Consider the following 70629-nt stretch of genomic DNA (forward strand, 5'->3'; position numbering starts at 1 on the left):
GATAAAAATATAAATCATGGTGCAATAAGTTAGGTAATTTGTATCCGATTAACCTGAGATTTTCTACATTACATTATCTGAACGATGTAAACAGATTTTTAGATTTCGATAGAAAAACGACGCCATTTTATAAAATGGCGGATACAAATATAAATCATGGTGCAATAAGTTAGGTAATTTGTATCCGATTAACCTAAGATTTTCTACGTTACATTATCTGCCAGAATGAATTCGTACTATAGATTTTAATAGAAATCCGACACCATTTTGGAAAATGGCGGATATGAATAACACTCATCGTGTGATAAGTTCCGTAAATATTCGTCGATTAATCAGAAATTTTCTATGTTTCATTATCTGCCCGAGCTAATTAGATCTATGGGTTTTCCAATAATAATCCGACGCCATTTTGAAATATGGTGGATATAAATATAACTTATGATGCGATAACTGCCGAAATTATTTGTCGATTTACGTGAAATTTTCAACATTACATTATCTGACCGAATAAATAAGCCCCTTACACTGTGATCGAAATCTGACGCCATTTTACAAAATTGCAGATATCAATATCTCAAATTATTTGTCCATTAATTTGAAATCTGCCGTTTGCAAAATAGCGCATAACAATGTATCTCTTGATTGTTATTAGAAAAATTATCGGAAAATTTATTTGAAATGGGTATATTTCGGCAAATTCAAATAATATTGGATGATAAAATGATTAGTTTAACCATAATTATTTTATATTAATCCAATGATATAAGAACTTATCCAATATTATTGCATTTTGCCGAAATGTATTAAAATTTACCCATTTTATATGAAGTTTCCTATATTTTTTTAAAACAACAATACGGAATTTATCGCACCAAGGGATACATTGATATTTTGAAAAACAGCGTATTTCTCTCAAAAGAAATAGGACTAATATTCTCGGTCAGAAATAGAAAATTTCAGAATAGTTGACGAATAATTACGGATCTTCTCAGACATGCGCCATTTTGCAAAATGGCTTCGGAATTCTTTCAAAATAGAAAGGACTTATTTATTCGATCATTTAATGAAACAGAAAAATTCAGATTTATCGTCGAATAATTACGGAACTTATATGACCGTGAGACATTTTCACACCCGCCATTTTGCAAAATGGCCTCGAATTATATTAAAATTTATAGGATTTATTATCTTTAATAGGTAATGTAAAGTAGAAAACTTCAAGTAATTGGACAAATAATTTTGGCAGTTATCGTATTATGATATCTGCCATTTTGTAAAATAGCGTCAGATTTCTATCACAGTGTAAAGGGGCTTATTTATTGGGTCAGATAATGTATTGTTGAAAATTTCACGTAAATCGACAAATAATTTCGGCAGTTATCGCATCATAAGTTATATTTATATCCACCATATTTCAAAATGGCGTCGGATTATTATTGGAAAACCCATAGATCTAATTAGCTCGGGCAGATAATGAAACGTAGAAAATTTCTGATTAATCGACAAATATTTACGGAACTTATCGCACGATGAGTTTTATTGATATCCGCCATTTTCCAAAATGGTGTCGGATTTCTATTAAAATCTATAGTACGAATTCATTCGGGTAGATAATGTAACGTAGAAAATCTTAGGTTAATCGGATACAAATTACCTAAATTATTGCACCATGATTTATATTTGTATCCGCCATTTTATAAAACGGCGTCCTTTTTCTATCGAAATCTAAAAATCTGTTTACATCGTTCAGATAATGTAACGTAGAAAATATCAGTTTAATCCGATACAAATTACCTAACTTATTGCACCATGATTTATATTTGTATCCGCCATTTTATAAAATGGCGTCGTTTTTCTATCGAAATATAAAAATTTGTTTTACATCGTTCAGATAATGTAACGTAGGAAATCTCAGGTTAATCGGATTACAAATCGGCGAAAATATATGGCAGTTATCACGACATAAGTTTTACACATATTTTGTATTATACCTAAAATTTTGACCTTTTTATTCAAATTAGCTCGAGTTCACCCAAAATTGTTTTTATTCCCCCTATTTGTCCAAAGTAATCCAAAAATGTAAAATTTACAATTTTTTTAATTTTTTTAAAAATAATTATTTTTTTGATTTATTGAAGTTTTGCACAGGGGGGACCCTTAGAATTTATTATTTTCGCATGTTATTTTACATAGACGTTTTTTCATTTTATGTTTTCAAAAACATTTTTGGTTGCCATGGCAAAACGGAAGCCCAGCGTAACTTTTCCCTTTAACTGGTTTCATGTTACATCTAGGTCTAACAATCCCCCAACTTTGAACCAAATCGGTGAGAACCACCTCGGGTCGTCTCCTCGTCAGTATTCGAATCTAGGGTACGAGTTAAATTATCTTTGATATAATGTAGACCTCTCTGAGATATGAAATTTCCCAAAAGGAGACGTTGCACTTCCCTTTCGATTTACCATGGCAACCGAAAATTTTTCTGACCACTTTAAACAAAAAATCTCCATTTTAAAAAGCATGGAATGTTTTCGGTTTTACCTACGAAAATTTAAAAAAAAAAATTAAAATCACGAAATAGGTAATTTCGACCACGTTTAGGTAAATTGGAACATTTTTGGGTAAATTTTAACATTTTTGGGTTAAAGTTGTAAATATTTTTGGGTAAAATAAGGAAAAAAACTCATTTCTGTTTTAGGTGGTCAAAAACATTTTCGGTTGCTATGGCAAAACCAATGGATAGTGCACCGTTTCATTTTGTGAAATTTCAAATTTCATATTGGTCTACATTACGCCCGACTTTGAACAAAATCAGAAAAAACACCTCGGGTACTCTCCTTGTTAGTATCCGTACCATGGTTTATGAAAATTAAATCTGGGGATCTAAATAGCGGAACTAACTTTCGTAAGTTATTATATTGTTTTCAAGAAATTGCAGTCCATTTTCACTTGAAAGGGGGCGTTAGTAGTTTAGATTATTATTACTGTGTTAAAGTATTACAAGCAGAAATACAGAAAATGGGAAAAAGAGTAGTATCAGTGTGACGTCTCCCATACTTTTCACACGTTCCTAAAATTCAATAACATTCTGAGATTATGAACGTTAGGTTAGGTAGAATCCGACTCCTGGAAAATAAGAGCTGGCCTGTAGTCGTTTATTCACTTCATTGCATCGAGTTTTATTTTTTTTAAACATTTCTGCTCATTTTGTTCTTTGAAATCGAATTTGGAATTTTCTGGATACAATTTAGTTTTACCGAAGCACGTCAACAAAAAATAAAAGCAGACGAGGAATCGGAACTTTTTACAGGTAAGCTAGACGGCGAAATGAAATGCGCCCAACGGGGCCAAACCCGAGGCCAAACCGAGGGGCAGTTCGTAGAGTGCAGAAGTAATCAAGGTTAAAAATTTAATTGGATTAAATTTAATACAGCCAAAGCTACAGACATTAAATTTAATCGGATTAAATTCAATACAGCCAAAGCTACAGACATCAAATTTAATCAGATTTAATCAACCAAGAGTGCAGATTTAATCATGGGAGTGAACTGCCCCTCGGGCCAAACCTAAAAACTACGAATTTTTAACGGAGCCTTTTTTCTCAATTATGACAAATTTTGGGGCTTTCCTAATCGAAGAGCGATGCTATTCATTTTACAGAAAGAGAACAATTGTAAAATACGCTAAAATCCCCTGAGACTACATAAACACTCTTTGCTTTAAGGGCGTACCAAAATATTTTTATTATTAAAAATAAAATATACCATTTAATATATAATATCATTACTAACATAATAACCATTATTATGACACTGAAAGACGTCGGTTAATGATATTAATGATGGTCTGTCGTGGGGTGATTGCGTAATCGGAAGATTGCTAACCGGAAATTCGTTTAAAGATTATTTTTAGGCTGTATATACGAGCCAAACCACGTTTGGGCAAGGTTTGGGTCTCAAATTCGAACAAAACTACCTTCAGAAACAAAAATAAAGTTTAAAATGTGTTCCGATTCAACTCGCGGAGAGTTGTCAGTCCTTAGGATGTAAGTGACCTTCTTGGTTTCTTACGCGAGACTCTTCCACCGCACGATGTTTTCATCTTAATGGGAGATTTTAACCTACATGTTGACTGGTCGAATCCGTCCCTTCGTACAGCCCAGGAGTAAATTTTTTGCGATACTGTGTTTGGCCTTGGACTTCAACAGACGTTATAACAATTTCCCACACGCGGAAATAACTTCCTTGACTTGGTTTTCATAAATGACGAACGTTTTCTCACTGAGATTCACACTAGAGACAGCCTACCAGGTTGTGATCACTTTGCGGTTGCTGGAAGCCTGAACTTACCTCGGTATTTTGTTCAGAGAATTCATCGAACTATTCTCAATTACAAAGATCGGTCTAAAAATGAACTTTGTACTACGCTCCTTGGGACATTGTTTTTTCTTCAAGTGATATTGATGTGACTTGGGAACTTTGGCTTGATCTCTTTTGGGTATGAGTTAGGGACAATCTTCCGAGTATAACCATTCATGGAAAGAAGCGTCAGCCCTGGATTACGGCTGGTCTTGTTCACGCGAGCCACGTGAAGAATTCTCTTTTTAGGAAGGCCAAATGGTTAGGAAGAGATTTTGATTGAAAAAAGTATCGGGATTTTAACAACATTTTGAGAACTAAGACTAGAGGTGCATATGATATATTTGTGTCAAATTTGCATGATACCATTGCTACTTATCCTACGCGGTTTTGGAGTTTCGTCCGCTCAAAGTCCCAACTCCCTCCACCGTCTTCGTTTAAAGTAAAGAATGGGCAAATATCATGTCCTCTGGCCATAGCTAAGGCCTTTGGTGAATTCTTCTACCAGCGGCGCGTTTAGGTAAATTGGGGCACTAGGCGCAGTTTGATTTTGGGGCCCCTTTTTTCACAAGTCCATTTAAGCCAAGGGCGTATCCAGGATTCCATTTCGGGGAGGGGGAGGGGAATTTTCAGATAACGTATAGAGTAGTTTAGTATGGCCGAGGGGCAGGTCACTTCCTTGATTAACGACGCACCCCTCAAAAGATTAGATCCGATTTAATCGTGATTATTTTGATTAAATTCAATTTAATCACTATTATGTTGATTAAATCACGATTAATCATGATTATATCTGATTTAATCATGATTTAATCTGATTAAATCCTGATTAGTATGATTAAATCGTGATAAGTATGATTAAATCGTGATAAGTATGATTAAATCGTGATTAGTATGATAAAACACAATTGCAATAGAACCAGCAATAATAAGAGAAACTTTAACCTTGTAAAAAAACTGAATTAATTAATACACTGTAATCAAATGAACCAAAAACACTAAAGAACCAAAATCAATGTAAATAAATAAGGGCACTGCCAGTGACCAGGCCTAAAAGTCTTTTAAGACTTGGTCATCGTACTGTAGCTAACAAATATCTTTTGTCAAATAAAATGTTTTTTTAATTTGAATTTGAAAAATATTAATAATTAAAATTAAATTATCGTACTTAGTTTTGATTTTAGTTATAAAATCTCGATTCAACCGATTTTATTGATTAAATCATGATTAGATTTTTAGTCTTGATTACCCTGATTTAATCACGATTAATCTGATTTAATCATTTTACTATGATTAAGACGCACCCAAAATGGAAGTGACCTGCCCCTCGAGTATGGCCTGAAAATTTAATTTCATGTTGAAACTAGTGTTGTATGTAAATAAATAATTATTTATTTTTATAAATTTAATTTTGTTTAAAATATTTATTACGAAAAATAAGACTACTTAGCACATTTAAACATTTCTAATGGATTTCGGTTTTTCGGCTGAAATGGGGCCCCTAGAAATCGGGGGCCCTAGGGCGCGCGCCTCGTGCGCCTGTGGGGAAAATCGCCACTGTCTTCTACTGAAGCTTTTTTACGCCAGACACTGCCTTAACTCTACCATCCGTTTCGAGACACCAGAAAAAACATTTTCCATCGCTTCTGTTGACGCATCAGATGTTGCTTTGGCCTTGAAACGTTTGAAGAATGGATCGGTCTGTGGGCCGGATGGTATTACATCCCAGGCTTCTTAAATTGATGTCTCCTGCCATAATTGACCAGATGGTGAAAATGTTTAAGTTATCACTATCGATGTCTTCTCTGCCTTCTGGTTGGAAGCTTGCTAATGTTGTGCCGGTCTTCAAAGGGTCGGGCAAGCGTAACGATCTTTCAAATTATCAACCTATATCACTCACGTCTGTCGTTGGAAAATTACTGGAATCCATTGATTACGAGAAGCTGAACAAGTTCTTGGAAGACAGTTCCTTAATACCTACCTCGCAGTATGGATTTCGAAGGGTCGCTCTTGCACGCACCAGCTTCTGAAGTCTTTCCACGAGTGGTCTTCCTTTCTCGATGAGCGTAACCCAACTGACATTCACGTGGTGTCGTTTGACTGGTCAAAAGCGTTGGCTCCGTTTGCCACAAGCGGCTTATTTTTAAACTTCAAAGAATCGGGATCACTGGTGAGGTATTGCTTTGGCTTCGGTTTTTTTATCCAATCGCTTTCAACGAGTGACCTATCGTGGTGAATTCAGCACGTACCTTCCAGTGCGATCTGGAGTGCCTCAAGGCTCGATTTTGGGAACTTGCAAGATAACATCACTAGTATTTTCAATTGGGGTGTGGCCAACAACATATCCCTCAATATTAAAAAATGCAACTTCATTGTAATTACAAGGAGGAAGACCCATGATGATGTCACCTATAATATTAATGGCGTTCCACTTAACCGTGTGTACTCTATGAAGATTCTCGGTGTCGTCGTTTCAAGAGATCTAAAGTGGCCCACATTAATTACGCTAGCAATCGAGCTCGCCGCTTTTGTGGTCTTATTCGTAGAACCACTGGTTTTACGCCTGCATCTACCCCATTCTTTCGTTCGATGTGCTTGCCAGTGCTGGACTATGCGTCTCCAGTTTGGAATCCTTATCTCAATAAGGATATTGCAGCACTGGAACGCGTACAGCGTAATTTCCCGAGTTACTACCTTAAGTAGCCTCGGTCTTATTCCTTATAGCCAACGCTTACGAAATCTTCACCTTTGGCCACTCTCCGTTCGTAGAAGTGTTTCGGATATGGTCACACTCTTGAAAATTGTCAAGTCACCGACCTTTAATACAGATGACAAAATGACATTATGCACCCGGAAGACCTGCCCTACGTATAATCTAAAGTTTGCTAGATGCTTGGCTTTAGAAAATTCCTTCTTCTTCAGAAGTGCACGGATTTGGAATCTTTTGCCAGCTGACATCCGGTAGAATGCCACTTCTCTTTCAATTCAACATTTTCGGTCTTTGGTCTCGGAGTTCTTCTTTTCGGATTGGCTTCTTCAAAATTCTTAATTTAATTATTTATAATTTCATTTATATCTGGTATAATTTATATTGTGTATTTGTTTTTAAATTATTTATTTTAATTGTTTGTACTGTTATGGTAACCACCCTGTATAGGCTTTGCCTCTGTGGTTGCCTGCAAACTTTGTGTTGCGAAATAAATATTATTATTATTATTATTATTATTATTATTATTATTATTATTATTAATGATTTATATGGTCATTGCCGAGACAGACTATCATTAAGAAATTTATCATTGGGAGAATAGGAAGTGTCATACTTACAGTATTATGTTACTTATGGTATTACTCAGTATGTGAATATGTAGCTTTTTTATAACTTTGGTCGTCATTTTCCAAAATGGCGAATTTTTTCCTCTTCTTTAAACGTGTGATAGAGAGCGCTTCGTACTATTTAAACATCGCAATTTTACAAAATCTTTAATTGTAATGTGTGCAAAACAATATCGATTTACCCGGTTTCAATGCATGTTTGACAGCTTCCGGTTTGCTGTATTACGCAAAGACGCAAAGGGGCGGACTTAGAGTTCCTGGGTCAGGGGGCCCCGAAAGATACCACGTCAATACGCTAGTTCAAAAAAACATTAGGCTTATTTAAATTGAATAACAGTTTTACCCCATGCTTTTTCAAAATGAAAACAATCAATAACTTTGAAACTATATTGATTCTATTTTTAATATTTATAGTATAAACGAAATATGAAATACTCTTTCGAAAAACACTAATAAACGAATTCGAGTAAGTCGAAATACGATACCGCGTAGCCTCTATTTCGTTTTACGGTGATCTATAGAGGTAAAACCGTACCAAAACGACTACCTTGTAACCTTACATAACCAATCTCTTATCCACTCTGTGAAGGCCGCTCAGCAGAGAGGTAGTAGCCCCACCCTTTTCCCAGCATTAAATAAATTTGAATAGTCGAACTATAATTTGGATAATCATGGTCCTGTTGTTTCTTCCTTTAAGTGGGTGCTATGGCATTTTTTTTTATTTAGTTACGTTGTGACTTGTCACGTATGGAAATCAGGAACGTACGTAATTACGTGCTTCGTCTTAGACGAGGGGTAAGACACTCTGCGAACTCGGTGTACACTGCCGTGCCTTTGACAGTGCTAAATGGAACTCGCGAACTCTTGAAAATATGTACCTTTAACAGTGCTAATTGCACGAACTCGGTGTATAGATTATATGAGACTGTCTTACCCCTCGGTCTTAGAGGGGTATGGTGAAAAGTTAGGTTTTTGCCTAGTCAAATAGAAAAAGGTTGGTTTTTGGGTTCAAACAGAGTTCAAAGAGGAGCATGCAGTGGTATAGCCAGATGGGTGGGCCAAGGGGCAAGTCCACCTCCCCCGAAACGTATGGCTTTTTTTGATTCCCATTGTGTGCTCCCTCCGAAATGAAATCCTGGTTACGGTGCTGGGCTGGAATCAGGGAGGATGTCACTCAGAATTCAATTCCGCTATTTCGTTCTTGCGTATCGGAATTCTTTTTTGGCATTTGGCTTCCGCAAAAATCTTAATTTCTTATGTTAAATTTAATTTTTTTTAAAATTTGGTTTTATCTATTTAAACCTTTTTTGTCGAGCTTTCAAATCTTTAATCTAATTTTTAATCGAATCTACCCACCACGTATAGGCCTCTGTGGTTGCCTGCAAAGTTTGTTTTGCGAAATATTATTATTATTAAATCAACAAACCTTTCTAGCTTGAATATTTTTTAGATATAGACGCGTCATCAGTCATGATTTTTTTAAATTACTGTGGAATAACACATTAATTGGTATAAACTAGATAGTAACAAATTTGCAAATAGCATTTTTTTGAATGAAGGTCTATTAATTAATTAAGCAAAAAAGTATTAAATGGTTTTTCCAAATGAATTTCAATGATTTTCTCGAAATGGACTTTCGGTCCTTGATGCGTTTTTGCTAATTAAGGCAGTGGTGACGTCCTTATACTGAAAACGTCAAAGGGTACAAAATAATACGTAACGCAAGTAAAATTTTTATAATCATATTGTGAGTATAAAAAATATATGACAACATAACAATATTCTAAATTATTAGTTGAAATAATGGTCAAATCTTTTTTCATGGAAATTTAAATGACTGATTAAAAGAGATTACTGTGATTAAAAAACAATGAAACTGGAGAAGATCACACGGTATAAATTTATTATTCGGAGACGTTTCGAGCCGTGGCCCTTTATCAATCCATTTTTTTAATATAAATTTAAAAAACACGAGATTTTAAAGCATGTCGCGTGAGGCGCATGTGTGACAAAAAAAAAGAACATGAAACAAAACAGATACCAAATGGAATAAATAGGCCTACTATAATAAAAATATAATTTTAAACATTAAGTAGACCCCAGTTAGTTATTTCTGAACAGCCTCTATCTAAATTTAAAGTACCTTTTTTTCGAATAAATATGCCTTCTAAGAATTTTCTCTTATACCAATTTGATTCTCTCCTTAGAATTTTGAAATCATCCCATTTTATCGAGTGAGAGTCATTTTCCCAAATATGCTTCGCAATACCATTTGTCAAATCACAGTTCTTTATACAAATTTTATGTTCTTTAATTCTATCGGTAATGGAACGTTTGGTTTCTCCAATGTATTCATTAGAACACGAGCAGGGAATTTCATAAATTACACCTCGTAAATTTTCTTCGAAATTTTTTGGTTTTAATATTGAAAGTGGTTTTCGAAACTAGGTTTATACCAAATGGTTTTAAAATACGTTTTAATTTTTCCGTCGTATTCTTCATGTATGTGAGAACCAATGTTTTTAATTTTTCAGAATCAACTGGTTTTAAATATTGAACTATATTTTGGTTCAGAATAGAAGTCACCAAATTTTTAGGATAGTCCGAGCTTGTTCATTGATTAGTTATAATTTGTTTATCTAAAATGGGATTATCAGATATTTTCTCAATGTGGCTTTTTAGACCCTTTATCACTGATGTTTTCACGTGGTGAGGATGATTGGAATTGAAATTTAGAAACGTTTTTGAATGAGTTGGTTTTTTGTACATCGTAAGCCATTTTGTTTTTTTTTTTTCAATATTAATATCTAAAAACGATAATCGACCAGAGTTTTCTAATTCTAAAGTAAATTTAATTTTCGAATTAATATTAGTAATAGATTGGTGAAAAGCGTCCAAATATTTGTCTATTTCCTGACCACAACAAAGAAAATATCGTCCATAAAACGTAACCAACATTTCAAAAAATAATTATCTAACGAATTAGAAAAAATTATGTCTTCCAAATTCTCAACAAATAAATTGGCAATGATCGGGAATGATTATCGGGGTGATTATTAGATTGAGATATGAAATAAGTTGATATGGGACACAGGGCCGTGCAGACGGGGGGAAAGTGGGGGGGGGGGCAAAATCCGCATTGCCCCGTTGAAAAGGGCCCATGAGGGACTGTTAGGGGGCCCGCAAGCTAAAGGTGCCCACGGGAAAAGTTCAAGGGGGGTGCAAATCGAAGCCCCACGAAAGCTCGGCATGGCCCTGACGTGACAAGATTTAATCTTAAAATACGAATAATCATTAATGATAATTTTCAAGTATAGGCAATTTATCAGTTGAAATCGGGTGATGTTATTTCACCAGTACATATTTACATAAGTTTATAATATTTTACATAAGTCTGTCACTTCCTATGATTTACATGCAAAACTTTTACTGAGAGCTAGATACGAGAGAGACTTTATAATGGGCTTCGGTGACGTTTTGCGTCTGCTCGTTATCGTGTCTAGCGGGGCGATTTTCGTATCATGATGACGTCACTCTGTGATTAGCTCTTACGAGACGTTAGTAAAATATTTTCCAAAGCGACATACTTATTGAAAAACATTATAAACGTATGATATTTATAATACCTGAGTTTCAAATATATAACTAGATACAGCCATAGGTGCCATAACTACAATAAGTAGGACACTTTCTATTGCTTTAATGCTAATTTCCTTACAGAACCTTTTTGCGACAAAGATACTCTCTTGAAGTTACCGTCCTTGGTGAATAATTTTCTTTAAGAATATAAGCCTAATATCGGAGAGCACGTTTTGGAGTCGCGAGGAACTTTGCCTTTGTTTTGAAGCCCGCGTGCCAAAAAACATATTTGGGCTCGTTCCGACGAATTTTATTTTTTATTTTATCAATTAAGTGTAATATTCCGCCGATCTATCGGAAACCAGATATTTTGGCTTAGGCGGAAGTCTCGCGTGTTTTAGACAATAGGGGGCTCTGTGCTGATAAAACATCTGGATTGCGCAAGAGCTATGAAGATCAGTTCCGTTGTAAATCTCGTTAATTGTCATACTTACTGTTATTATGTTACTTATGATATGGCCTATTGAATCTTTCCATTATTTCCGTTAATTATAGTCCTTTTTTCATCATTTATTTGAAATCAACACGCTTTCTCCTATTCACTTCCGCAAGAGAGCTTTACAACGAAAACAAACTTCACCATTGAGTTGAGAATAATAATTAGCATTTCCGTACCCAAAAAACTACTATTCGAAGTTATGGGATTTCGAAGTTATGGGATTTCGAAGTTATGGGATTTCGAAGTTATGGGATTTCGAAGTTATGGGATTTCGAAGTTATGGGATTTCGAAGTTATGGGAATTCGAAGTTATGGGAATTCGGAGTTATGGGAATTCGGAGTTATGGGAATTCGGAGTTATGGGAATTCGGAGTTATGGGAATTCGGAGTTATGGGAATTCGGATAAATGGGAATTCGGCGATATGGGAATTTATGGGAATTTATGGGAATTCTGTATTCGGAGTTGTGATTTTCGAAATTATGAGTCGTTCCCAGTTTTCGGTACTTCACGTCGCTCGCGCGGCCGTAGCTTCGGAGTCGTAACGTCATAACATAAAAACTGTACAATCACAGGATCACGTGGAAGCTGCCGTAATGATTAAATAGATGACTCGAAAGATTACTATAAGTTAATATAAGTTTGAAAATTTCCTCGTGAAACCCTAGAGTGATAATAGCCATTGTCTTATAAAACCACAAAGCGTCTGCTTATCAGATAAAAATACCGCAGTTTATCAAGGTTTTTAAAATCATGAATGGCAGTTTATGAGCTGCAGCTAAAACTAATGGAAAAATAGTAAGCAAAACGTCTTCTTAAACAGCTGGTTCAGGACAGTGGGGTCTCACGCCGCTCACCAAAAGGGGTTTGGCATCGGGCCTTTTCACTATTTGGCGCCCTCTATCCGCAAACCTTTTTATATCTTTTCCGGGAAATTAGAATGTTTTGTTTTGCGTGTAAGGTTAAAAAGCTAACAAAGGCGCAAAAGAAGAAAATAGATGCAGTTACGTTTATATATATAAATAAACAGTTTTTAACCAAAACCAAAATCCATTCTTTCAAAGGCATCTGCGTGGCGTAACGGTGATAGCTTCTCCGAGGTAGCGCCTTCTACAGACAAGTTAAAAAGTCATAAGAACGTTTTTTTATTAAATAAACTTATCAAAATATAAGCAAACGATGCAAAAATTATATAAAAATGCAAGAATAAATCAATATTTATAAAGTCAAATTTACGAATAACGATGAGGAAAAACTAATAGCTATTAGCAGAGAGTGTATAGTATTAGTTTTGTTTAAATTTTGGTCGTATGTATCGCCGCCTACTGACTGAGTTTTAAATCGGCGTTACTTCAATTTTTCCCAAGCATCGATTTTTGGAAGCTTGCGTGTGGAAAATGGTGAAGCAGACGCTATTTTAACCATAGAAATCTCATAGGTAACTAGAATGCTGCCGTGTAACTGGCAAATGGCCCAAACGCCGTGGCAGACTACGCCAGATCTCAGCCAATCAGAGCTCTAAGAGCGGTTCTGCCAAGAATTTAATGTCACCGGAGAGAATGACGTCCCCTATCTCCCGCTATAGTAACGGAACCAAGGAGGATAATAATCCTCCTTGGCGGAACCACTCTACGGCCTCTCATTGGCTGAAGGTTCAAGGCGAACTGGCGTCAAGCTCGGCCGTAGGCGGCAGCATTCTAGTTACCTATGAGATTTCTATGATTTTAACAGAGATGCCATGCATTTTTTCGTTCTAAATTATCAAAACGTATGGCAACCCTGCTAATGAGTCGCTTGAAAACAGGGTTGCCATACATTTTCAATGTGAAATAGATAATTTAGAACGGAAAAATGCATGGCAACCCTGATAAAATAGCGTCTGCTTTACCATGTTCCACACGGCTTGAGGGAACTAGCAACAACGCCCATTGAATATATGTAAGCTGTCTGCTCGTTCCAAATTATCTCTGCACAGCAGCTGAAAGCTCAACCGAAATACATTGAAATTCTATTTCTTCACATATTTAGTTCGAAGCTTACACACTCTTTTTAGAAACATTTACTGGGCGCCACCATATCGTACAGGCAACTGACAATCAAGCGCTCTACCGCAGAAATTTCATCCCCCCAAAACCGGTTTTTTTCATCAAACTCCCCGTAGACTATAAGGTAATGGCGGTTGATTAGGGAGGCGGGTTTAAGAGTTTATACGCCACTCTGTTATTCTTTAATTTCACTGGCTCTATCCACGGCCAACTTTGACACTCGCGCAATAGTGGCTAGCCCATTCACCGAAATTAAACGAACAAGGATTTTCCAGCTATAAACCATGCTATAAACTCTCGGCGTTCAGCGCCACGCTCGTTTTTAAATTGGCTTCAATGCAAAAAGTAATCTAAAAATAATTTTCCGCTAGGGGCGCTCAGAGCCGAGAGGTATTTTTTTCGTAGGTTAACATAGAAACTTCAACAAATGGGCTGGCCGATATTGCGCGAGTGTCAAAGTTGGCTGTGCTCTATCTTACACCCCTTCCACCTCAAATCTTGATCAAACTTCGAGCATTCACAATGGAAACGCCATTAGATTTGAGGAAAGGTCTGCGAGTTGAGAAATATCTAGATTACTAGAGATGCTGCTAATATGGAGAAATCGTGGCTATGACGTCATCAGTCTAAAAAAAAGACCCCTTACAACCCTTTCTATAGGCCAACCCCATTCTCCCGGAGTACCGGTGGCTGTTAGCTGGTCTCAGTGTTGCCTTAAAATTATTTTAAAGCACGACTCCTTACCTTTCCTCCATGACTTTTCCATGGATTAAAACATTATTTAGTCATTTCAGTGGTTCGTGGGTATCCTATATGGGTTTAGTTTGAGAAGATGAATTTTAACATACCAAATGGCCCGCTTAAGGTTTTTAAATTTTTTTGCTGCATGATAATTTTTAAACTTGTTTACAGTTTGTGTTTAATTCAGTAAATCAAAGATTAAGATTTCTTATTTCCAAAATATGAAATTTGGCATAGGCCCTAAATTCAATGCTGTACTCTGTAGCCTGTAATCATCTAATCATGATTCATGGATATATTCGTTCATTTATACATCCATGCTGTAATGTTACGAAATACCAACATATATTGAAATTTAAAACACAATCTTTGGCCTGTAGACTTAAAGACTCAATTTATCTGCATAACAATAACGTCAATCTTTTATCACAATGCTTTGTTTCAGGGCATTTTCTTCATCCACTTCGTTCTTTCAGTTTGGTAAATATCAAAAAGTGTAGCATAGTTGATAGTATCTGGTTGAAATATTCTGTACCTAATTAAGGCAGTTATCTTTTTTAATACCTAATTTACATGTATATTAGGGCGATGCAACCTGACTGGCTTCCAAAGTCATACATGTACTATAATATTCTATTTCTGGGATGTGTGCTTTGGTGTTTGCATAACAAAGATTCTGAAGAACCGGTTTTTATGGTAACTTGTGATATGCCCAAACAAAATTCTGATAAATAAGTTGTTGTATTTTTTAGGCCATAGCTATTAACATTATAAGCATTTTGTTGGATATAATTAGCATTTCAATTTACTACAAAAAAGTTACTGAACATGGTAAGGAGAAATTGAATTATTATGCAATTAAATAATAAATTTTAACATTCATAGACTCTACAGCCGAGGCACATTTTAGTTGCGCGTATGTATATATTTTTAAATATTTTTTAAGAAATGTTAAAATACTTACATTATTCTGTATGTTCTCTAGGATGTTTGTCATAAACCTCTTGCTGAGACCAGCTACTTCAATATTACTATTGAAGATGTACAATGAGAGAGTTGGACGCTTCAGTAATTTGGGTTTTCCTGGCTTTGGAATTGGTTCAGCACGGGGTCCTTATGAAGATATTGATCAGTCAACGCAAAGCGTTCCTAAGACAGCTATGGACACTGGAAGTCCAATACACGACCACCTTTCCGATTCTCACATACCGCCTTATCCTCCCACTCAATAGAAGATCTTATTCTCTTTTTATTCATTTCCCCTTTTTATTTAACAAAATATATCAGAATGGCAAATACAAGGCTATCCATAAAGGAAATTACGCATTGTTGCTTATTCTTAATTTTAAATCTTTCCTTAGTCTTAATTCATATAGTTCACCTTAAAGGGCGGCATTGAAAAGAGGAATTAAGTTGTTTAGCTAACATGTCGCTGAATAAAACTGATAATTTCTGTTTGGGTAATTCTTGTTTGAGCTAAAGTACCCGCAATATATGATTTAAAGCTGATAGCTTTGATATCACAAACATCATACTTTATGGATAGCTCTTGCTGTATAAAAAGTTACTTTTAATACAAAACTAAGTTTTTACTATAAATTTTCCTGTTTATGACCACGCAACTAAAATGAAAAATTCATCAATACCCACACTTTGCTAATGATTAAACTTGCCACTAACCCTTCAGTTTTCCTAATCGGTTTTTAAAAAGTTCTTTATGTTAAAATAGTTGAAAAGTTACCTCCAAATGAACCCATTCCGTTTTTTAACACACCTATTTTGTAAAATCAACTGTACATAAAGAGGGAAAAATCTAGTCACTATTGAAAAGCACTGTAACTTGTGCCATTTTATTTTGTAAGTGTTGGATTTGCTTTTCCAAATTTGCCAAATATCTGAACTGCATTGTGAAAATAAAGATTTTTTTTTATATTCACTTTGTAGTTATTTGTCAACTATGAGGTTTTCCTTGTAAAATTATCCTTTACAAATAGGCATTATAAGAAAACATTTAAAAATTAACAATACTTCCAAAAGATTTATTCACTGTAATTAATCCAGATAATAATCTTTAGTCCCGTTACAGTGGTAACTTGGGGTTTTTTTTAGCAGGGATACATTTTTTTCTTTAATAGTTAATTAATAACTTTATTTTTTCACTTAACCAACATTCCTTGGGCAATGTTTTAATTTTTAAGATACACATTGCAAGCCTGTACCAAGCTGTTCTACCAGCAGTATTTCAAATAATAGAATAATTTGATTAAATTACCGTTTAATTCGCGTATTATCCAACTATACACGTTTTTTTTTACCATATGACATTTCAATGGTACACGTTTATATTTCTTTGGGTTACCCAAATTCCCTTATTTTTTGGGTAGTATTTATATAATTTGATCGGTAATCAGAAATATTGGTAAAAAAATAACCAAGACTATAAAGTATGAGAAGTTACTTTTAAGTAAAAAATGGGGTACTACTACAAATTCCCATTTTTACAGAATTTACGGTAATTCACGAGAAAACAAAGGACAAACTATCTAAACACCTTCCGAAGAAAACTACCAAAAAAAGGCCCAAAGTTTTGGGTTATTTAAGTTTAACACCCAATCATTGTCTTTATAAACAAATGTAGCAAGACAAGTTTACGATTGAGGACCAAAAAATAAATATATATATTAGAAATCTCTTCCCGTTTGCTTTCTTTATGTATTTTTTCAAAAAAAAAAACTTTCTCACTCTTTCACTTATAAACCTTTCAAATTTATAATACAAATATCAATTGCCCATTAGATTTAGTTTGTATAATTTTTCTGTCACATTGTGTATGCACCAGTGGCCTAAAATCGTTAACAATGCTTTGCTAGAGATATTGCATAATATTACACATTCGCTTCCATAAAAAAATAACCTAAATTAAAATTTATATAACCTATCACGTGTTTTACGATGTTTAATCATTACAAGTACATGTACTTTTTGTTAAAATCTAATAAAAAAGGCACTGCTACATGTATTGGGTGCTAGGCATACATTCAAATTCTAACTCTGTTTTCATCAGCTAAAATATGTACGCGTTTAAATAGCACCATTTTTCACAATACGATTAAAACACCAAATATATAGGGTTTCATGTGTGTCAAACGTTTCAAGCCTAACAGATTTCCAAATTAACCAGTACTAAAACAAAACATTTACAAACATTATACTAGCTTTTCCGCTACGGAGTTACTATGCCTGCCTTTTTTAAGACTGTGTAAAAATGTTTAAGTTCGGGAAGAAACCATGAATTAGCATCAAACGGCCAAGAAATGTGAAAAAAAAAATGTAATTAGAAACGTAACTAAGAAGACAAAACAGAGCTAACACGAGTGTATCTATTTGAAAAATGCACAACATAAAGGCTCCAATAGAAAATGCCCTTTAAATCTGCTATATTTTAGATATTTACCATACTCTTTAAGTATAGTGTTACGGAATAGTTCCCTGAATGATAAAAATACAGTAAAGTGTGCTCAATTTACAGTATTCTTACCCTTTGTCGAGTGTCAGGTTACCAACAAAACTCATGAATGCAAAAAAAATTCGTACTAACAAATTTAACTTGAGCAAAAAACCTAAGAATTGACTACTGGTAAAACAGCTTTCTTGAATTTCAAAATAAGATTTTTTTTAAACGGCTTGAAATTATTGTGGATGAAATAAATTTGCTTTGTTTGCTGCCAAACCTACATACCAAAACCAAATGCTTTACATAGTACAAGAAAACAACCCTACCAGTGAATTGCAATAGTTAAAATAAATTTAGATTTAAAGTAGTCTCTTTAAATTTATGTATAATGCCAAATAATTAGGAATAAAATGTATATGTATTTGTTTTCTCAAAAGAGTTTTTGTTAAATTCCCAGTTTTATTTAAAAATGTTTCCAACCGATAGACTGGTTTGATAGGTAGATTTAAAGATTGAAAAATGGCTTACATAGCCAAAACTAGAATTAAATAGTTAGTGGATATTTTGCAGTTAAACATATAATAAAAATAAAGATTATGAATGAATCTTTCTCTCTAAGTTAAATTCAAATTTTAGAGGAATAAAAAACGTGCAAAAACCTTTTCGTCACTTATATAGAGCACAAAAATTTTTAAAAAGGTATCGAAAGGTTACGAATGCTTTTTAGATTAGAAGAGTAAAGGTTAAAAATAGGTTAGAAAAACTAAAATCCACTATAATACGAATTTTCCTAATATTTAGTAAATTTCCCTATTAAGTTTTAACTTGATAACTCCCTATAAATAAGTTATACATTTAATCACAAAAAGAACCAAAATAATTTTGAATGAATGCGTATACATATATATTTTTTTAATAACCTCAGTTTTCACTTAAAATGGCTATTATTTAAGAAAACTGGGTTTATGTGTTTATAATTATTTCTTTCTTTGTTTAAATTGAAATTATTTTAACGTTATTTTTCCATAAAGTTTAAGCATCCATGTTAAACTCTTTGTTGAGCAAATTTAAATCCCTATTATCAACAGCTTCGTAGAGTTCGGGCCTAGTAAGCAAGGTCATGACCATGCGGAGCGTCGACCATATATTGTCCGACATGGCACCATTTTTTCCCTGCGGCCCCCTACCAGCATTTTGGAGATTCAGGGCGGCTAAAATATGTTCAGCCGCTTCCCTAGTTTTGGGTGGAAAGGCAAACGTTTAACCCATGGTTCAAGTAAAGAAATTAGCGTTACAATATTTGCATATTTTGAGAATGATGAGTTTTTTTTACAGACTTTTTTAAAACAAAGGTTTCAATTTTAAATCACAATTTCCAACACCTGTAGAAGGATAAACACTGAACAGTCCTCACAGAGTGAGAGTTAAGATAAAAACTTTCCTACCTGTAAGCTCCAAGGTTGATACAGCTAATTCCTAAATTGAACCTGGACCTCACGAAGCCAGGAGAAATATCCAAGGCGTGATGATAAGCATCAATGGCCTCTTCAGATCTATTACCATTTGCTAACGTTGCTCCTAATTTATTCCATAATAGACTGTCCTGTTGAGTTTAAATATATTAATTTATATTACATCACTGATTAGGTGCTTGCTCGTAGCGTTATAGTCAAGTCACGCCTTGAAACGGGCGCCATGACAGTATTCACAGACTATGAGGTACAAAACCACACCGTCCCGCGAAATAATCATGTGACCACCGTGGGCATCTTAATGACATGGCCGACATAAATTAGTCCCTATGGCAACGGACACAGGCCTCACCCCCGAGCAAGCTACTAATTGAGAAAAGAAGGCAAACAAATACTTACTCTGGGTCTAACTTGCAAGGCAGCTTTGAAACAATCGGCAGCTTTAGCATATTCGCCAGACAAGTTAAAAAGGACCCCTAAGCCACATTGCACGTCGGGATCAGGGTCATCAGGCATGAGACGAGCAGCCTCAATAAATAAATCTCTAATTTCAGCATGCTTTTCACTGAAATTTTAGGTAAAGGTAAAATTATAACAATCTGTAGTCAATTAAAATTTTACAAACACTCAAAACATTTTTAAACGTGATAGGTTAAAAATAAGTTACAACCAATATTAACTCAGCTTTAAATAATGCAAGTAAACCAAAGAAAACCCCAGTATTAGAAATGAAAAAGAATCTGTTATTTGTAAAGGAATCAGGATAAAGGAAAGGTTAACCTGGACACCAAAGATGAAACGGCATACAGTGTTTGAGGCTTCCCAACTTGTTCAGCTGCTGGAATTAAATGACGGTATTTGGGATTTTGCTGAAGCCATTCCTTTAGGGTGTTGCAAGCTTGCAGTTGCATTGACTCGTTCGTGTAACTCACGGCCAATGTCATCAATGCAGTGAGGTTTTCAGGGTCTAATTCCAAGCATCTACAACAGAATTTTTTAGATATTCAAATACTCTTTCTAAATGTACTGTAATTGATATTGTGAAAGTACTTTTTCAAAGCTACAATGGCAGCGGGATCTTGTTCATTTTCCGCTTGCGAGGTTCCTAAATATTGCCAGGCCTAGGAAAAATAATAGATTTTATTAATAAAAATTTTACATAAAAGGTAAAATAGCGTTCATTTAACTTACTAAAATGTGGTTGGGATCACGCTGTACAGCTGCCTCAAAAAGCAAAACAGAACTGGGTAAATCGCCTTCCTTCAGTTTGCGTAATCCTTCCTCAAAGGGTTCAGGGTGATTCAATAAAGGGTTTTCTTCCATAAATTTATATTCCTTGTAAGGGTCAACAAAACTTTCAAACTCAGAGAGCCAAGGGTGATCGTCAGGTTCCAGCCTAATACAAAAATAATAATAACAACCAGAATATTAAAATATTATTTTGCTATTTACTTCGCCATTTGTTCCCATTCTTCTTGCAACTTGGCCCAGAAATCTTCTCCTTCTTCATCCTTTGACTCTGTCACATTAGCAACACTTTCAGCCAATTCATTCAACCACTGATTTTCCAACAATTCTTCTGATTTTGACTGAGCAGACTCTGATAATAATAGCTCTTCCACCTCAGGTTTCTACGTTACAATTAAATACAATAACACTTTAAAATAATCTTCAATTGGGTAGTTTTAAAAATAACAAAATATAGCTAACTTCTTTATTTTGCGCCAGCATATCTCGGGACCAAATATCAGCGTGCATGGCGGCATCTGAAATTTGAACTACGCTAGAACTTTCTGCCTCACCATCTCCGATTTTCTTGATGAATTTTAAAAACTATTTAAATAATATCCAAAAATTAAGTTAAAGACCATAGGGAAAGCGAATGTGAAAACTAAATAAATACTTCTGAATCAAGAAATTTGGGGTCGTCAATGGTGCCTAAAAGTTCGTTAGCTACTTGCGCCAAATCTTTATCTTCCTGAGTCTTCAAGCTTTCTTCCCAGAGCGAAGCTGTAGCTTGAATCCTTGTGAAAAAAATAAACAATTAATTTAATTATTATTATAAAAATAAATAAACCAAAAAGTACTTCTGTTGCTGGGCCCTTTCACTTTCTTCCAAATACTCCTCAGCCCATTTAGGTTCGCTAATCAAATCGGGGCTAGCTCTAATTGGATGATCCGCTATTTCTTTAAGAGGCCAATCATTGATGGGAATTTGTTCAGAAACTTCGTTTGCTAAGTACTCCTCAACCCAATGTTGAGAAGTGGCCAAATCAGCAACGCCAGGTCCTGCAACCAATTATTTTTACATTTTCGCAATGAGGAAGAAGTAAAGAGAAACAAATCAATATTCCACCTCTTAGGGGCGGATTGCACATTTTCTCAATGTCTCGCATTTCTTGCAAAAGAGCTCCCATGGAAAAAGACTGAGGTGTGGCATGATGAATTCCACCTTGCGTTTCCAAAAGAAATTCTTTTACAAGCTACAAAGGAATCAAAACAATGAATAAATTCATATCTGGGTTATGAATTTTATGGGTTATACTAACTTCGTCAGTCGTAGATTCGTTTATTGGTCTGTCAACCTATGTAAAAAAAAGAGAGTTAAATAACTAAAACTAGTTAAAAATTTGTGTATCTTACAAATACACCATCTTCGATATATCGTTTGAGTCCTTCTTGCTGCAAAGCTTGATCTCGGGTGAAATGTGTCGTAACTTTCATAAGGGGGTTTGAGCCCCCACATTCCCCTTCGACCAAATCTCGCATAGCCATGATGTCTTATGGCTTGAGACCCTAAAAAACATAAACATACTCATTTTAAAATAAGTAAAGTAATTTTTAAATGGCAAAGTATTAAAAAAAGCTAAAAAAATTACGAAGAAAGAGCATGGAGAATAACAAAACTAAACCATCTTAGTGATATCAAAAAGTCTCCAACCATGTCACAGGTCACTTCAACCACACTCACAACATCAATGGTGTGTTTACCTGCATTATGCATACAACAAATTTGCACATTAATCGTAAGTGAATGGACTAAAATCATTTACTTAAAAATTTAGGGTACAGAGGTTACTGCTGGTTTAAACAATAAGTTACAGTTTGGCTAATTTTTGAGGATTTTAGCTTTTGTTGGTAGGTTGCTTTGTGTGTTAGGTTGGACTATTGCAGTCATCCCAGTGCTGAGTTTTTAATTCTAGCGATTGAAATGCTACATTATTTACATATTTATACTCTTCCTAAAGGTGGTGGTTTTTTATGTTTCTTTACTTCTTTGGTTATCCACACATTTTATTTTAACTCAATATCATACATATTGGGAACGGCCTTCTTTTAAGACGGTCCTTTTTATAGGTGGGTTTTAGTATTTTTTATCACGTTGTCATGCACTACTATTTTATTTTCTCAAACTGTTCTATTCATTAGTTTTTCCCCTAGAAAGCTTAATGGCCAAAGTACCACGTATATTCTTTGATAAAGTTTAGCTTTACCCATAGACAAATAAAAGATTCTCCCTATGAAAGTTGGTCTTTTCCATATTTTTTGGGTACTTTAAATATTTTTGATTTGGAAACAGCTTACATACATTAAATAATATGATTTTGAAATAAATTTGTGATAGGAATAAGAAAAAATGAGGTCACAGGAAAAAAGTCATTAGCAATGACCTTGATTGTAACTCTTACCTTCAGGAATTTTTGGGCCAAGTAAGGCTTAGTATTTATATGAAGAAAGTGTTGATTTGAGTTGATATTTTTTCGTTGAGACAGTAAGATTTCGGTTTGTTACAAGCTCCATTTCAAAGAAACGCTTGCGTAACCTATTCCACTTTCAGTAAAATAGGTTAAATTTCAAGTTTTGGTGAATGAAAATCAGAAGCAATTTCATCTGTTAACGTAAAAAATTAAAATATTAGACATATAATTATGGTTAATAAACACCCAGTTTAAAATACAGTTCTACTGTTCAGAAATACTACTATCAAAAGCGACATACTACTATATTATGCAATAGAAAATTAGGCATGGCCATAGCATTTTAGAGAAATTATTTCTAACAAATAAATAAGCCTAGGCGTACAAGGAACAATTTAGAACATAGACAACTAAAGGGGGAGGTTTATGATATTTAATTGTAAGCCAAAATCGGCCTGTTTACATAACCTTATTAAAATATTCCGAATCGTAACCTAACCTCCATGATTCATGTGAATCATTTAGTTGTTGTTTTAAGGTTTACCGTTTACGACCCAATCAGGCCCTCGGCTTAAAACTTATTTCTCGGAAACTACATAATTTTCTATTATATATTTCTGCGATGGCAAATAGAATAATAATTAAAACATATGCATACCTTCGGCAAAATCAAAAGTAATTTTTTTCTTTAAGCGTGAAACATCATCAAAAAGAAATGACACCCGTAAATCGTAGTAGGCCCTCAGTTTAGGCCTACTTTCAATTCACGCTCACGAGAAGTGACGATTGACGAAAAACATTTCGTTGCATCATCAAAGAGTAGGTTTTCGATTGGATAGAATTACGGATTCACGTGAGCTTCCTCCTAAAATATATACATATGATTGGATACAAACATTTTAGTCCGAAAAATAGGCGGAGTTAGTAAGCCAAGGAGTAATAACTTGGAAAAGTGCCAAGTTTTCAAAGTTGCAATTCGTTTGTTTTGGGTTACTACTCCTTGCTTTGGTTGTCGATTCTCCATGGTTCAGCTTGTTTTGATAATTTCAATTTCCCACAGTTTCTCTGTTTTTATTCACTAAATATAAAATCATAAAGGCATTTTGAACAGAAACTTAAGTATTTCCCTACTTAAATATGCCCTCGAGGGGTGAAGATATACTTCAAGGATTTAAATTGTATTATTTTCCTAAGAAAACACTTATTACTGATAAGCCTACTACTTTTGACATTTTAAAAATCAAGGCTTAAGATAATTGATTTCGTTAAGAGTACTCTTAATATATTTTATTATTGAATCTTTAATAAATAATATTTATAGAAATTGGATGAATCTCAGAGATGCGGATACGGGTAAAATTTTATGGCAAGGGACCGAAGATTTGTAAGACATTTACTATGATTGCAAAATTATAAATATTTTGGAATTAATATAGTCAAATTACTTTTAACTATGTAGGTCAAAACCAGATTTAGAACACGAAGGTGAATTTCTAAACATTTAATACATAAAAAGTACCAGTAATTTATTACAGTTCTATTAAAATTAGCGAGAGTTCCTAAAAAAATCCTGAGATGCCGCGCTGTGTCTAGAGAAATAAACTTTTCATCTGTAGAACCAATGGAAAAGTTTAGATTGGAACAAAAAGTTCTTTTCAAAGGCCGTTGTTTAGAGGGTAAATTTTTTACAAGATTTATATATTTAAATTTTTAAAAATTTTGACATCCCTTTTTTCCTTAGAATGGTTTTTTGAGTTTGGATTTGTGATACCTAATTCTACCAATACCTGGCAATCTTTAATCGAAGCTGCGCCCGAGTCACAGATGATGCCTGCTAATGTTCTTAAGTAATTGAATTTTTGACCTAATTAAAGCTTTTGCTTAGGGAAGAGTAGAAATAGTGATTCCCCTGTCACCTAGCGGAAAATGCCCTAATAGAAATAACCCAAGGTATTTGAAATTTGGTTTGCATTAATTTCATTTGTACCAAAATTATGGAATGTAATCTGGAAATTCCAGCAACCAAATCCCTAAGCAAACCTATTAGCATAAATTTATAATTATGTTTCATAGTTGTGTGAAAATTCTCCATCTTTCAAATGTTGAGTTTTTATTGAGAAATTTTTTTTTAGAAAGACCACACATTTTTGGTAGAGTTCATTCTAAATCTTAGATATAGTTCGTGCTCTTTGCTTTGTCTTCATATTGAACGTGTGCCAATAGCGAGGGGCAGATCACTTTGTTACAGACTGTCCTAATAATCATGATTTAATCATTTTTAATCTTTGTACAGCAAAGCTACAGATTTAATTTTAATCTAATCGTAATTTAGTCATACTAATAATCATTGGAGTGAGCTGCCTTGTGGCCAATAGTCACTGGCAGGTTATAGTTTGTTTTTAAGTCTTGCTTATCTTTTTGGTATGACATCTATTCTATGTCACTCCACATACAACTATCAGTAACTGTTTTTGACTAACTTACACACATATGAAAGATGTTTATAGACTTATGTATCATTTATTGCATATTAAACTTTCTACGCACATTGCTGAGATTTCTAATTCTGAACTATACTTTACAGTGGAAACGTAGTCATTGAAACCAAATTCTTCGATGATGATTTATTAGTAAGCACTTCCAAAGTGCGCCTCTATTACGTATGACAGTGCTAGTGATACATTAACAAAAAATCCTCCAGAGTGGAAATGACAAAAAAAAATGACAAGAAATATTCTCATTTTTTGACATTTTTCTTGCACAGATACCTTATTTTCTCCCCCTCCCTCCCAAGTTTTTAAAATGTGATACAAAAAAAACCTCACATTTGCAATATATAACAATTTAATTAAGATAACTCATAACAATGGAAGAAAATACCCACGGGATCAGATATTTATAAGGGGGGAGAAACAATACGCGATCTCTTAGACTTCTTGGGCTTTAAGAAATTTGTCGGAGCACTTTTTTTAAACATGAGCTTTGAATATTCCACATACTTGTAAAAATTAAGTTAATTGTTGAAATAATATTTATAGCCCGCTGTACCTAATGTTAAAACCTTGAACTTCGTATCATAAATAACCAATGAACGATTTAAATTCTGTTTTGGTAAAATTTATGACCTAACTTTTTTATTTTTGTATAATTGTTTTCCCTTACCTTCAGTAAAAGTTAATTTTTTACGAATTTGTTCTTTTGTTGTAGAAAATTTTAAAGTTTGAAATTTTTTTTAATACTGTTTAAAAATAAACTTTATATGTAAAAAATGTTTTGCAATAAATTCAAAAGTTCTTGGTGTGTATTATAAGTTTTGTCTATTAAAAAAATTTAAATACGTGATAATTTAAAATTAAAAAGACTTATAAACAACAAAGTACTTCTTTTTATTATATCTATCCCTAAAAATAATATACAGCAAGCTAAATTTCAACAAACTAAGGATCTTGGGAAATGGGGTCTGTCAAGCCAGTAAATTTGTCATAGTTATCACGTTCCGCTTCTTTCTTGACACGCTCATATTTCGCAGTAATTGGTTTGAAATACCAAGCTTTGTAATCCCCACGTGTACTAATCAGGTCTTTCACTTTTTGCTCAGTTTTTCTGCATAAATTTAAATATTCAGATAAAGGTTACTTGATATTGGATGAGATCATAAAATTAATTTACTTCCAATAAACTCGTTCGTGTTCTTCAGCCAAGTAATGCATCATTCTTTCGTATTCTTGTTGCTCGCTTGGTAAAATATATTGGGAGATGAAGCGAGATATAGGATGCTAGTTATAGTGAATTGAATATTAAAATTATAGGAAGAATGAGATGTAATTGCTACAAGTTTACTCTATGGTATTCCCAATGCTTTGGTTCATAGTCCTCAGGAATTTCCGCTAATTCAGCGGGACCAACATATATGTTAACTAGAAATGTCATGACTGTTAATGGTACAACTGTAATAAATGTGTAAAAGTGTAGTGTGTCATAGAATTTCTTTTTCAAAAAGGTGGAGGGCATGATCTTCATCGTATGGCCATGGCCTCCAGACATGAGCCTCTGTGTCAAAGCTGATGGTGTGACATTTCCTATTGGTTATTTTATTTAATAAGATACCAAATTCAAAATAACGCAACGCATTTTTAGAAAATAGTGGTAATCTTACTTTGAGTTAGTTTTAGAATAACGCTGTTAATGGGAAGTCTCCTTAAACAGGAAATTCGCTGCAGCACACTCATCACCACCATTTTCGAAGTTATAAGGGCTGATTTCGTATGACCTCCGTGACCATAGAAATCTCATAGGTAACTAGAATGCTGCCGTGTAACTGGCAAATGGGCCAAACGCCGTGGCAGACGATAGCCAGATCTCAGCCAATCAAAGCTCAAAGAGTGGTTCTGCCAAGAATTTAATAGCTGAAAACTATTCGTGAGTTCTGACTGAGCTGTAACGTCACGCAAAAGTTCTGGATAGTTCAGAACTTTTGTACGAATAGTTGTGATTCGTACGATTTGACGTACGCAGCCCGATGTGCAGACGAATTTTAGAGATTTCAACCTTGAGTTCCGACCAGTACTTGCTCTTGAGCAGGTACCATTTAGAACGGTTCCGAACGGTTCAACAAGAGGTTCTTGTCTGCGAATAGTTTGCATTTGGGTAGTTCTAGAATTTTTTTTGCCGAATAGTGCGCATGGGGACTGGTTGAACGGTTCAGAACTCACGAATAGTTTTCAGCTACTGTCACCAGAGAGAATGACGTCATCTATCTCCCGCTAAAGTAGCGGATCCAAGGAAGATTATTATCCTCCTTGGGGCACGTCAAAATTCTAAGAATTCTTCCCTTGATAGTGAGAATTCTCACTTCTCAAAATTTTGACGGTCCTTCTCACAGGAGATGACGTAATCTCTTTTCACGAGCTCTCTTGAGAAGAGTGAGAATGCCTCCGAGCATTCTCACTCGGTCAAATTACAAATAAAAATGGCAGCTAATATTCTAATTAGTTTGCTTGATGCTGAAGAAAATAAACATTTTGATATTTTTGTGGACGAAAATTAATTTCAGAGAATATAGAATATGGTTAGTTAAATTTCCTATGAAACCTTTCCTTTTAAATTATAAATAAAATCTTTCCTTCCTTCATATATTGTCGTGAAATCCTGTAAAAATAATATTTATTGTCAAAGGCTTAGTTTATTACATTCGTGGGATTATCGTAACTTCGTAAGCCGCCATCTTTAGAAGAGGCTTTTTACATTTGACGCATTTTAACGAGTTCTCACGCCGACTCACGGGGAGAAAAATTCTCACGAAGAACTCTCTTGTTATTTTTGCAACAAATCGCTTGAAAATGAAGCTATTGTGAAGGATGTGTGAGACAAAATGATGGGAAAGTCGGAATAATGGGTCACTTCAATTTAAGTTCATATTGACTGCCGTAATATAAAATCGTCTTATTGCTTTATAACATTCAAAAATAATATTACAATTATTAACATTAATAATATAATAAGTTTGCGTTGTCAACGCGCGTATTTTGAAACGGAAAAACCCGATTACTATTGTTAAATCTTGGATTAATAATATGATATTTTTAATACGAAACAAATAACGAAATAAGCTTAGAACGTATTTCGTTATTTGTTTCTTATTACAAGGAGCGTTCGCCATCATTTAACCAAGATTTAACGATAGTAATCGGGTTTTTCCGTTTCAAAATACGCAGTAGATTAAACCGAGGCTTAAGACTGGGCAAGATTCCGTGCCTTTAAATTTTCTTCTACTTTAAAGATAAATTCTGAACGAACCAATGGATGAAAAGTTATGAAACTAGCTTTTAAATAAACCTTGAAACTTATTTCAAGACAATTTATAATTCACCGATGACAAAATTTGTGAAAAGTATTAATATCGTTCCGAATTACAACCTACTTTCTAAAATCTCATTTTTCTTTCTAATACGCGCGTTGACAACACAAACTTTACCTAGACGAGCAGATGCTCGGTTAAATACATGGTGCGGGAAAAATATTATTTTTGAATGTTATAAAGCGATAAACGATTTTTCAAGACGATTTTATATTACATTTAAGTTCATATAAACGGGAAAAATTGTCAGTGGAATATTTCTTTTATCATTTGGTAGGTTAATTAACGTTTAATTATCGCCAACTTTACATTAATTTCAATGGGGTGGACCTTTAACCAAGTTACGCGCGAGCGCGCCTCTTTAGGCAGCGCAGATGGCGTTACTCTCGTTTTAGCCAAGAATCTAATCGGTACCTTGTCAGCCATTCGATTAAGCGTTCTAGTTTGTTATCCGATTTCTATGGTGCTCCTCGTTTGTGAGTGAGCCGCCCTGTTCCAAAAGGGTTGTCAACAAATAAATCATAAATCATGAATCTGATTTCAAAAAGTGCATGCAAGGCCGCTTCACGCGGTCAAGTGCACGCGACGTCTCGAGCTGATGAGCACGTGCGGGCGCCATTGCCTGTACTCAAGGTTAGTAAATTTTAGGCTATAAAAGGTTGCCTCAATACGCTGTGATTGCTAAGGGCTAAGGTTGGTAACTTCGTTGCTAACGAACATCGTGACGTCACTGAGATGAGATCCTATTGAAAATCAATTGGATCTCATCTGGGTGACGTCAGCAACAGACAAATTTTGGAGATAATCCAAAAATTCTTTCAAACCGTTTCTCGATCGAGACCCCGTTGGCCTGTACTATTTTAAATTAGGCCTGTAATGAAATGGCCGACTTCGTAAAAGAGTGTATATAGACAGGGCCGTGCTTAGAGGTCTCTCGGCCCCGGGCGAAATGCATGGGCGAAACTGAGTGTAGCGGCCCTTCGGTATATACATCCCTATGGTAAAATTTGGTAATGGCACGTCACCCATGCCTTTCCCTATCGATAAAAAAATCGCGACCAAAATGGCGACCATGGCCAAACTACGGAGTGCCATTACTCTATAAGCTTTTGGTTCAGCTACGCAGTGGGCCGTTGTTCAGCTAGGTATTTTTTATGACCCTTGTAGTGCGGTTGCCCCCCTTGAGGGTCGTTCCTTGCCGTGGTAAGGGGGCTAGCGTGGGTTGGGGCTAAACTGACGGGGACTGGTGGGTCTTCGAACGCCAGAAACCGGATGTGTTCCCCCAACTCCAGACTAAACGCGACCCAGTTTTCCCAATGGTCACGCCTTGCATGGTGGGGAGCTTAAGGTGGTTTTTGACCCGAAGGGCCGCTGGCGCAGTTGATTTATCCTGTGCCCAGCTCGCTCCTGAGGTGAGACCCCGACCGAAGTGACTGATCCCCTAGTGGTTATGCCTTGTTGGTGGGGGGCTTAAGGGAGTTGTTTGACGTGCGGGCTGTGCGGGGTTAAGGTTTCCTATACCAGATTGGCCGTGCTTAGATTCCTGACTGATTGTAACCATCCTCTGTTGAGGTTTCGGGTCTCGACTATGGCCCGTCTAAAACTAGTCCCGCTTGTTTGCCGTAAGCGGCGTCCTGTAGCCCGGGTGAAGGGGATCCTGGTGGTTGAGTTTTAGGATGCGGTTGCGGTCGCTCAAGGCCCAACGGTCCGATGACAATACACTGCTTCGGCCTCCGAGTCCGGGGTAGACAGGTGGTTTTTATTGGCCGATATTAATCAACCGGCTCGTCCTCCGGGGCTAGGTCAACTGGGCTCCGGCCACCTTGTGTTGGTCGGGTCCGGGTATATCCGTCACGTAACTCTGGTCTGGCGTTGCTAGATCCCCTTGTTGGGCTCCGTGGTGGGTGGAGAACGTGGCGAACGAACCTTACTACTTTTCACCATGAATTCAATTAACTCAAACACAACCCCAGCCTCCTCGGAGGCTTCTCCATCTAGTTTGGACAACTTGTCCCAACTCGACAGTGTCCGCACTGAAGTTGATGCTCTTTTAGAGCAACGTGACGGTAGGCTCACGATCGAATTTCGACGTGAAATTCGTGGGAGTTTTAATGCTTTGGCTTCTTTAATAGTACAGCAAGAGCTCACTATCGCTCGGCTTGAAGCTGAGCGTGATGTCACCAGTTCATTAATGAACAAAATGATGGACAAACCGTCCTTTTCCACTACTGTAAGTCAGGGTCCTGGCCCTTCTACTGGTGCCAAGGCACCCAAGACCAAACAGCCGGAACGCAAGCGATCCCAGCCACGCTTGCTTCCGAACGATCACGTGGTACTAATCACTCCTACAGACGCAGCTGTGACGGCTGATGATTTAAAAACCACCATTTGCAAAGCTGTCGATCCTCGTAAGGATAAAATTGGTATTCAGTCCATTAAACCAGGCCGCAACGGTCTGGTAGTACGTTGTAACACGGCCGCTGATGCCGACAAATTTAGGCACTCTGTGATGCAGTCTAAGGCATTAAAAAAGGCAGTTACGACTGCAACCCCCACTTTGGCTCGTCCAAAGTTGATTATCTTTGGCATTGATAAGGCTATTGATAAGGCCGACTTATCAAGTATAATTCGTGATCAGAACGAGTTAGCGTTGGACGACGATGATCTCGTCGCCAAATTTACACTAAACGGTAGGAACGACACCGTCAATGTCGTATTTGAGGCCTCCCCGAAGGCCTATCAGACTTTGCTGAAGTTAGGCAAGGTCCACCTTGATTGGACCATGTGTCCACTCAAGGAGTACTTTTATGTACCCAGATGTTTTAAGTGCTGCCTGTTAGGGCACACTCAGAGCTCCTGTACTTCTGCAACTCAATTTTGTACCTCGTGCAGCCAAGAGCACGGCTTTAAGGACTGCAAGGCGACGGTCAAGTGCTGCCGCGCCTGTAAATCCCACAACACCTCCAGAGGCACTTCTTTTAAGACCACCCATAGGTCTATTGACACTAACTGTCCTCTCTTCAAGAGAGAATTAGAACTCCGCAAACAACGCACGAATTATAGTGATCCGTCTGAATAGGCGGCCTTTCATCCTTTCATTTCTACTCTCTTTTGTTGGCACTTATGCGTTGCGCACAAATTAATCTTGGACATGGGCGTGCAGCTACTGCACTTTCACGTCAATTCACTCTTGAGCATAAAATTGATGTTCTTTCGTTCCAGGAGCCTATGGTTCGTGACGGCAAAGTTTTGGGCTTTCCCATCTCCTGTCGTCTCTGCCATCATGCTGAGGCCCTATCGGGCTTTGCTATTTTAAATCCCTCATACGATGTGGTGACCCTATACTCCACTCCTTGCATTACCGCTATCCATATTGCGGCCCCTGGTATTGACCTGATCTTTTACAGTGTATATTGTCCTCCGTCCCAGGACTTGCTTCCGATACTCGATTCTCTGACTAATCTGTTTCATGAGTACTCTAATCAGTCCCAGTGCATCACTGGCGACTTCAATGCTAAACATGCTCTCTGGGGCTCCCCTGTTGTTGATCCTCGTGGGAATCTGGTTATTGATTTTCTAAATGGTAACGACCTCTATGTACACAACACTCCGTCTTCCCTCTCTACGTTCTCCTCCACTAGAGGCGAGAGTTGGATTGATCTCACTATCACTACTAATACTCTTGCGCCGACCCTGTGTCATTGGGTCGTGAATTCTGACTGCTCCGGTAGTGATCATCGGTACATTACCTTTGATATTGGTGCTGGTGACACCACTCACTCTACTTTTCAGATTCCCAAACGAAGATATTCGTTAAAAAATGTTGATTGGCCTGCCTTTAGGTTAGACGCTGAGTCTTCCCTGGCAGATATCTCTAACAACGCGCTCTCCTCTGTGGGCGACGTTGATGAGTTTATTGACACTTACATTACGACCATTAACAGAATTTGTGACACTCACTTGAAGCCCACATCGGCTCGTACTTTTCGATCGGTCCCTTGGTGGAATGCTTCTCTGACCACTCAACGAAGTAAGGTTCGTGCTTGTCGTAGACGTGCCCAAACGGCCAGGGACCCTGCTCGTCGCCACGAATGCAGTACTTTGTACAAAAAAGAAGTTGCTCTTTATAAAAAACTTATTAACTCCTCCAAGCAGTCCTCCTGGCGGGACTTTTGCTCGAACGTGGATGCTAACGATCCATTTACCATCCCATACAAGCTGGCTTCGCACAAAATGCGTTATCGCCCGGCTCTTACTGCAGTTCGACGAGCTGATGGTTCCCTGACCGAATCCGTTTTGGAGACATGTGAAACTATTCTCCATACTCTTTTTACTACCGACTGCGAATCCTCGGATTCTGATGTACACACTGATATTCGTTCCTCGGTAATTGTGCCGCCAGCTTCCGAGGACGATTGCGTGATCTCTTCAACAGAATTACATTCGATCATTTCGGCACTTCCACTCCATAAGGCTCCAGGCCCTGACGGCCTTTCAAATGAACTTCTAAAAATTTTTTATGACACTAACCCTCAATTACTCCTGACTCTTTACAACGCCTGTTTGCGCCTTCAGTACTTCCCAACTGTTTGGAAGATTGCAGAAGTGATTTTGCTCCCTAAACCAGGTCGGGACCCTAGTCTCCCGTCCTCTATGGGTCCGATCAGCCTGTTGGATACTTTGGGTAAGGTCTTTGATAAATGTCTTACACAGCGCCTATACCATTTTCTGGTAAAAAATTCTCTAATCAATGAAGCTCAATATGGCTTTTGCCATGGCAAATCCACAACTCAGGCTATTCGCAATCTGGTCTCGATTGTCCAGGATTGCAATTCCACACATGACTATGTTTCCATAATTTGCCTTGATATTAAGGGTGCGTTCGATAATGCTTGGGTGCCGGCAATCCTTCAGGCTCTTAAGCGTACTCAATGCCCAGCGAACATCTACGGATGTTTTGCTAGTTTTTTAAATAACCGTACAGCCCGTATTACCACCGCACAAGGTATCATCTCGCATCAGATTAGTAAGGGTGTCCCTCAGGGATCGTGTGCTGGCCCTGTTCTTTGGAATCTGATTATGGACTCCTTTCTTCGGCTCCCACTGCCGCCTGCCTGTGAGTCTCAGGCTTTTGCCGACGACTCGGGGTTGATTGTGCGCGCCTCTTCAAGGCGATTACTTGAGGACAAGGGCAATGAGGCCCTTGCCATTATTAATACATGGAGCTTGACTCAAAAGCTGACGTTTTCTACTGACAAAACTCAGGTTATGACCTTTAATGGTCTGGGTTCCCCGGCCCGTTTACCTATTTTCAAACTAGGGGAGGATCGTCTCTCCCATGTCTCCTCTTTTAAATATCTGGGCGTGATTCTTGATAATCATTTGAGTTGGATTCCTCACTTAAATTATGTCAGAAATAAAGTTGCTGCTCTTTCTCAAAACATCGCCCAGTACGCCCACGAAACCTGGGGTGTCAATGGGGCAGCTCTTCGCAGTATTTACACGAGAGGTGTTGAACGTATCATCGTTTATGCTGCCGGGGCCTGGTGGCGTGAATCAGGCAACGTCAAAATGATTCAGAAACTTAGGAGTATTCAGCGAATTTTTGCTCTTCGTATCACTAAGTCATACAGGACGGTGTCCACCGATGCCCTTCTTGTCTTGGCTCGTCTCCTTCCCGTCGACCTCATTGCTAGTCAAGAGGCGACTGTTTTCCGTCTATTTACCATTGGCACCCCGGCAACACACCTCCACTACACCTTTACACCAACAAATTTGTTGAGACCGCACGACATTTGGTACGAGCATCCTGCTTGCAGGATTGCCTACCCATGCCCGACTACCGAACCTCGGGGTCAGTGGTATGAAATTTTTACTGATGGCTCCAAATCGGATGCTGGCACTGGCTGTGCCTTTGTGGTATACTGGCAAGGAATTGAGCTCCACTGGGCCCTTTTCCATTTAAACCCTGAAGCTGACGTCTTTCAAGCTGAGCTGCTAGCTGTTTATCAAGCACTCCTCTGGGTAAAAGAGCAGCAAATCGTCTCTCAAACTACCATTTATACTGACAGTCTGTCTTCTGTACAGACTCTGAGGAATCCTAACGCAATGAACGTTATGGGCTCTCACATTAAAACTCTCATCCGGGACATTGGTCCTAATTTACTATCAGTCTCTTGGGTCAAGGCCCATGTAGGTATCACTGGTAATGAACGCGCTGACGCTTCGGCTAAGGAGGCGGCACTTGGAGCTGGCTAGGTGCTACGCCTTCCCCTAACTAGGACTTTTATTAAAGGTCGTCTTCGTACTTATAGCCACTCTACATGGCAAATCCAGTGGACTACCTCAGATAAGGGCCGACACACGTTTTCTCTTATCCCCTCAATCGGCACTCTTTTTGCTGACATTAATTACTTATCTTCCCAATTGATAACAGGCCATGGCAAATTCCCGGCCTATCTCTATAGGCTCGGTCACTGCGCTGAGCCTTCTTGTATTTGTGGTTCTCAAAATGCGGATGCCACGCATTTTTTGAAGGATTGCCCGCTTACTGACCGTTTTCGTAGCTCCCTTGTTAGCGACGCTGGCACAGTCGTTTTAAACAAATATAACATTACTACCTTCTCTAGGTTAATGAAATTTCTACTCTCTAACTATAACCTAATTGTATCCTTACATAGGAACCCTGCTGCCGCTCCTGCTTCACCTTCTGTTGACTTTGACGTCTCAGATTAGATGCTAGCCGGTTTATCACCTGCATCTTTTTAATAACTCTCAACTTTTTGCATTCGATCATCAATTGCCTTTCGTGATTTTACTTATTACTCATTTACACTTTCAGAAAAAGAGTTTCTCACTCACCACTTCGCCTATTATGGTGATCATCCAACTATTCTGTGTGCGCACAACTTTGAGCCTTGTGCTTCTTTTCCTGCACCTTTTGTACTCTCTGTAGACATGGATTTTCATGTCCTTGTATTTCCGCCCCTGTAGTATGAGCGTTAGCTCGTGGAACAGGGGCTTATAAATGCTAAACAAACTGTAGTGCGGCTGCAGCTATGTACCAGGAGAAATAGTATACACTAATCGCTATGCGATTGTGTGTCAAAAGGGTAACACGTAGAGGTGTGTCAATAATTTTTTGGGGATCAAATTGAAAATCAAATAATTGATTTCTAGACATGTCCAGTACCTAATCGAATATTTAAAACGTCGAATAGTTTGGTCAAATATTTTTAGGTAGAAAATTATAGTCCATCTTATCAGAATTATGGAATGTATGGTAAGTCGCTCCTATCAGAATTATTGAAAATATAATAAGTCGATCCTATCACAATTATGGAATATATGGTAAGTCACTCCTATCAGAATTATTGAAAATATAATAAGTTAATCCTATCACAATTATTGAAAATATGGTAAGTCTATCCTATCACAATTATTGAACATATGGTAAGTCGACCCTATCAGAATTATTGAACATATGGTAAGTCGATCCTATCAGACTTATTGAAAATATGGTACGTCGATCCTATCAGAATTATTGAAAATATGGTAATTCCTACCCCAATTATTAACAATATGGTAAGTCCTAGCAGACTTATTGAAAATATGGTACGTCGATCCTATGAGACTTTTTGAAAATATGGTACTTCGATCCTATCAAACTTATTTAAAATATGGTACGTCGATCCTATCAAACTTATTGAAAATATGGTACGTCGATGCTATCAAACTTATTGAAAATATGGTACGTCGCTCCTATCAGACTCATTGAAAATATGGTACGTCAATCCTATCAGACTCATTGAAATATGGTACGTCGATCCTATCAGACTCATTGAAAATATGGTACGTCAATCCTATCAGACTTATGGAAAATATGGTACGTCGATCCTATCAATTTTATTGAAAATATGGTACGTCGATCCTATCAATCTTATTGAAAATATGGTAAGTGATCTAAATTGTTTATTTATTTAATTAGAATAAAACCATCGTGATCAACCACTGCTACACACAAATGATAATGTTGCACACGCTTATATACGATACAAAATAATATTTAAAAAACTGAACGCGGTTAAGACATTATAAAAAATACTAGTGCGATAACATGAAATAGATAAGCCACCCGCCAAGGCCAACGTCCGAACATCCCGCCCGTCTTGATGAACGTTCAATTCTCCAAGGGTGACGGACAAAGCTTCACGATTGGTCGGTGGCATGTCTTCTCCGCCATGACCACCCGAACGCATCCATCCGCGCCCGGATGATTTTGTGTGATGCGGCCCATCTTCCACCTAGATGGAGGAAGATCGTCGGTTTTCAGCAGGACCAGGTCACCGACGCTGATGTTGGGTTTGGATGAGGCCCACTTCGGACGCTGCTGCAGCCGTGAAAGGTACTCGCTGCTCCAGGGTCTCCAGAAATATTGTAGGAGCTGCTGTCCCAGCTGCCAGCGGGACAGACGGTTTACCCTTTCACCTCTGAGGTTGGGTTCCAGGATGTCTGTTAGCGGCCCTCCGATGAGGAAGTGACCGGGCGTCAGGGCGGACAAACCATTTGGGTCTGCACTTAACGCTGTCAGGAGTTGAGGCATGCTTCTATATGGCATATATGACCCTCTTCAAGTGAAATTTCACTGAATTGACTCCCGCCTCCCAGAGCCCTCCGATGTGAGACGCGGCTGGAGGGTTGAAGTGTCAGTGAATGCCTTCCTCAGCTGACCATCTGCATATCTGGTCGTTATTTGACTTCGTCGAGACAAATTTCATAAAATCCTTCATCTCTCGATCCACTCCTACGAAGCTGGTGCCGCAGTTGCTGTAGAGGTTATTGCATTGGCCCCTACGGGATACGAATCATTTCAGAGCGGCCAAGAAAGCCCCCTTGGTCATGTGACTCACCAGCTCTAGATGTAGTGCTCGAGCGGTGAAGTAGACAAAGAGAGCTACGTAAGCTTTGAATCTCTTTTGACCGTGACCCTGGCGTGCTCGCAGCACGAAGGGACCGGCATAATTAACTCCGCGGTTGAGGAATGATCGTGCTGGGCTAACCCTTGCCGACGGCAAGTCCCCCATTAGTTGCTTTGTGAGGGGGGCCTGCTGAAGGGTACAACTTAGGCAACGCCTCACGTGGAACCGTACAGCATCCCTAATTCCGATTACCCAGAACCACCTCTGAATAACGGAAATCAGAAGTTGGGATCCTCCGTGGAAATGCCTTACGTGCTCAAGTCGTTAAGTTTGCATCTTCGAGGTAGCAACATCGGATGGATTCGGTCTCGAGAGATTGCTGGAGGCGTCCTCCGACACGGATGATTCCATTGTTGTCCAAAAACGGCCGAAGCGACAGGATCTTGCTTCCCGACGGGGAGGTTCTTGTTTTGACGTAACTTCTCGTGTTCATCGGCGAAAGCTTCTAGTTGTTGCTTCTTTACCCAGAGTATGAGGGCTGTTTCGCGTTCTACAGAGCCAAGTGGTCCTTTGATACTCGCATCCCTTGCTTGCCCAGACATTTGAGCGTTCCCTGGCGAAGTTCAAGTTGTAGCTGGTAACATTCAGTAGGGTCCGGAGTTAAGAATATCGGGAGAGCAGGGAGTTGTCCACTTGAGTGATAGCGGCAACCACCCTATAGTGACCCTTTCTTCGACTCGGAATTCACCCGGTTTTGGAACTGGCGTAACTTCTTTTGGAGCTCCCGTGCCGAGCAACCATGGTGGCCCATTCCACCATAGGGAGTTATCCAAGAGCTCGGCTGCTGGTAGTCCTCGAGATGCACAATCCGCCGGATTGGTTTCGCCAGGCACATGATGCCAATGGGCATTGGGCAACGCCTCCTGGTTTTCCACGACCCGATTGGCCACGAACGTCTTCCAGCGCTGCGGCGGCGATGTAGCCCAGGATTGGACTATGGTAGAGTCGATCCAGCAATTAATCTCCGGCAGTTCTCCTTTGATAGATCCCTGGAGCAGTTTGATCAGCCTTGCCAATAAGACGTCACTGCAAAGCTCCAGCCGGGCAGAGTCGTTTGGCATAGTGGAGCGACCCTTGTCTTGGCTGCGATGAGCTGGACACCGATTTGACCGGCTGATGAGATTGACTTTAGGTAGATAGCGGCTGAAAATGACTTTTCCGAGGCGTCGCAAAACCCATGGACCAATGACTCGTGGACGTCTGGTTGTGATACGTGGCGTGGTATGGAAAGCTTCTCGATCAGTGGCAAATTATCCCTGAAGGACGTCCATTCGGCTGCAAGACGAGACGGAAACGGCTCGTCCCAATCGAGTTTGAGCTGCCACACTGCCTGGAGTAAGGTCTTGGTGACAATCGTGACCGGTGCTAATAGCCCAAGAGGGTCGAAGACCTTGGCCGTGTCCGACAAGACTGTTATTTTCGTGATCGAAATCTCCCCGGCAGCGACGACACCGAAAACGAGAAGTGATCCGGTGCTGGAGCCCAGTGTATTCCCAGCGTTTTAATTGTCTCATCATTGTCCATTCGAAGCGGACTCTTGATTTTTCGAAGTTCCAGTGGCAAGAATTCCAGCAATGCTGACTCGTTGGAAGCCCGTTTAACCCCGCTCCATTTGTTGCTTTACCGATCTCCGTCAGAAGTTGTGGTCGTTCTGCCTAAGTTCTTATCCCCGTCATGAGGTCGTCCATTTAGAAATCATTGGCCAACGCGGTGGACGCCAGACGGAAGTCGTTCTTCACGTCGAGGGCGAGTTGATGGAGCGTTTTAGTGGCAAGATAGGGAGCCGCTGCGGTGCCATAGGTGACCGTTAGTAGCCGATATTCCTGCAACGGCTTGGATGGGTCTGCCCGCCAAACGGTCCTTTGCCAGTCGGCATCCTCCGGATCTACCAGAACTTGCCGGTACATTTTCGTTATGTCGACTGTCACGAAAATTGGGTACCAGTGGAAGCGAATAAGTAGGTTGATGAGATCTTGGATCTTGGGTCCGACCAGTAGAACGTCGTTGAGGGATAGTCCGTTCTCTGCCTTAGCTGAAGAGTTGAACTACCCGTTACTTCGTCGTAGTGCTGGCATCCCTAATCACGGCGTGATGAGGCAGGTAATATGAGTGGTGTTGCGTGTGTGGTTGAGTTACAAGCTCCATATGTGGCCCACGGATAGGTACTCCTCCATAAATTTGCAGTATCCCTTCTGCAGGCTGGGATTGGTTTGAAGGCGCCTCTCCATCGCTAGGCAGCCTTCTTTGAATCTCCGAGCTCATTTGGGTCGCTTCTAAATGAAAAGCGAACCATGAATCGTCTGGTATCCAGCCGGAAATAGCTTTCTTCGAATTTGCGTTCGCATAACTGCTGGTCAGCGGATAGCATCTTCTTCAGGATGATCTCCTCGAGTTCCCAAAACCTTTATAGTTGCTCATCGAGGGTGCTGGTTGAGATTTGAGCAACTGCTGACCATAAGGTGGTTGGCAGAGGACCGGTGCCTAACAGGCCTCCGATCACCCAGCCGAAGACGGTCTTAACTGCTGTCGGCAAACTTCCGTCACCGCAAAGCTTCCCGACCTCGAAGTAGATGTCTGCTCCCAGCAATATATCAATTAGTCCAGGTGTGAAGAAAGTGACATCAGCAAGTCTAAGCTCCTTCGTGTGAGACCAACGACTAGGGTCGAAAGCAAGGCTTGGCAAATCTTCCGTGATCTTATTGAGGATCAGAGCGTCCACTGTCATTTATCTCTTGTCGCCTGTCTTGAGGTTCATGTATCAGTTGATACGTGATACCAGTTGCGTTTCAGCTGCAGCTCTCGTACCCCATGTTTGGTTATGAAAGGTGCTTGGGATGCTGAATTAAATAGAGCTCGGAATGACCGAAACTGAACCGTTAAGTCTTTGATTTTCATGATGGCAATCGGAAGAATTACTTGGCCTGCTTTGGTGGAGGGTTCGTCTCGAGAAAGGTGAGTTCGGACACTCCCATCTTCGCCGGTTGGACGTTCTTCCTCTCGGTGAAGTAAGGTATTGTGCTTCTCGCCGCAACGTCACAGGAATCTAGCTTGCAGTCTTTAAGTCGATGATCAGATCGAAAGCAGTTGACGCATCGAATTACCGGATGCTCTTTGGTGCAGATAACGCATCTCGTCCTAACGAGTCCATGATACGAGGACATCTTCTGCGAAGAATCTTTCGACCTAGACGAGGCCAATGACCCCTGCGAAGCCGCCAATGCTCTGGCGCGTTGCTCCAGGAAAGATGCGTTAGCGAGAGCTCCCATGGACGTCAGGATTCTAAATCGAGCTTCTCGTTGACGATGTGGACCAGGACTGAGTCCCAATGCTGGACTGGTTCCTGCAGAACCTTGAGAGACCTGACGCCCTCCGTTGTGATATCGATCAGCTGCCGTAGGGCTGATGCGGATCCTCCTTAACCGACGGTTGATTAAAGAGTTTTTTGATTAGAACACCTACAATCTCTCTAGTGTTGTGGAAACGGTTCTTCAGGATGTCCCATGCCTCTACGTAGTTGGCATCCGTTAGTTGCATGGATTAGATGAGCCGGGCTGCATCACCGGAAATTGCGTTTTTCATGCAATGTAACTTTTGGGACCTGGAAAGTTGCGTGTTATTGTGCACCGTGGCTAAGAATAGATCGTGGAAAGGCAACCAGTCTGTGAACTTTCCTCCAAATCTTGGTAGATCGATCGGTGGATTTTCGAAGGCGTATGTCAGATGCTGATCGTGCCGGCTGTAGAAGGGACGCCGATGCGGCGGACAAGTTGCTCTTGGCATTTCGAAGAAGAATGACCAAGGACTACAGCCTATTGATGAAAGCGTCGTACTCCTCTAGATGGCTATCGAAATCTTCGGCCTTGCATTTCGATAGTAGCGATTCGTGAACGCTGTCGAGGTCTGCTGCTTGGCTTCGAGCTTTCTCGAGGTATAGAATGATGGCCCCGTCGGACAATGGCAGCAGCCTTTGCGGATTCGATGGGTCGAGTACGTTGGACTCGATGCGGGTGACTTGTCCCTTGATGACTCTACGTTTGGATAATAGGGAATCCATGGTCATAGGAAGCCTCGGTGCAAGTGGCGATCTGACGATGATGTCGATGATGGACGTCAGGAAACGCAGTTGTCTGGTCAGGCTTGAAGCTTCTCACGAAAGAAAGCTGGAGACATCAGCACTGAGTTGTAAGGTCAGGAGATGAGATCCGACTCGACGGACCAAAATGATCGTGGGCATTCAAGCGCTGAAAGAACTGGACTACGTTTTCCTAAATAAATTGTTTATTTATTAAAATAGAATAAAACAAACAAATGATAATGTTACACACGCTTATATACGAAGTAAAACAATATATAAAAAAATGAACGTGGGTTAAAACATTAAAAAAAATACTAGTGCGATAACATGAAATAGATAAGCCGCCCGCCAAGGCCAACGTCCGAACAGTAAGTCCTATCAGAATTATTTACAATATGGTAAGTCCTATCAGAATTATTGACAATATGGTAAGTCCTATCAGAATTATTGACAATATGGTAAGTCCTATCAGAATTATTGACAATATGGTAAGTCCTATCAGAATTAATCAAAATATGGTAAGTCGATACTATCAGAATTATTTAAAATATGGTAAGTCGATACTATCAGAATTATTTAAAATATGGTAAGTCGATACTATCAGAATTATTTAAAATATGGTAAGTCGATACTATCAGAATTATTTAAAATATGGTACCGTCAGTTAATATCGAGGGGTCCGCCACTTCAAGGAATCATGTACAGGTCCTGATTCCCTTATTCCGAATCACAGGAATCTTAAATTTTTCCGGAATCAAAGAATCATCTTCGGATCTGGAATCTGAACGAATCATGGAATCTTACAGGGTATCAAAATCGAATCCTGGAATCACCTCGGGAATCAAACTCTTGTGATGGAAGCTTTTTCGGTTAATCATTGAAGATATGGATCGCGCCACTTCGTCTATTTTTTCTTTTGTTTGCATCATAGTTTACAAATTCATAACGAGGTTAGTGTGGGGATGGGGCGTTAGCCTTCCAAGGCCGGTGGGGATGGTGTTCGGCGCGTATGTCTTCCGAGAGAGGTGAAGTTTGACCCCACGTTTTATTTTAGGTAGTGTCATTTTAAAGGGATGTGCAACCTAATTTGCGGAAAATGGTAAAAGTTGGGTGTAGTGGGAATCCATAGTGAACGCTTGTGGAGGGATACCAAACAATATTATCAGTCTGATAATTTACAATGCTGCAACGTAGGTTGCCGATTCCTTGAAATTCCAAATATTGCATTACCTTTTCCCTTTAAATATAAACAAAGTAATAACCTTAATCAGAATCAACTAAGAGTATGAGGGATCAATTAGGAAAAACGGAATTTACGTAAAATTGTGATTATTTGGAATCTTAGCAGAATCTAGAAATCAAGCCGAATCAACGGTTTTTTGAAGGAATATACGGAATCGAAGGTGAAATCCGAAAAATCAATTTGAATTACTAAGGAATCAAAATGGAATCAAGGAATCAAGGTGGAATTACGGAATCAAATGGAATAAATAATTTTTGGAATCAACGAGAATCAACTAAGATTTCTTGATTCCGAATCTTTTACGCTTTTTTATTCAGTGGCGGACTAAGTTAATATTATTTCAAAAAGGCGTACCATATAGCACACTGGTGAAATCATGGTACTTAACAAATTCCTAGCTATAATGATGGAATTTTGCATAATAATTATGATACGTTTGACAACGCTGCATTGCTGCATTGGTTTTCCATTTTATAGTCGGCTAGCAGTCGACTCAATCGGGTAGGAGTCGAAGCTGGCAATGAATCGGCGAAAATCTCTAGAAAGGCAATCAGTCGAAGTTCGACCGTTAGCCAACCCTAAAATAACTATAGTCAGATAGTAGTCTACTGAGATACGGTATCTTCGACGCTTTACCGACTTTGACCCGACTCATAAAATACTACCCATTCGGTAGTTGGCTAAGAAACGGTTTAAGAGCTCTGTTGACTCCCAACCGACTCAAAAATTACTACCTGTATAGTGGTCGGATATGAAACGGCTTTGACACTTTGCACCATTTTTTGCTACTATGGTGGTGCATTTCTGCGTAATCACTTCAGGAGACCGGCGTTTGCTGTTGACTCGATTCGAAAAACGTTTCCAGGATTGCAAGGGCCAGAAATTTACTAGTAATTCTCAGAAAATTACTAGAAATTCTTAGAAAATTACTTGTAATTCTTCGGAAATTACTTGTAATTCTTCGGAAATTACTTGTAATTCTTCGGAGATTACTTGTAATTCTTCGGAGATTACTTGTAATTCTTCGGAAATTACTAGTAATTCTTCGGAAATTACTAGTAATTCTTCGGAAATTACTAGTAATTCTTCGGAAATTACTAGTAATTCTTCGGAAATTACTAGTAATTCTTCGGAAATTACTAGTAATTCTTCGGAAATTACTTGTAATTCTTCGGAAATTACTTGTAATTCTTCGGAAATTACTTGTAATTCTTCGGAAATTACTTGTAATTCTTCGGAAATTACTTGTAATTCTTCGGAAATTACTTGTAATTCTTCGGAAATTACTTGTAATTCTTCGGAGATTACTCGCAATTCTTCGGAAATTACTTGTAATTCTTCGGAAATTACTTGTAATTCTTCGGAAATTACTTGTAATTCTTCGGAAATTACTTGTAATTCTTAGAAAAATATATCTTCGACTACAAAATAAGTTGATACTCAGAGTTAAAGGTATTTGCTGTTTATTTAATAAATACAATTTGAGCTAAGCCATATCAATGACACAAGTGGTCAAACTATTTTTATGAGCAACGTCATAATAACTGGGCTCCTCCTATTCTAGTGACTGAGAGCTAACTACCAAATGCAGTTCGACATTCATAGTTGAAATGAACACATTAACGATAATGGTAGACGTGAAATTGGCTTCTTTCCCGTTGCAGCGTGCCAAAAATATCAAAATATTTATCAAATAAGAAACATGAATAAAATAAACAATTTCGTAATCATCTAAAAGCCATTGTTTATTTCTTTTCTTACGCAAACGATTGTTTTCTGAAATTCGCGTGTTAAAATGTGAGGTCGTAAAAAGCAACGACATTTTAAATAACTATTTTCTCAAGAATGGAAGAATACTTAATGAAATGACAAAGATCACGAACTCCATAAGAAAAAAATTCTCTTATGAAGAAGGACACGAAGCGGCGGTGGATAAATTAATATTTCAAAATCAATAAAGACAAGTTGTGAAGAGACGAAATGCAAACACTTTTCAACGTAGGAATTATTATCGCCACGAAGCAAACTATCAACACGACGGAGTGCCAATTGTAGCTCCTACATATATGTGGGTTCACTTTTACGAGACACTTAAACTCAACTTCACGACCGCCAAAATGTAATTACTTTAACGAGATCACGGAAAACTCACATACGTAGAGGTTTCGAGAGAAATGTGGTCAAGATGAGGGGACGGGAAGTGAGGGGAAGGGGAGTAAGAGGAAGGGGAGTGAGGGGAAGGGGAGTGAGGTGGAGGGGAGTAAGGGGAAGGGGAGTGAGGGGGAGGGGAGTGAGGGGGAGGGGAGTGAGGGGGAGGGGAGTAAGGGGAAGGGGAGTGAGGGGGAGGGGCGATTTCTTCCATTATAGAAATGGTGACGTCGGATGAAAGATACACGCGTTCATTGGAGAAAAATTCCAACAAACAGAATTTAATAACGGGAGAACGCTGGACTGCCTATTTCAGAGTAAAGTAGACGTTTTTCAAATATAGGACTTTCAATTTATACGATTAGCAGGGAAATAAATATTTAAGGGAGCATCTTTATTAAAAAACTAGTCTGTATAAGTATAATAAAAACGGGCTTTAACTATTTTGGCTAAGTTAGGTTAGCTATTCCAGATAAGTTCGTGAGAATTGTTTTTGACAGTCTAAACAGAAACTCCACAACGAAAGTGTTCAAAATCAAATATTCTAGTTTTTAAATACGGCGACAAAGAGTCCTTACCTATGCAATGCCAATTCCGGAAAAGAACTGTCTAGGGACTCAAGCACTGGGAATGGAGTTCAAAAATTACTTCAGGTATGAGAGCGTCAAATTGGGTTTCCATTAAAACCTTAGCTACATAAGATGATAAAAGTATGACACTGAAGCATTTATGCTAATGATAGTTTGTCAGAAATTTGATCTGATTTAAAAGTCATTAAAAGTCGCTCGATGACCAGGCATGGGCTAAATGGGCTACAGCTCAGGGCCCCCAGAAAGGCCAGCCATACAGCCTCTACTTTATAGATAAGGGTTTAGTTGGTTAAATATTATTTATGCTCATTTAGTATTATGTATCCTTTAGTTACGTCTAAAGTAATTTGACTTATCGCCACATCGCGTATCATACGGTACCAACAATTTCTAAAACCTAACAGCGAGTCATTGTCAGTAAAAATCTTATTTTCAGTAGGCCTATGTTATAGTTTTGAAATTAAACATTTTGGTTTGGTTATTGTGTAGTTGAATTTAGACAACGGACATACAAAGGCTGACCGTTGGGGATCGCAAAGGTCTTAAGAAATAATTTAGCCCTGGGCCACAAAAGGTCTTAAGACGGGCCTGTTACTGATATGTTAGATAATTGATGACGATAAATAGGAGTGAAAACGCGTTTAGGTATCAAATTCCTTCAGAAACAAAACGAGTGTTTGCTCGTAGCTTCGTAAGCATACGTCATAACTAAGCCCCGCCTTGAAACGGCCGCCATGACATTAATTTGACGTCACAGATCACGAGGCAAAACGCCACCAGATCCCGCGAAATAATCACGTGATCGCCATGGGTGTCTTAAAGGGACACACCGGCGTTTGAATTCAACCAGTTTCCCGCGCTTGTTTCCAAAATACGATCCTATCTGCTACCACGTGGTAAATCCGGGCCGAATTTATTCAAACGCCGGTGTGGTCCTTTAACCTATACGCGTTACCGTGGCAACGAACACAAGCCACACCCACGAGCGAGCTACGAATAATAGACAATTTTACGTTCCGACTCAATAATTCATAATAATTTTACCGAATTAAGCGTTATTTTTACTTTGTCAGTCCTTATAGGCGCATTATGATTTATATGGTCATGGGCGAAGAAGACTATTATTATGATACCATTAATGACGTTAGAAAGTGTCATAGCATCTCTATTATGTTGTTTATGATATAGCGAAGATCAAACGAGTCCAAGACGAAAATATCCCAAGAGACGTCTTGTTGGCATGACGGAGAGGAGATGGGTGCTGAGAGGAAACGTGATCATCCGCTTGATCATGTTAGCGGCGTGCTTGTACTACACCATCAGCTTCTTGATTGACTATTTGGCGTACCCGACCGTCATGACAGTCCACAAGGACGTCGAAGGAGAAGCCACATTCCCCACCGTTACTTTCTGCAACGATAACAGGTTGGCATTTTTAAACATTTCAAATGAAAGGGGGTAAGAAATAAATCGAAAAATCCTCTCGTTTTTAAAGTAACTATAGTGCTAATCACCCCTAACTTCTGTTAGACTTAATTTTTAATTCTTTTAAACACTTTTCAAGTATTATTACTCTAGATATCAAATCCCAAAAAATACGTATTTCTCAAATATGATTTATAGACAAGCACGTAGATATAGAAAGTCTAGGGGGGGGGGGATAACACAACCAGATGAAATCGCGAGCGCGAAATTGTTCGTTAGCAATAACGCATATTTAAAGTACTGGCTAGACTCGGGAAGAGTGACAATGACATTTCCGCACGTGTATCAAACGAAGTTTTTTTAATATTTCTATTCATTTTTATTTTTGTTTATTTCTTAACGTTGCGCTCCTTTCGTAAGAAAGGAATCGAGTGCTAAGGGGGGGGAGTTAGGGGGTTCCAACCCCCCGGAAACCTTGTGAATGTTTAGTAACGTTTTCTCGAGTAAGGCTCAAATAAATAGACTCTAACCAGAGAAATCATACGAACACAAAACCTACGCGGCGCTATATTAAATCCGACTAAAAACGACAACTTTAATTCCTTTTTTTTTAAACAATTAAAGCCCCATTTTCATGCTCGCTGGTAGCGGGTAAAAATCGACAAAATCCGCTTCCGCTACACACTTTTTCACTTTCCGTGTCGATCTGTTTCAAACAGATATTTTAGCTTTATTTTCACGATTGCGAGTGGCGGATGCGAATTTTGACGATTTTTATCCGCTACCAGCGAGCATGAAAATGGGCCTTTAGTGTCTAAATTTTAAATACGCTCCAAGCAGACTTCAAATTATTGGCTATTTAACAAAATAAAACGAAACGCATCCATTTATCTTACGTTATGTTCATAGAAGATTTATTAAAAAATTGGCACAATGTCTGGTTTTGAGTTGGTTTGTCAAGTTGAAAAAATTATTAAAACAATAACTAGATGGTTAATCTAATATTTGTCCAGAACAGATTTAAGAACACATGTCATAGTTGTATCTTTACAAAAAAAGAATTATTCTACCAAAAACCAAACGGCAGGAAAACTGCTCCAAAAATGACATAAATCATTAAACAAAGTAAAACCTCCAACGCATTCCTATAATGAATGACACTTTAAGATATTACCTCGCCGACAAACCCCTAACCTTGTATGCAAAAACTATTGGACCCGAATAATAAAAACGCAATTCTTCAAATTGTATCGCCACCAACGCTCCTACCGAGAGAATTGTGACATTTTTCCACCCAAATACAAAGCACGTGCGTAGAAAAGTCATTTCAAAAATTATATATAATTGTATATAATTGGGTGTGATAATAAAATTTAAAATTTTAATGGCTACGTAATTAGCCTTCAGTATTTTATTTGGTTTTCGCCATTTTTTGTATACTTCCAGTAAAAAATTTATATTAATTAAACGAACAAAAATCAGTAATTTCTATAATGTACCAATAAAAAGGATAAATAAGAAACGTTTTTGTTATATGAATTTAGAAATTTTGTTATAGAAAAAGAATCAATTTAGGAAATAATTCCACTTTTTATTTTTGTATAAAAAAAGAATTTCAGGGGGCCGTTCACAAATTACTTAAATTTCAGCTCACATGGAAAGTTGCACATTCGAAGGAACTCCAGTACTTTATTTGGTTCTCGCAATATTTTTAAATAAATTTCCAGTAAATAATAGATTAGGCTTCTTAGAAAATAGTATTTCATTTAGACGTCAGAATGTTGGACTGTTAGACTACGAAGAAAAAGTAGGAACCTCTAAACTTGGCGCCTAACGAGGCCACACGAGAGCGAAGGGAACGTGATAGGGGCGCCCCAACCCCATTCTTTATAATCATCGTTGGTGTATATGAAAAACCCACATACTGACATCGTAACTATCGAAATCGTACCTACTCACGCCATACCTATTGAAATAGTACCTACTGAAATCATTAAAAAAAAGCGTGCATCAATATTTTACTGGCAGAATATACAATTACTGGAAGGGAAACGCGAACATTAAGGTTTGGGCTCGTGTGATAGGTAAAAAAGGACTTTGTAAACAAATCGAGGTAACCAGCGTAAACAAGTAAACTAAAACAGTATTTAAAGTTCCTGCTGCTTGGTTTTGCGCTTGTTGCAGTCTACTTCCAGGGGCTAGTAGGTCACACTTTGAAGCTCTCTGGCGCTCTTTTAACTCGTCGTAGGAAAATGGGGAAAACACAGGCTTACTTCTTAACTCACCCCCTACAACTAATTAAAAATTTTGCATGAGAAACACGGGTGCATGGATAGTCTTTTAAAAGTCGAGTGACGCGACATCTGCTGTAACTTTCTATAATTTCGTAAACTAGTATTTAGTTAACACATTAAATATTTTACGAACTACTACGAATAAGAATTTTAAAGGGTCCTATTAAATTAATATTTATGTAAAATATTAAATATTTTACGAATTATAATTTTACATTATATGACAAATGATGGCTCCACCAAAATTTGTTCGCTGTCGTAAGGTGACGGATATTTTAGTGTGGGGTTACGAGTCCCGTTGGGTATAGCTGGTCTAAGATTATAGGCCAACTTCATAGTTATTTGGTTTACTCCGTCTTTCACTGAAAGTGGGCTCGCTGCTAGATACATGTGCTATGCAAGCAGTCAACTTCCAGTTGTTTTATATACGTGGCGCCATCCCACGCTGAGACTTTACACGGCTTTAAATTTTCACGCGAAGTGTCCTTGTGGAATAACAATGTAATCGGTTTTTAAACGCGCACTGGAAAAGTCTAGGTGAAGCTTTTCAGAGCTAGCGTCTGCTTTTGTCAAATTAGAGAATTGAAAAATGCCTAAATATCTGGGCGTTGTATTCGCTCCATGGTACCATGGATCGAACGTAAAAAATGGTCAAATTATAATAAAATTAAAATATTAACCTACTCACTCGTAAGTATGCCTCTGCTAACATTTCCATAAAACAAATTCCAACTAGACCTTGTTTAACACGGAACGTAATAAAGTGGATCCAAAAAAACAAAAATAATTATAGTCCTTTCGCTATTACAAGGTTACCATGGAAACGAAGTCACTATAGATTGTTAAAGTTAGAAACGCGCTAGGAATTCTGAGTGCTTTCAAAATCCGCTTCACTAACTACTATCTTCCGTTTCCCATCAGTAAAGCTGATAACGCGTTTCTCGTCACGGAGTTGGAAGGGACGTAATTTATACCGTGAACAAGGTTCCATTAACGAAAATGCATACTTATGAGTGGTATGTTACGTATGATCATAGCCCTCTGCTAATTGCGTCTGCTAATACGCTACCTATCTAGAGGGTAGCCAATAAGAAAAGGCATACCACACACCAAATGACGCGTTCTCCCTACACGTTAAATGGTACGAGCTTAATCTCTCTTTCAGAATTCGACGTTCGTACGCGTGTGAACGAGCTTCGGAAAATAGCACCTTCGAAAATATGAAATGGAAATTACTAGAGGCGTCTTCACATTTTTCCAAAAAATGGTGCAGCCGACCAAAAAACTATAAGGTATCAAGTGTGCATTGCTTTTATGACTGCGTTTTTAATTTCCTTAAGCCCAGGGTTGGGGGAAAACCGGCTTTTATAATAAAAACCCAAAATACTGTTTTTTTAAACACTGCTTTATTTGGTATCTTCCCATTGCGCCGAATCCCATTCGATCGAATTCCCATTAGACCGAATTCCGCCAATGTTTTTGATGAAATTAGCCCAAAGTCGGGTTTTGTATTTTTCTAATCGACCGACGCAATATTCACAATTGAGCGACCGCAAAAAAAAACAGTTTTTCTTTCTACTCCTTTTGGTAGTGGGCAATTGAGTTGACCACTTTAAAAATTGCCTGGTTAGGTTTGGTTAGGTTAGGTTAGGTTAGGTAACACTGCATGCGGTTCTGACAGATGCTGAAACGGATATAACCGAATCCTAAACCCGGAGAAGTGCGGCTTTTTCGGTCGAATGGGATTCGGCGCAATGGAACAGATTCCTTTATTTTACTTTTAATCTATTTTTCGCTTTTTTTTTCACCGTGCATACTAATTACCAATCGAATAAAAATTAATATGAGTGTTATTACAAGCCTCACGTGACCAAAACCAAGTTTTAGTTTTGGTTTCGTTTTTGATTTTGTATAAATTCAGGGTGACCAGGAAAATGCCTCTAAAATTTTATAGACTAAATGGGAAATTTTTAAGCGAATTAAAGGAAAATATAGGAAAAACCATAAGCACAAAATAAGGATTCTTATCGAAAATCAGTAGCTAAAATAAAGTTAAACATAGGATGAAGAAGGGTACACGACGACGGAATGTTTTCGGGTTACATTCTACACTAGAAAACCTAAGGAATTTATATGAAGGTATTGAAAATATAGGAAATGTGGTCACCTTTAAATGTTTTAGAAATGTAATCATTTCGGTAAGAAAATGTACAAACATTTTGGAATAATTTTTAGTTAATTAAAAAAACCAAATTATTAAAAAAAAACCATTGGTTTTAAAAAAAATCGCTTGTAAGTCAGCCAAATGCAGTGTTTCATACTCAAAATTTCAATTATTACGCTCACTGTAATACACTTCGGTACAATATTTAAGAAAAATAGAAGTCAAGTTCTATAATGTTAATTGTTTGGGCCGCCTTTCGTAGAAGTTGGGGTTATTTTAAATTTCCAAGGAACTAGACCATCTTTCGGTGGGATACACAAAATCACTTTTTAGATATTTAAAATCGTTAACCTTTTGATTGGAAATTAGTCAAATAGGCTAATAAGAAGGCAACACCAATGAGGTAGAATAAATAGAGATCCAAATCCGCCTTCCAGGACCTACCGTTTCGCGGGACAGTATTTGTTGAGTTGGAGAGTTAGGCCTAGTAAATGAACTTAATCACATCGTGTTGGCGCCATCTATCGTGTTATTGGAAAACTAAACCTTAACATATTTTGCAAAAGTGTCTGCTTATAGAAACAGATGGCGCCAACACGATTGGATAAAGTTGAAACTTAAGCCTAATTCTCCTACTCAAATAAAACGTGTCCCACGAATCCCAGATTTGTTTGGATCTCTATTTACCCTACCTCATTGGGCAGCACCTTAGGCTAAAGTCATCTATAGACTTTTAATGCCTTTAAATCAGGTGGTCGGGTTAAACTGCGTAGGAAGGAGGTAGCAATCCCTTCAGGCCACGCGAGCCAACACTCAATTTTACCGTTAACCTCAAAAAGTTTTTATGGAAAGGGAAAATCGAAGAACCAGTCAAGCGGGAGCTTGCAAATTAGCCTAACTATAAATTCGGAGTCAAATTTTGCTTTTCCGTGACTAACAAACGAGGATTCAGAGAAAAGTAGTTCTTACGAATGATACTAGATGACGCTATAAAAACAGGGGGAGCGGGGGATAAGGTTTTCGTTTGAGGGAGGGGCTTAGGTAGGGCATCTAGCTAGCAGCCCTGGAAGGTAGACCGAATGTGAAGCAAATCTACCTAAATTTAAATGGGCGTTAATTAAAAAAAACATATCATTGAAAGCAGTAGAGTATAGACTCTTATACGCGCCTTCGTAATCGATCGCCATTACCTTACAGTTTACGGGGAGGGTGATGAAAAAACCGGTTTTGGGGAGATGAAATTTCTGCGGTGGAGGGCTTGCTCGTTGGTTGTCTGTACGATAATGGCGGCGCCCAGTAAACGATTATAAAAATAGTGTATAGAGTAATTCGAAAAATAGTGATCAGAGTCCGATAAAAGTTTAGAGATGGGTGTGAAGCTACGTTCAAACCTATGGAGTATAAAGTCGAGGGGTAAGTCACTCTCGGATGACCTGTACACCGAGTTCGCGTACTTACAAGGAGACGACCCGAGGTGTTACACACCGATTTTGTTCAAACTCGGGGGATTGGTAGACCTTCATGTTACTTGAAAAATCCTAAAGGGATTTTATTCAATGGGCAACGGTTTTGCCATGGCAACGAAAAATGTTTTTGACAACATAAAATGGAAATTTTCCCATTGAAAATAACATGGGATTTTGACCGATTCCAAGGGTCCCGACCCTGTGAAACATTTTACAAAATTGAAAAAAAAATACAAAATTATAAAAAAAAATTAAAAATTTACGAATAAAATCAAAATTGATCACATTATGATCAATTTTTTACATTTTTTTCACAGGAATATCGATCAAAATCCCATGTTATTTTCAATGGGAAAATTTTAATTTTATGTTGTCAAAAACATTTTTCGTTGCCATGGCAAAACGGTTGCCCATTGAATAAAATCCCTTTATGATTTTTCAAGTTACGTGAAGGTCTACCAATCCCCGGAGTTTGAACAAAATCGGTGTGTAACACCTCGGGTAGTCTCCTTGTTAGTACTGTTAAAGGTGCGGATTTTTAAGAGTTCACGAACTTTTATTAGCGCAGTCAGATGTACGACAGTGTACACCGAGTTCGCGGAGTGACCAACCCCTTGTATAAAGTGTTCTCGATCAAAAGCCATATTTAACAAAACGATTTAAGTTCGTAGAGTTTGACCTAAACCAATACCTGTGTCCGAATGTGAAAAGTCAATTTCTGTACGCCTTATTCATGACGATCGACTTCTACATGATCCTGTCGCCCGAGGAAAAGAAGCAATCGGTCCACAACATTACTAAATTCGTCCAAACGTGCCTCTTCAATTCTTTCACTTGCTCCTACAAGTAATTACATCTTTTAACGTACGCTTTCAAACTTACCAGAAGAAAAGGATACGAAAAATCCCAGATAATTTCAAAATCAGGAATCCATACTTCTACTTGGAATGCTTATCGCAGCTGATTTTCGTCTCGATGTGGCCGATGGTTTTTATGATGTCACCAGAGCCGTACTTAGCCCAAATGGCGCCCTGGCAAAAAAACAAAAACACCCCCAGAACCTTAGGTAGAAATTTTTTATTTTTCAATATCCAATTTAAATTAAAATCTTTGATTTTGCGCCCCTAAAACTTTGGCGCCCTGGGCCACTGCCCCGCTCGCCCTACTCAAGGGACGGTTCTGGATGTCACTATAGCCGCGTTCACACTAGGCACTTTGGAAACGTTTTGAAACGGTTTCGAAAGATCAAATTGAACATTTTCGGAGTAAACTGTATTAATGGCCATTCGATAAATACATTCGACACCAAAATTTTACAATTTGATAATTCGAAACGGTTTAAATACGTTTCCAAAGTGTCAAGTGTGAACGCGGCTTATGTTAACTTAACAAACAACAACGTGAGAGGGGAGCGCGTGCAAAGGTGATTTTTTCTCTCGTAGGTGCGGCCAAAGCCGTCAGAGCGATATTACAATACGCGATACGCCAGGATAAGCATTCCAAGTAGAGGTATGGATTCCTGTCAAAATCTATTCCGGGAATTTGTTGAAAAAGAGCCATTGTTTCAGTTGCGTAGCTAGACAAATTGAGCCCCAATGCAAAATGAGCGCGGTTGAACTAGGGTCCTGGATCCTTAAGGGTAAATGCCCTTATCTTCTTTGAGTACATTTGTAAATTAGCTTAGCGCATTTTAACGACATTGGGTTAATTGGCCTAGTTACGACAAAGCATTGTTGGTCATTTTGAGAAGAGGTCCACTGAGATGAAAACAGTTTTTACAAGAAACTTATCTTTTTTGGCAGTAACTTTTCCATAGTGCCAAGTGCAGTTTTCGGGGGACAGTGTTACCGTACGAATTTCAAAGAATCATTGACACCGTACGGTTTAGCGAGTGGTAAGTAGCTATAATTTAGTAGTTCAAAAACATTTGCGGTACCGGATTGAAAGGGTGACACCAGCCGCGATAGGGGAGAAAGTGCGCCCCCCACCTCAGGCAATCGGAAACTATAATTTCGGAATGGCGCTGCAGAGCAGACGAATATGTTTGGGAAGGGGGCACGTGTTTCTCCCCCTTACGAGACTGGCGGAACCCTTGAAATTCAATTTTAATTTCAGTTTTTTGCAGGGCTAACGCTTATTTTCAACTTGGAAATCGGAGAATATTTGTTGAGCGACATGAACAGCGCCTACGGGATGCAGCTCATCATAAGCCACGATCCCAAACAGACCCCCAAAATGGGCTCAACTTTTTTTAGCGTCATGCCGGCACGGAGAACCATCGTCGTCCTGGAACAGGTGCGTCCATCGTGACAAACTTGGGCTGCCCGATGGAAAGGGCAAAATATTGTTCGCTTTCTATAGAGGATTTCATTGCGCTAAACTCGAGGGGCAGGTCACTTCCATTTTGGGTGCGTCTTAATCATAGTAAAATGATTTAATCAGGATAATCGTGATTAAATCAGGGTGATAAATATTAAAAATTTTAATGGATATTATAAAATCTAATCACAATTTAAACGTGATTTAATTATTCTAATCATGATCTAATCTTTTTATTCAGGATTTAATCATTTTAATCAGATTTTATCATTTCAATCATATTTAATCATTCAATCATGATTAAATGTAAACTTTCGAACCATGATTAAACGTGATTTACGCATTCTAATCATGATCTAATCTTTTTAATCACGATCTAATCTTTTTAATCATGATCTAATCTTTTAAATCATGATATAATCTTTTTAATCATGATTTAATCATTTAAACCCGATTTAATAATTTAAACATGATTAAATCAGATTTAAACCTTCTAAACATGATTTAAAGTGATGTAATCAACATAATCGTGATTAAATCGAATTTAAGCAAAATAATCACGGTTAAATTGGATTTAATCTGTGTAGGGGTGCGTCGTTAATCAAGGAAGTGACCTGCCCCTCGGCTAAACTAAACTTATAAATAGGGATGCACCAATATATAACCGATATATCGACCTATTTTTCTAATATCGGTATCGGCTATCAACGGTTTAAGCATGGGCCAATAAAAGATTTCATGAAATCTTTTATTGGCCCATGGTTTAAGCAAAGCCGATATGGGCCGGCACCAGTATTAGAAAAATATTTTCAGAAAAACATTCAAAATAAAGAAAATTATCGATGAACTAACTAAAGATAATATTTTATTTGACTTCAGAAGCTAGATCATACCTTTTAATTTGACACGGGGGTTACGGGTGTAAACAAATAAAAAATTACGATATTCGATTTGTGATAGAAAATATGTATCACGTAAAATGAAAATAAACATATTCGGGTATGCTCTTGCAAACGTTTTTTCATGAAAAATTAGAATAAAGTGGTATGACAGTGTACTGAACCGTCTTTTACAATGATTTTATCATATACACTCAGTGGCGTAGCCAGAAATTCGTCAAGGGGGGGTCGAAGTATGTGAATGTGAAGAGGGGGTTCGAGAAGGGGGTGGAAATTTAGTACAGTCAAAGGTAGGCCCAAAGGGGCAGGTCTGGCCCCGGAAATCCCACCTTGTCTACGCCATTGTATACACTACTTTTATGATAGATAACTTTGTTAATATCGGCCGATATATAGGCTGAACCCATATCGATGCATCCCTACTTATATACAAACCACGTACACTCAACGGAAAATCAAAAATCCACGAAAAATGTCGGCAATGATTGTTATTGTTCTCAAACCCTGGATCCAAAACGAGGCGCACGACCCCCTTTGCCGAGAATCTGTTCCATTGCGCCGAATCCCATTCGACCGAAAAAGCCGCACTTTGGCGGATTTAGGATTCGGTCTAATGGGATTGTCCCATTCAACCGAAAAACCCGCACTTCTCCGGGTTTGGGATTCGGTTTTATCCGTTTCAGCATCTGTCAGAACAGCATGCAGTGTTACCTTACCTTACCTAACCTAACCTAACCTAACCTAACAGACTTAAAAATATATTAAAACGCTTCCATAAAAAATCAAAAGGAGTAGAAAGAAAAACTATTTTTCTTTGCGGTCGCTCAATTGTGAATATTGCGTCGGTCGATTAGAAAAATACAAAACCCGCCTTTGGGATAATTTCATCAAAAACATTGGCGGAATTCGGTCTAATGGGAATTCGGTCGAATGGAAATTCGGTCGAATGGAAATTCGGTCGAATGGAAATTTGGTCGAATGGAAATTCGGTCGAATGGGATTCGTCGCAATGGGAAGATACCTTTTGCCGAGCTATGAATGTTGAAAAGCTTTATTATGTTTCAGGTCATGGAAGAGCGTCTGAAAACGCCGTACATCGACGAATGTCGCGACTACGGAAGCAGTTCTAAATCGGTAAGCCTTCGAAACGATCGTACATCTTCTCTAGAGGCCTTTTAATTTCAATGTCACGCAGGAATGCGAGTACGAATGCTGGAATAAGCACACCAACGAAAGGTGCGGATGCAGCGAACCCATAGTACAGCCCGCCAGTTCTTCCAATTGCAATAGCTTCAATACCACGCAAAGTGAGCCTATTATTGTCTTACAAGGAGACTACCCGAGGTGATTATCACGGATTTTGTTGAAACTCGGGGATTAGGTGGACCTTATTGTAGTATGAAAATTACCAAAGGGAAAAGTTGCAATGGGCTTTAGTTTTCCCATGGCAATCGAAAATGTTTTTGATCTCTCAAAACGAAAAAATCTCCATTTAAAAAAGCATGGGATTTTCTCGGTTTCACTTACTTAAAAAATTTGAAAAAATTAAATTTTCAAAACTTAGCTACAAAGATGAATTTGATCTATTTGATCTACAAAATCGGTGATAACCACCTCGGGTAGTCTCCTTGTTGGTTCGTAACACTGTCGGAAATTATATATCATACACTCGGAATGCCTAAGGTTCCATCGGCAACGTGCCGCGAATGCGTCTGGAGAAACAGGCGGGATTTAAATTTCCCTCAATTTCGACAACTTTTTAATTAATATTTAATTTTAAATATTAGACGCCGAGTCTGGGTGGGTTTCGTATCCAGTTTTGTTCAGGGCATTTTCAATTACAACCACAGAAAAAATGCCATAACTCTATCACTAATACAGGAGTCCATACATCTACTTGGAATGCTTATCGCGGGAGATTTTCGTCTCGATGTGGTTGACGGTTTTATTGACGTCACTATAGCCAGGTTCACACTTACCCCTAAAATCGCTTCGTTTTAGATAACTAGTTTTTAAAACCAACGTGAGAAATCGCTTCGTGTTGGTTCGGGAAGCAACTCGTCCAAGTCGGTTCGCTTAGAATCACTTTCAAAACGACAAGGCGGGGAAGTCAAATAGCTTGTATTTTCAAAAATAATGGGAATAAAATTCTAAATAATGTCAAATAATATTACTGTATGTATAGTAAACATGATTAACTAATTGTTTTGGGATATATTTTAGTATTTTAAAATTTTTTGTCATAATGTTAAAATGGCGTTAAGCCTTGGCTATAAGCGAACCGGGGTGAAGCGATTTCGCACTCGTGAACCAATAATTAAAGTCGGCGGTCAACACTGGCATTCAAACCGACCTATACTCGGTTTTAAGCTCTAGTGTGACCGTGGCTTATGTTAACTTAACAAACAACAACGTGAGAGGGGAGCGCGCGCAGAGGGGATTTTTTTTATCGTAGGCGGGGCCAAAGCCGTCAGAGTGATCTTACCATACGCGATACGGCAGGATAAGCATTCCAAGTAGAGGTATGGATTCTTGCTAATAGAATAGCATTTTCCATTTCACGTCCCATTTGATTCCCCCTCACGCTCCCAAGAGTAATTCGCTCTTTACCCCTATAGATCGATTTACAATTTTTAAGGGGCCGACTTTAAAGGGGTAACATTCATCCGAGGTAACGTGGTGATGGCGTTATTTGTTAGTAGATGGCGCTCTGATAGCAGCATGACGTCATAATTTTGATTTTTAACGATTGATTGAAAGTTTTAATTTTTTAGTGGAGAACGGTTTTGTCGAGATTTAAAATACCAAATTCTCTTCCCTGATTGGATAGTTTAAAATCGTATTATAGTGCCATCTATGGCGGAGAGTGTTAACTTCTGTTAAAATTAATTGTTAATTTAAATTACAAAAATTATATATTTTTAATAAGAATTTAAAGTACTATAATTTAGTAATTAATTAATAACTTTTTAAAAAAGTTTATTTTTCATAAACTTGATAGTGTCGCCATCTATCTCAAACATTATTAAATAGGAAGGTACCTAGGGTGGGTTTCGCCCCTTTTTGCATATTTCCCTGTAGGCAATATGCGTCTATAAATATCTAAAACTGAGGTCTTCCGAAACCATTAAAGCACGCGTTTTTCCTTCCCCGTCTCGTGCCCGGTGAAAAATGAGATTATAGTCATTCTTTCTAACTATTAATAAATCGATTCTTACAATTTCATTTCTACAGGATGTTGTTTATTCGAAGTGCGAGAGCACTACGTTCAGAGAATGTACAAATGTAACTGTCCTCATTCCTGCAAGTAAGCTTCCACCAATAAAGTATTTTGGTCTTGCCATAAGTAACATAATACCAAGAGACATAGCAGAAAAAGAGTCTGCCTCGATGCTGCCTCCGTGCGCCATGAAAATTTCCAACTTCGCCCCTTGAGCGTGATTACTCGTGTTGTTAATTTTCCGGAAAAATTAAATGCGGAAAAATTTCCAGAAAATTTTCCGGTTTTCCGAATAAATTTCCGCAAATCGGGAAAATTACTGTTGTTTTTAACTTTTTATCGATATAAAATGTCTAATATCAGTAAACCTACTACAAAACAATTATAGTGTTACATTGTTAATGAGTTCAAAGCTAGTCTAGAGATTTAATTTTAGTTCGAAATTAATTAATTTATATAAATTTGAAAACAATATATTAGACTAATCATGGAATGAAAACTTTTTTTTATTTTTTTTCAGAAAAATACGGAAAATTTGAAAATGCATTATTCGCGAGTTCGCCCGAAATCCTACTAGGGTCGCTAGTGTCGCGGGTACTATTTAAAAAAAACGATTTGAATTTGAACAATATGATTGGTTCGCTGGTATAGGGGGTAAGAGGGAGGTTGGCGAAGTTGGAAGTTTTTCGGGAACCTATGGTAGAAGTTAGTGTATTGAGGTGCTGGCTCGCGTGGCGTGTAGGGCTTGCTACCACCCTCCTACGCATTGTAACCCGGCCACCTGTTTAAAGGCATAATAAGTCGCTTGATGACTTGGGCCTAAAGCTTGTTTTCCACTAGCGCGCGTCATAATGTTATTTTCATTACGCGCGTAAAAACGTTTGAACGTTTCAAAGCTGAGAAACGCGTCGTTGCGCGCGCCAGTGGAAAACAAGCTTAAGGTGGTTATTATTATTAATAATCAGGAAGGCTAATACCCTTGGCACCACCTTCGGCCTAAGTCATCAAGCGACTTTTGAAGCCATTAATTCCGGTGGCCGGGTTACAATGCGTACAGAGTTGCCAGAAAACTTTTAAGAATCTCGCCCAAAGTATGTGAAAAACCAGTCAATTTCCGTCCAAACCAAAATCCGAGATTTTACGAAACCGCCCAATTCCCGCCCAAGGCAAAATAGCATTATGGCCCTTCAGTTCTTAAATTCATGCCAACAAGATAGTTTTTACTCTAATAACAATAAAAAGGATGAGTCACTGTGCCCTTTCCTAGGTCACTCTAAGCCGAAAAATAGGCAGAAATCGTTTGAAAGCCTATGTCAATTTTTATTTATTTTTTAATTACCCGCATTTCTCCACCATAAGACCTACTATTGATCATCAACTCTCAATTTAAAGAAACAAAATCACTTACAAGGAGACTACCCGAGGTGGTTATCACCGATTTTGTTGAAACTCGGGGGTTAGGTAGACCTTATGGTAGTATGAAAATTTCCAAAGGGAAAAGTTGCAATGGGCTTTAGTTTTCCCATGGCAACCGAGAATGTTTTTGATCTCTCAAAACCAAAAAACTCCATTTAAAAAGCATGGGATTTTCTCGGTTTCACAGGGTACTTAATTACTTAAAAAATTTGAAAAAATTAACTTTTCAAAACTTACCCAAAAAGATGAATTTGACCTATTTTGGGTAAAATTGATCAATGATTTTGGCTAAAATTGATCAATTTTGGTTAAATTTAAAAAAAATTTAGGTAACCGAGAAAATCCCATGCTTTTTTAAATGGAGAGATCAAAAACATTTTCGGTTGCCATAGGAAAACTAAAGCCCATTGCAACTTTTCCCTTTGGCAATTTTCATTCTACCATAAGGTCTAAATAACCCCCGAGTTTCAACAAAATCGGTGATAACCACCTCGGGTAGTCTCCTTGTTAGTTCAAGTTAGTTATCAATCAAACAAAATATCAAAGGGAACAAAAGAAAAGATTGAAATGTTTTTTATTAAATATGAATGAATAAAATTTAAAGGAAACAATTTTTAATAGCTTTTAAGAATTAAAATATCGATGATGAGTCACGGGGTTTGATGTAAAAAGTAGTAATCGTAAAACAAGGACGAAAAATCAAATTTCAAAAAATATCAGCTTCAACTTTTGAAACCCGCCCAAAAACCGGCCTTCCGTCCAACGATTTTTTCCCCGGAACTACCTTCGAAAAGGAGCCCAATTTGGGCGGGAAACCGCCCATCTGGCAACTCTGAATGCGTAGGAGGGTGGTGACAAGCCCTGCATGCCACGCGATCGAGCCAACAACTCCCTACACTCACTATTACCGTTAACTATGATAATACCAATAAGTATGATCATTCCAATAAATTATTACCGAATTGATTTTTAGAGTAATTGCGCCATCAAGGTTTAGTTCAGCACAGAGCCCCCTAGTGTATAAATATACAAGAACGATAATATACTACTCACAATTGTCAGTTCGGTTGCTAGTCGGAGCTAGGCGAGAGAGTTTGCGTAGCATTTGAAAAAAGCGTAGTTCATCATGATTCAATCATACTTTTAGATTAGACTTACCAAATAGATTTTAATATATATTTTTATTTGTGGTAGGTCAATTCACTACAATGTTTTCCATTCAAACGCTTTAATAGAGGTACGTTTTTTATTCTAGCTGGCAGTGCCGAAACTAGTTTCCCGCCTTCAACCCTGTAATATTTTTTAAATTAACCGCGAACTATAGTTGCTAGGATCTTGATAGTTTTATGGTTAGTTATAGCGTTTTCCATTTGACTGCTCTAGATCGATCTGATCAACATTTTATGTTCCATTTGCATGCTCGGATCTGCTCCGATCAAGTTTCGCGTATTCCATTTCCCGCTCTCGGGTGCTCCGAGATCGCCCAAAACCGATTTGCCGGTTTCGACAGATCAACGGATCGAGATCGAGATCGGAGCAAATTTTTGCGTGTTCCATTTAGTTTGGTTGGCAAAATGGCAGACCAAGACGCGAAAATTAATATTACTAGCAGATAAAAAACAACAAAGCGCGGGAATATGTTAATGTTATGTTCCATTTGCGGTTTTACTTTAGTCGATTGGGGCGAGATCTATGACGTCAGAGACAGATTCGGAGCGAATCTCGAGCAATCAAATGGAAAACGCTATTAGTCAAGACGGGGTCACAGTTTAGTGAAAGTTCATCGATTTTTATTGGATGAAAAAAGATCAATATTGATTTATTGTCGAACTATATTAATCAGCGAAATTCTAGAAACTGTAGTCTGTGAAATAGCGGTTCAGCAAGGAATCTAGAGATAGGAAGTGGATACTTTTCGCTTGTTCTGGGATTTCGGTGTTGGTTAAGACCCAGTAAGTAGCCCTATGACGTCATTTTACTTTGATTCTGGGGAGGCGAATAGTTCGAGTCTGGGTAAATCTGTTTTCCCAAAATGGCTGCTTGTGCCCATTTTACCAGATAAATTGTGGATAAGTAGACGATTTTATAGTTTACTCAAGGATCCTAACATATAGGATCCTTGGTTTACCGTCTTTACACCTCCTGGGCTGCGTTCAGTATCTCTAAAAAAGCTCAGCTGTTTTTTACTGAACGGGTTTTTTGGCTTCCGGTTTTGACGTCATGTTGAGCAACGAAGTCATCGGCTGTAAGAGTAGGTTTTTCCGTTGCTCCACGGTCACGTGACGTCGCGGCACGGAGTAAGGCTAGCTGCAGACGCCGCGATAGACGATATTTTACAAAATTTACAACAAGCGTAAAAAGCGTTGAACAAGATCCTACGTCACGTTAGCAACGGTCTCAACGAAAACCAAGGATCCTATATGTTAGAAGGATATGAGGCGAGGGACGAAAAATGGCAGCACCGTCGGTGGGTCAAGCGCGATAGAGAATCCGTCTTTAGATTCCGTCAAGGACAGAACATGGAGGAAGCACCGCCAAAATTTATCCTTGAGGGAGTAGAAACAAGACGTCCCACGTTTAGAGGCTCTCTTAATATCCACGGCGCTGCCGGCGTTTTGAAAACACGGGCTGGCCGGAGGGCTACCTATCCTTCTAACATATAGGATCCTTGCGAAAACAATTTTTTCAGATACTTCGTTGAGAGTTACTGAACGCAGCCCTGTTCAGGAGGAGTAAAAAGTGTAGTCCGTATACTCTGACCTTGATAAATAATTCACGATGTAGAAAAAGGGAATAGTTTAATTTATGGTAAAGGTGTACACCTTTTGTTCCAGAACAAGCGAAAAGTATCCACCAGTTCTTGAAGTTATTAAAGTTCTAAAATTAAAAGGGCCCACAGTGGATAAATATTATTCGCCCAAGCCTTTGAATATATTGGCGTAGCCACAACCGCTACCATTAAAAGCATTTGAAAGGCTCATGAAGAACTGACAACTTGGTTTTATCACCTACCCTCCTTTTGAGTTTTGACATGGTTTTATCGAAGCTCATTCGACGAGCTCTGTTTACGGATCAAGAATGTAATTATTTATACCAAAACTATACAGGGTGTCTTGATTTGATCGGCCCAGGCATTTTTCTCAAAAACTATACTTTCTAAAAATGTGAAATTTTAAGTATGTACTCTCTCGAGGGAGATCGTTGTTATTTGTAAATTTCAGAAAAATCGTGAAATTTTTCACGGTTTTAGAAGTGTTCATAGTTACCATGGTAACCAACGATAGACAGCTACCGTTGGAGGTCTATTTTTCGTAGGTCACGTGCCGGAAGTGGGTAATAGCTTTTTTACAAAACCGTTAATCGGTAAGCTCTCTGAATCTATATTACCTTCGTATATGACTATGTCGACTCGATCCGCGGCCACCATGGTCATTCGAGTCGGTTGTCGTTAATTTTAGGGATGTTTTGCTTCGACCATGAGCACGGCTAAATGTAGTAATTCTCCCAATTATAAATAAATACATTCTTGCAGCGCCCTAGTGACGGCATTGCTAGCTGCGGCTACCGCGTGTATTAGAACTTGTAATTATTTCGTAGTAATGAAAATTTTTCCATTTTAGCCGACTATCTACAACGATAATGGAATTGGATTGTGAGTATGCCTATAACTGTTAAATAGTAGACAAATAAAGTAAGGGACCCGAATCATGAGCGATAAAACCAATTCTTAAAATTGCGTCGCCCACCAGCGCTCCTGTTTAAGGTAATCGCGAAACATTTTCACCCGAATACAAAGCACGCGCGTAAACCAAGGTTGTGGTTTTTTTAATTAAATAGGATTTATATGACAAATCGATTAATACATTACCGCTGCGCGCTCAAACTAAACGAATATTTTATTTAATCTTAATGAAATTTAATTACTAATTAAAACCTAAATAGCTCTTTATATAAAATACGAGATGTCACGTGATTACGTTAGATTTATCGTGCAGTTAAAGTTAGAGAGCGCGCGCATATTTGTTTTTTTTGAGCTCGCGCGAAAACGCACGAGACCCTCTATACGGAAATATTAGGAAGCGCCAGTGGCGTAGCCAGGATTTTGTTTCGGGGGGGGGGGGGGGGGCACGCCCTACAAAAAATAACACTTTCTATACATGTATGCGTATATATTATTTTATAGAAAGAGCTATTTAATTCAGTTAGATCTGAATTGCAACTGCTAGAGAACCTAATTTTGTACATTTCCATAAAAACATTAAAGTATAATTAGTGATTTAAATCAAATTGATTTAAATTCGTTAGATGACGACACATAACGGTTTCAGTTATTATTTTACGTACGTCTTTAATATTTGTGTTGAAATATTACAAGTGGCGCTGCACTAAAATAAGAAATCGCACAATCTAAATTCTGGTCCATAAGTTTATTTGTCGAAGGCAGGAGTCCATACCTCTACTTGGAATGCTTATCCTGGCGTATCGCGTATGGTAAGATCTCTCTGACGGCTTTGGCCCCGCCTACGAGAGAAAAAATCCCCTCTGCGCGTACTCCCCTCTCACGTTGTTGTTTGTTAAGTTAACATAGTGACGTCAAAAAAACCGTCAGCCACATCGAGACGAAAATCTGCCGCGATAAGCATTCCAAGTAGAGGTATGGATTCCTGCCTCAGAGGATAATGATTGCTGAATGAAGGAGCAAGTTGAAAATTTTCAGCAATTTTAATAATTGTTATTGTAGGTTGCACATGTACTTGAAAACGTCGGATGTAACAAACTACATTTCACAACCAAAATACATGGTTTTAAATTATTCTAAAAAATTTAATATTATTTTAAAGTTTTTAAAAAACTAAAAAATACTTTTTTTACTCTCAATATTAGGTAGCGGATGTCTTTAGCAATTTGGGAGGACAATTAGGTACGTATCAAGTGAAAGGAATCATGCATTACTATACACAAGAATGAATTTATTCCAACTCTAGCAGTAAGCTCCCCCCCCCTAATTAAAATCCAATCAGCAAGAATGTTTATAAATATGACACTAAACGACATCGGTAATTGGCAGGGGCGTAGGAACGTTCTGGAAGTTGGAGGGGGACCCCGAACTCGGGGAGAAACGAAAAGTGGTCTGGAGAATGGTTTTGAATGTTTAATGGAGTGTAGCTTTTTCGAATGCATGTGTACTTTTTACTACTATGCAAATTGGCGGGAAAAGACTGAAATTTAAACACAGTTGAGGTTCTATACGATTTATATGCTTTTAAAATGAGAATTTGAGCCTTTTGAACATTTCAACTGACCAAAAATTTGGAGGGGGCAATACCATTAGTTGCCCCTCCCAGCAAAATTCTAGGGAGGGGCATTGTCCCCCCGGTCCCCCCCGGTTCCTACGCCCCTGGTAATTGGAAGTATCCAAACTTTAAACTCGTCACACCTTAATCTCTTCGTTGGCAGAATCACTGCCAACTAGGAGCAACAAACACAAGAAGAACGTAGCTACGGGCGGGGGGAAGACAATTTCCGAATTTCCCCCTTCCGACGGCAGCAGGCGCTAAAGCGTCTAACCAATGAGAACTGTACACAATAAAATGCACGACTTATGACGGGTTGCGTTCTCCTTGTGTGGGGTGCCGTGTTTGTTGCTCCTAGCTGGCAGGTTAGTTTAATGGTAATATACACGAACCCAAACGTGTACAGGAATGAAATACGAAAATAAAGCCCAGTTCACACTATACAATTAATTGGGCCACTTAATTGAAACCAACTAATTGTAAGCAAGAAAATTGTACAGTGTGAACAGAAAAAGTTGGAACAATGGTTACAATTTTTCTGTTCACACTATTCAATTTTCTTGCTTACAATTAGTTGGTTTCAATTAAGTGGCCCAATTAATTGTATAGTGTGAACTGGGTTTAACTACCTATAAAATGATTATAATAGCCAATTTTATGTTCCGATTGAATAACTCATAATAATTTTGCTTTTGAAAGCGTTTCAATTTTCGCAAAGAATTGGATGCTCTTTAAAGAAAAATTTGTTGCGTATCCTTACCTGGCAGTTCGAAAGACTAGTTATCAATCCATAGTCTCGTTATGATTTATGTTGTCATTGACGAAACAAACGTAAATTTTAAAAATCCCTTGGTAGAATAGAAAGTGTCATATCAAAGATAATACCCTAGATTCGAATTCTGAAAGCTTTCTGGTTGACGGTTTCAGGGTTGCCACAGTTTTTTCTCATTCAAATTCCCTGACTTTTCAAGGTTTTCCCTGACTTATTTTGTAACAAAATTTTGTTCAAATCAGGGCCCCTAGGCTGCACGGGCCCCGTTAATTTGTACCGGTTTCCCACCTCTCTCATCGGGCCTGATTGCAAGTGCCTGTAGCCCGCTTTCAGGGCGTAAATGGATCCTTCATCTTCCATCTCTAGAATTTTAATGAACAGAAATCACCCTCAATTTTGTAAAATGTATTAATTATTTTTGTCGTAATGGCTTAGGTTTATGGATGGGGCTCTCACTAGCCGACGCCGTGGGCCGACTCTACAATCACTTGGTCAGAAAACTCTTCATCAAGAAAGACAAAGTCGAGCAAATGAAAGGGAGAAAGCGTGTATCCAAAAATGCTACCAGGAAATCGAAACTGAAAAGATACAAAGCGCAATGTTATTTTACGCGCACGTCTGAATTGGAATACACCTTCCCTTGATGCATCTTAATAACTGTGCACCGTAGTTTTTACTGAAATAAAACCATTTTGCTTAAATTGGGCAGCTTTTTTTATCGCTTTGTCTATGGGGAAGTGATCAGATAATCAGTTAGGCTAATATATCCTTGGCACCACCCTAGGGCCAAATCATCTAGAGACTTTTTTGCCTTTAATAGTTCTTTTTATAAAGTAACGTGGCCTCATTGTTTCAATGTGGCTCCTACGTCACAGTCTCTTACTTTGACAAGCCTACGAGCGCGCGCTACAGCGGCTACATACGCCAGAAGAATATAGGTTTTTCTAGAACGCGCGCAAATCGCTCGTATGAGAAATATACTAGTAAAGGTGTGTCTTCAGTGGCGTAGCGTGGGGGGGCAAAGGGGGCCATGGCCCCGGGCGGCATAGATGTAGGGGGCGGCCTGGCAAATTGAAACCAACGCGGCCGGCCGATATTCTGGGTCAGAAAAGTGACATTGGCGGCAGCCGCTGGCAGGCGACTATTGCAGTGTTGTCACAGGCCCTTAAGGGGTCTGAGTGTTCAATAACTGGTGGCTTTACTGAGGAGTCGGGGTCCGGCTCTTGTAACCCATAAGGGCGGTGGCACACCGGGAGATGTTAGCTGAGATCAAATGGTCCGATCTCCGACCTCCGACTTCGGTCAGGTAAGGGCTGGAAACTAAGCTTCAGCTCAAGCTAATGGAGAGGGGCCAGGCATCCTGTCGCCTAGGCGGAGTTGGTGGCCTGCTGTGGGGCGGCGGGTCTCCGTATGAGGCGCTGTGGCCCGGTTTCCCGGCTTTGTGGAGCTCATTGGGATCTACGGTGCCGATCGTGCCGGGTTACGCTGGACCGCAGTGTGCCCGTTGTGCCCCTATAGTCCACCTTTTCTTAAGGGCTTTGGCACCTCACCTATGTAGTTAAGGTGCTGGATTCCGATGCTAGAGCACCCGCTCATGTAACCCACTGCTGTGTGCGAAGGGGCGAATTGGTCAACCCATTGTTGAACCTTCTGCTGGGAGAGGGGCTTGCGACCTTCAGTAGTAGGGTACTACTACCCATGTTGGTTTTGTCACCTGTCCGGGCTGTGGACGCTGGCGTAGGGCATTATGATGATAGGCCTCCGGTGGTGTGGTTCTCTTGTTACCGGTACACTGGGCTATAATTTCTGATAATAATAATAATAATCAGCTAGGCTAATACCCAAGGCACCACCTTAGGCCTAAGTCATCAAGCGACTTTTGAAGCCATTAATTCAGGTGGCCGGGTTACAATGCGTAGGAGGGTGGTGGCAAGCCCTGCATGCCACGCGTTCGAGCCAACAGCTCCCTACACTAACTATTACCGTTAACCTCGATGCAGTGATGTCACACCGTGCGCTGTGTTTATGAGATTTCTATGCCGTCAACAGAACAGTCTACGAGTCTAGCCGGGCAGCGCGCGGTGTGGCAACACTGCAACAACCGCCAACAGAAAACAGTCGACGAGTCTAACCGGCTCGAACGAAACGTCAGTTATTGTTATTGAGAAGCGCGGTGCAGTTACTATTTAAAATCTACAATGTCGTTCAGATTAACAAATCTGGGTATCGTGGCAATCGAACAAGAGGTACAAATTAATATTGACCATTGCATAAAAGAGTTCGCGTTGCAAAAAACACGCAGAATAAAATTTAAATTTTTTAACGACTTGAATCATTTTGCAATCAACAGAGTATCACAGAATTTTTGCCTACTTTTGGGGGGGGGGGGGGCGGCAAATTTAGGGTTGGCCCCGGGTGGAAGAAATGCACGCTACGCCACTGTGTGTCTTACCAAGGAGGATAGGAAGGGAGGCGAAGAAGGAGGTAGGAACGCACCAGCATCCTTGTAAGAAGCTTAGCGCGCGCTCGGCGGGAAAATTTCGGAAAAATGGCGGCAAGATTGCGGCCGCTACGCTACGTGTTGCCGCCATTTTTCCGAAATTTTCCCTCCGAATTCGCGCTAAACTTCTTACAAGGATGCTGGCGCGTTCATCCCTCCTACTTCGCCTCCCTTCCTATCCTCCTTGGTCTTACATTGGTCAACGCCAAGAGCTGGGCTCGAGCTCACCTCACTGAATTCGTATATGAGCTTACGGATGGTCTCGGGCTCACCTTGGTCTCACCAATTATTGGCTCGAGCTCGCAATATAAATTTCCATGCCGATGTGAGGTCTCGAGCTCAGTAGATTTAAAACAAACAAACCGTCTCGGGCTCGGACTCACTATACTTACAAATCGACGGGTGGTTTCGGGCTCTGGCTCGCAACATTTACAATTCAACCAAAAGCGACATCAACCAAAAGCGACATAAGACCCAAAAGTGTGTCAGTATGGTATAATGTTTAATGATAGTTTGTCGCGAAGTAAAAAGATGGAGTGGGAGAGGGGGTTGAAAATACGTCATCAAAATTTGTAATTTTCTCCACTTCAGCGCCGCCGAGTGAGGCGTTTTAGAACGTATGTCTACGGGAAAATAAATCGAAGAGAGAAAATCGCGCAGACCATAGGCTAAATATAACGTTGCTAGTACTATTCCAACTAGTAGTTTATGTAGTCTATTGTGAGACTAGCTCTCAGTAAATATTTTAACGGGCGCGAAGGTAGAGTTGACACACTTTTGGGTCTTAT

General features: G+C 38.6%; 6 protein-coding genes across 9 annotated transcripts; 3 read left to right on the plus strand and 3 right to left on the minus strand.

Moving 5' to 3' along the window:
* The first annotated feature begins 14565 nt into the window (after nucleotides 1–14565).
* On the plus strand, nucleotides 14566–16466 carry LOC149925575 (type-1 angiotensin II receptor-associated protein-like). The gene is made up of 6 exons (XM_090161965.1): nucleotides 14566–14681; nucleotides 15003–15037; nucleotides 15142–15253; nucleotides 15310–15388; nucleotides 15443–15473; nucleotides 15543–16466. Exons 1-6 carry the CDS (start codon nucleotides 14649–14651, stop codon nucleotides 15787–15789), a joined length of 537 nt encoding a protein of 178 aa, XP_090018091.1. The 5' UTR covers nucleotides 14566–14648; the 3' UTR covers nucleotides 15790–16466.
* Nucleotides 16467–16575: 109 nt separating this feature from the next.
* Nucleotides 16576–23997, minus strand: Pex5 (peroxisomal biogenesis factor 5). 4 transcript variants are annotated; one of them, XM_090161961.1, is made up of 15 exons: nucleotides 23840–23997; nucleotides 23173–23374; nucleotides 22127–22279; nucleotides 22033–22068; nucleotides 21840–21966; nucleotides 21571–21772; nucleotides 21387–21507; nucleotides 21194–21316; nucleotides 20936–21114; nucleotides 20675–20879; nucleotides 20534–20604; nucleotides 20264–20464; nucleotides 19883–20048; nucleotides 19457–19614; nucleotides 16576–19245 (listed from the first exon to the last, which is right to left on the minus strand). In XM_090161961.1, the coding sequence occupies exons 3-15, from the start codon at nucleotides 22256–22258 to the stop codon at nucleotides 19044–19046; spliced, it is 1923 nt and encodes a 640-aa protein (XP_090018087.1). In that variant the 5' UTR covers nucleotides 22259–22279; nucleotides 23173–23374; nucleotides 23840–23997; the 3' UTR covers nucleotides 16576–19043. The 4 variants fall into 4 exon arrangements, with proteins under 4 accessions (XP_090018087.1, XP_090018089.1, XP_090018088.1 ...); XM_090161963.1 differs by having other exon boundaries at nucleotides 20291–20464; nucleotides 23840–23996; XM_090161962.1 differs by lacking the exon at nucleotides 23840–23997 and adding an exon at nucleotides 23650–23670.
* Nucleotides 23998–24174: 177 nt separating this feature from the next.
* Nucleotides 24175–26345, plus strand: PrBP (Prenyl-binding protein). Its single transcript, XM_090159995.1, has 6 exons — nucleotides 24175–24359; nucleotides 24503–24565; nucleotides 24641–24666; nucleotides 24732–24857; nucleotides 24923–25028; nucleotides 25766–26345. Exons 1-6 carry the CDS (start codon nucleotides 24319–24321, stop codon nucleotides 25845–25847), a joined length of 444 nt encoding a protein of 147 aa, XP_090016121.1. The 5' UTR covers nucleotides 24175–24318; the 3' UTR covers nucleotides 25848–26345.
* Nucleotides 26346–26543: 198 nt separating this feature from the next.
* On the minus strand, nucleotides 26544–27455 carry ND-SGDH (NADH dehydrogenase (ubiquinone) SGDH subunit). The gene is made up of 4 exons (XM_090160531.1): nucleotides 27338–27455; nucleotides 27022–27260; nucleotides 26851–26957; nucleotides 26544–26784 (listed from the first exon to the last, which is right to left on the minus strand). Exons 1-4 carry the CDS (start codon nucleotides 27417–27419, stop codon nucleotides 26619–26621), a joined length of 594 nt encoding a protein of 197 aa, XP_090016657.1. The 5' UTR covers nucleotides 27420–27455; the 3' UTR covers nucleotides 26544–26618.
* Nucleotides 27456–37902: 10447 nt separating this feature from the next.
* LOC149925579 (uncharacterized) lies at nucleotides 37903–38558 on the minus strand. Its single transcript, XM_090161782.1, has 2 exons — nucleotides 38269–38558; nucleotides 37903–38194 (listed from the first exon to the last, which is right to left on the minus strand). Exons 1-2 carry the CDS (start codon nucleotides 38556–38558, stop codon nucleotides 37903–37905), a joined length of 582 nt encoding a protein of 193 aa, XP_090017908.1.
* Nucleotides 38559–46067: 7509 nt separating this feature from the next.
* Nucleotides 46068–68022, plus strand: LOC149925580 (epithelial sodium channel subunit alpha-like). Its single transcript, XM_090161783.1, has 13 exons — nucleotides 46068–46135; nucleotides 47261–47497; nucleotides 54133–54267; nucleotides 55224–55315; nucleotides 55547–55716; nucleotides 57705–57773; nucleotides 57835–57946; nucleotides 59874–59946; nucleotides 62470–62512; nucleotides 64896–64927; nucleotides 66017–66077; nucleotides 66160–66196; nucleotides 67777–68022. The coding sequence occupies exons 1-13, from the start codon at nucleotides 46068–46070 to the stop codon at nucleotides 67983–67985; spliced, it is 1338 nt and encodes a 445-aa protein (XP_090017909.1). The 3' UTR covers nucleotides 67986–68022.
* Nucleotides 68023–70629: the final 2607 nt, after the last annotated feature.

This window comes from Leiobunum rupestre, chromosome 10 (assembly GCF_980474605.1).
Source record: "Leiobunum rupestre chromosome 10, qqLeiRupe1.1.hap1, whole genome shotgun sequence".
In the NCBI taxonomy this organism is placed as follows: Eukaryota; Metazoa; Arthropoda; class Arachnida; order Opiliones; family Sclerosomatidae; genus Leiobunum; species Leiobunum rupestre.

Coding starts and splice junctions, on each gene's coding strand:
- LOC149925575 (XM_090161965.1), top strand. CDS start 14,649: ATGAATTTTAACATACCAAATGGCCCGCTTAAG. Junction 15,038..15,141: donor CACTTCGTTCTTTCAGTTTG/GTAAATATCAAA, acceptor CATGTATATTAG/GGCGATGCAACCTGACTGGC. Junction 15,254..15,309: donor CTGAAGAACCGGTTTTTATG/GTAACTTGTGAT, acceptor TGTATTTTTTAG/GCCATAGCTATTAACATTAT.
- PrBP (XM_090159995.1), top strand. CDS start 24,319: ATGCCCTCGAGGGGTGAAGATATACTTCAAGGATTTAAATT. Junction 24,667..24,731: donor ACCAGATTTAGAACACGAAG/GTGAATTTCTAA, acceptor TATTAAAATTAG/CGAGAGTTCCTAAAAAAATC. Junction 25,029..25,765: donor ATGCCTGCTAATGTTCTTAA/GTAATTGAATTT, acceptor TATACTTTACAG/TGGAAACGTAGTCATTGAAA.
- LOC149925579 (XM_090161782.1), bottom strand. CDS start 38,558: ATGTCTGGGCAAGCAAGGGATGCGAGTATCAAAGGACCACTTGGCTCT. Junction 38,195..38,268: donor AAACTTAACGACTTGAGCAC/GTAAGGCATTTC, acceptor AATCGGAATTAG/GGATGCTGTACGGTTCCACG.
- ND-SGDH (XM_090160531.1), bottom strand. CDS start 27,419: ATGGTGGTGATGAGTGTGCTGCAGCGAATTTCCTGTTTAAGGAGACTT. Junction 27,261..27,337: donor TATTCTAAAACTAACTCAAA/GTAAGATTACCA, acceptor AATAACCAATAG/GAAATGTCACACCATCAGCT. Junction 26,785..26,850: donor CACGAACGAGTTTATTGGAA/GTAAATTAATTT, acceptor AAATTTATGCAG/AAAAACTGAGCAAAAAGTGA.
- Pex5 (XM_090161961.1), bottom strand. CDS start 22,258: ATGGCTATGCGAGATTTGGTCGAAGGGGAATGTGGGGGCTCAAACCCC. Junction 22,069..22,126: donor ATATCGAAGATGGTGTATTT/GTAAGATACACA, acceptor TTTTTTACATAG/GTTGACAGACCAATAAACGA. Junction 20,880..20,935: donor GAATGGGAACAAATGGCGAA/GTAAATAGCAAA, acceptor TTTTTGTATTAG/GCTGGAACCTGACGATCACC.
- LOC149925580 (XM_090161783.1), top strand. CDS start 46,068: ATGCCAATTCCGGAAAAGAACTGTCTAGGGACTCAAGCACTGGGAATG. Junction 55,316..55,546: donor ACCGTACGGTTTAGCGAGTG/GTAAGTAGCTAT, acceptor AGTTTTTTGCAG/GGCTAACGCTTATTTTCAAC. Junction 66,078..66,159: donor TTTCACAACCAAAATACATG/GTTTTAAATTAT, acceptor TCTCAATATTAG/GTAGCGGATGTCTTTAGCAA.